General features: G+C 44.8%; 1 protein-coding gene, 1 long non-coding RNA gene and 1 pseudogene across 2 annotated transcripts; 2 read left to right on the top strand and 1 right to left on the bottom strand.

The window, feature by feature from the left end:
• Positions 1 to 28,094: 28,094 nt before the first annotated feature.
• On the top strand, positions 28,095 to 34,164 carry Erv3 (endogenous retroviral sequence 3). The gene is made up of 2 exons (NM_001166206.1): positions 28,095 to 28,423; positions 31,116 to 34,164. The coding sequence occupies exon 2, from the start codon at positions 31,405 to 31,407 to the stop codon at positions 32,005 to 32,007; it is 603 nt and encodes a 200-aa protein (NP_001159678.1). The 5' UTR covers positions 28,095 to 28,423; positions 31,116 to 31,404; the 3' UTR covers positions 32,008 to 34,164.
• Gm14281 (predicted gene 14281) lies at positions 40,168 to 41,437 on the bottom strand (annotated as a pseudogene).
• On the top strand, positions 40,186 to 67,836 carry 5330413P13Rik (RIKEN cDNA 5330413P13 gene). Its single transcript, NR_029381.1, has 3 exons — positions 40,186 to 40,270; positions 51,360 to 51,406; positions 64,338 to 67,836. It is a non-coding gene; the product is annotated as an RIKEN cDNA 5330413P13 gene (long non-coding RNA).
• The last annotated feature ends 4,253 nt before the right edge of the window (positions 67,837 to 72,089 follow it).

The raw sequence follows: 72,089 nt of genomic DNA, 5'->3' as shown, positions 1-72,089 counted from the left end.
GATCACAGATGTGTGCCGCGGCATCCAGATGTATGTGGGTCCCAGTGATCAGAGCCAGGTTATTAGCTTTGTGCAGCCAGTACTTCTCCCTGCTGCTTAGGTCTCCAGCACTCGGTTTTCCTTGGAACAAAGTAGAATTCTTATAGAACATCCAGGCACGGATGTTTCAAGAGTGGGACATAGAGACTTTTGAGACAGGATTTTTTTTTTTGTTTCCCGGAAGACTTTGGTCTCTTGAGTGCCAGGGTTACAGGTGTGCCCTACCATGCCCAGCTGTAATTATTTTTTTTTAAATACAACATTGAAACGTCCCATTATTGTCCTATTTTGGCATATATTTGCTCTGGTATGCCTTGGACCAAAGGTCCTTGTTCATCTTTCTTTCTTGGGAGAGCCTTGCTCTCTGGCTTTGCTCTCAGGTCTCTGTAATTTTTATCTCTTGCATCTCTTCTCTCATTTTGAAATCTCTCTGTCTTTTCTCTGCATTTGAGGCAAGGTGTGAATGCAGCCCAGTGTCAGGCTGTGAAATAAGCAGCAGCCTTAATGACATTCCAGATCCTGATAGGTGTCTGGGTCAACAGCCTGAGCTGGAACGACAAGTCTGACCTATCAGGGTGGCATGTGGGACAGGTCTAAACAGGTGCCCTAGGGTTTCCTGGAGGAGTCCACCTATCCCCTTTGACTCCACTGGAAGGAGGCCTCAGAGGTCAGGTTTGCTGGACCAGTGAGGACACACACTGTGTTTCATCCCAACCTCCACTTCCCACACCACTCTTGTTGCTCCATTTTCCTGGCTGCTGGAAATCTTCCTATCCTTATGTTGTGTCTCCTTCAGAATAGAGTCCCATCAGAGCCAAGATGCCACTCGTTGGATTTGCTCAGCCAGCTTTTTTTGGAGCGTGTGAGCCCAGCCTTGGGAGCGGTAGCTGTGAGACTCTTCCCCAGGGTGTGCGCTGCCCCATGGGGCTGGAGGTGCTTTGAGGATCACACTAACAACAGATACAGCTACCTAACACCTTTCTGCTCAGTCTCTTCCTACCCTGACCAGCATCCAGCATCCTTGGTGAGGTGTCTCTAAGACCCCCATGGCTCCTCCTCATTTCTTACTTCCTCCCCCCCAGTGCTGATAGACCTCCAGGCTTAGGTCTTAGAAGGGAGTTCTCCACTTCCTCCAGGTGGTTTACCACACTGCAGAAAGTCCGCTCTGCGGGTGGTTTTGCTCTTCAAAAGGGATTGTTCAACTGAAGGATATTATACACTATAAGGTTTGATTAATTTGCTTTATTACTCCTCCAAAGGTTCTGACAATCCATACTCCCACCAAGAATGTATGGATGCTGCCTTTGGCATTATATCTTAAGAAAACAATAACAACAACAACAACAACAACAAACCATACTCAGACCCAAGGTGTCATAGATTTTGTTATTGTTGTTTCTGTTTTCCTCAAAAAGATTAATTTTTATTAGATTTTACTTATGTACATATGTGCATGTGTACATATCTTTTTTCATGTTGGTTCCCTTGGAGGCCAGAAGAAGGTGTTGCATAACCCAGGGCTGGAGTCACACAGGCTGTCGTGAGCCACTAGATGTGGATGCTGGGAGTTGACCTCAGGTCCCCTGGAAAAGCAGCAAGTGCCCTTAACCACTTTCATCTTTCTCACCCTTCTCTAAAAGGGTAAATATGGGGTTTTATGTTTAGGTCTAGAATCCATTTTGAGTTAACGGCTATGTACTGCGGGACATCTGTGCCACATTCTTTTCTTATGAGGAAACTGCCTTTCTTCTGTGTGCCTTTCCCCTCTTGTCAAACGTCAGTAGACTGTTTCTGTGGTCTGTCTTCTCTGCCCTGTTTCTCGGAATGCCTACTCTTCCTCTAACACTCACTGTATGTGCCAGGCTCACTGCTCGCCTACATGACCCTCTATCTGACTGTAAGATGGGGCCCTAGGGTTCTATATTCACGAGCTACCTTATCCAGCTTCCTATGGGCTCTGGGGATTCAAACTCAGGTCCTCATGGTTGCCTGGCAAGTACTTTACTTCCAGTTTCTGAATTTTCATGATAAGGAGTTGAAAATGTTGAATGCTCTCTGCTTTTATAGGAATTATCACATGGGTTTCCCTATCCAGTCAGTAGAATAATGAATAACATTGATTTGCAAATAATAAGCCAATCATGTATTATTAAAAAGAACCTCCTTTGACTACATCACACTTCTAGTCCCAACTTACACCTGTGTATATACCTATACTTGTATGCATTTTTTTAAATGGAAACAGGCCATACTGTGTAGTGAGACTGCCCAGAACAGCAGTTCTCAACCTGTGGGTTGTGACCCCTTTGCAGGTCACACGTCAGATATCCTGTGTATCAGATATTTACATTATGATCCATAACAGTAGCAAAATTGAAGTTATGAAGTACCAATGAAAATAATGTTATGGCTGGGGGTCACTACAACAGGAGGAGCTGTATCAAAGGAGCGCAGCATTAGGAAGGCTGGGAACCACTGGCCTAGAACGTACTACGGGGCTCAGGCTGACTTTGGTCCTCTCGTCTCCTCCTCTCATACTTGATCACACCCAGTTCATTTTTAATTCTATAAATATTCAGTATTTGGTGTGAGAGTGGAGGCAGCAACCAGTTTGTAGGAGTTGATGGTGTCTGTGGTGTGAAGGCACATAAGCTTGCCTCATTCCTTCACAGCCGTGGCCTTGCCAGGCAAGGTGAGGGTTGCTTGCTCCCACCCCAATTTGCTCTCAGCCTCCTGCAATTCACCAAGACAATGATGCAGGCGTTCTTGTCCATGGATTGATGCTTTGTGTTCTGTGTAAGTAAATCCCCGAAAGCTGCATCTTTAAGAAGGTGTCTTCAAGAGAGACCAGGAACCTGCTTACTCTACGACCGCAGGTCTCTGAGAAGTCAATTGCCTTCCAAGGCACAGCTCCTCCCTGTGAGTGCAATCCTGTAAGGGGCTCCTGGCCTGTGAGGTTCTTGTGAGACTGCAGGAATGGATGAGAAGCTGTTCGCCATCAGGCTAGAGAACCTTGTGTACATTTTTTGATTGAATCCCAGCCATGGTGGGCTAGCACCTGAGCTCTAACGTGTTTCCTTAGCTACGCAGAATGGGCTCCATGTTCGACCACCTTTCCTGAGAGCACTGACATACTAATCAATAGGTGAATGTTGGATTAAGCAAACTTTAGGGTTTGCTTACAAACAAAACAAAACAAAACACCCAAGCTCAGTAAATTAGGGAGTGAGGGAGTGTGAACAGATAAAAGGAAAGCCAGATGTGGTGTGGCCAGATGTGCCATGGCCTGGAATCCCACTGTGATTGCTGCCGTGAGCTGTGAATTTGAGGCTAGCCTAGGCTAAACAGTGTCAAGCCAGGGTTCCACAGCAAGACCCTGTCCTGATCTCTTTCCCCAAATAGCAAAAAGGCAAATAGCTACCAAGGAGGCTGAGGTAGATGGGTCCTGAGTTCAAGACTTGCCTGGTTTACATGCTAGGTTTGAGGATAGCCAGGGAATCCATGTCTTAAAATTAAAAAAAATAAATAAATAAAGTGAAGGGGGTTTGGGAATATAAATCTGCTGTCGAGTGCTTGCCCGGCATGTATAAGCTCTCTGGTTCCACAATAAAGCTGTTCTGATGACCATAGTACCACAGGACTGTGCACACTCTCTCCTCTCATACACACACCCACACACACACATTCACTTGTACTGTACCAAACGTTCAGAACTTTTCCCTTGTCATTATTTCCTATAACAACTATTTTCATTGTATTAGGTATTATAAATAATCTAGAGGTGATGAACTGTACAGGGAGTTGTACACTGCTATATATAAACACTATGGCATTTATATAAGGGACTTGTGCACACATCGTCATGATATCCACGCAGGACACTAGGAATGAGTGTACTGTCCTGGAAATGCCCGGACTTTTGCCATAACCCCTTACTCTTCAGCTGACATCCCAAAGTCTCCATGATGAGACTGAATTTCTGTTTTGTTTGTTGTTTTTTTGAGAGAGGGTTTCTCTGTGTAGTCCTGGGGTCCCGGAACTCACTCTGAAATGTCCCTGTTTTTGTCTTTACCTCTCCTCCTCCCCTGGCCAAACCCAGTGTGAATCCATCACCATCCTGTAGACTAACTGCTCCCTTTCCCTTCTTGGCACCTTTTGTGTCTGGTGACCTTGGGATGCTTAGCTTACCTGTGTGGCCTCCTCTAACTGAACCAGCCAACCACCCTGAGTGCTGAGCTCACAGGAGGAACACTCCCTTGAGCATTAAAAGTAAGGAATCTAAGTCCATTTCTGGTATCTTAAACAGGAAGTTATCCCTCTCTTCTCAACAATACACAGAGCATCTACCACCAAGAAATCACGGCGTCACCCCTTCCTGCTGACAGCTTTTCCTGTCTGCCCATCTGCTGCAGTATGTCTGCCTCTTATACACAGCAATCAGCAAAATCCATGAGCAACAAGACTGGAAGTGGTTAGACTCAGCCACTGCCTTGGGTCTTCTGGTTGTCATGGACACCAAATTTTCTATTGTTAGTAACTCTGGTCTCTATGGTAAGCTCACACTTGGAGAACCTTAGAAAGGCAAGAAAGACAATTGGATGTTGAATGAAGTGGGGTGGAGCAGATTTGGGAAGGACAGACAGATGGGAAAAGGCTAAAGCAACACATTCCAATCTCCCCCTCCACAATAAGCATTATATTTCAAATTAGGTTGAAACTTACTTTATATCCATCCCATCTGCTCCTGCGGAGGTGCTAAACTCATTTCCACCCTCATCTGATTCCCTGTTCACTACGCCACAGTCCATCTATCTTTACAAATGACCAGGCGAGGGTTCAAGGTGAGAAGAGAAGTCTCAGTAAGAGGTGTATAGAATCCTGTGCTGGGAATGGCAAGGGATGTGCTAGCTGCGGCAGACACTCTGCAGCTGTGAAGGGATCCAGGATAGACTCTGGGTGCGTGAGACCCAGATGGGACCCTCTAATTCAAGTAATGAAGGCTGAGGGGCGGTGTTGGTGGCATGTGGGGAACTTGGTCTGCCCTTTGTCTGGCATGCCCAGGGCTGTCCTTTGCCAGCACAAGGCAGTGGTCTTAGAAAAGGAGTGGCATAGCTGAACTTGGACTAGCCAACCACCTGGGCACAGCTGACTGTGACATTTGAGGGCACAGATGTGGTATAAAAACCACATCTAATGACAGTTTTAAGTTTTAATGACAGATCATGCAAAGAACCCTAAGTTTGGGTAAGGCATTAAAGGTCTCAGAGGATACACTGAAAGCTATTTGGATTCCTCAAATGGGATATATAGGGCATGCATGGCAGAATTCTAATGTGAAGCTCTGCTGTTCTCACCCAGGGAGCCCAGGGGTTGGGGTATGTCACACTTCCAGACCTAACATATGCCTGAAATAAATCTATCTATCTATCTATCTATCTATCTATCTATCTATCTATCTATCATCTATCTATATTATTTCTAACCAGAGACATTAGCCAAAGTCTCTATTAGGATTTTATTATGTCAGCTTGACTGATTGTTTTCTTAGAAGCTTGAAGTCAGTCTCCAAATCAGCTGACATTGCCACCATCCTTGTCACTCTCTCCCAATACCATGTAGCTGGTCCGTCTACTATGGCCACACCAGAAGACTTAACCTAGTGTGGGCAGGCAGAGTTTAGATAAAAACAAATTGCCACTGAATTTGGCATAGATTGCCTCTTAGAGGCCAATGTAAAAAGCCAGACCTTTTGTGTAGGGCCAAACTCACTACACATTTGCATAGCTAGCTAGAAACAGAAAGTGAATTCAGCCAGGGAAGAACAAAGGTCGCTTGTCAGGAGAACACGGGACTCTGATTTCTTTCTCTCTTTTGCCTGGCGGATCAGTCAAGTTTATACCAACTGGCCCTCAAGCCTAGGAATTAAGACACAAATACTCCAAGCCTGGAGTCTCACTAAGGAGAAGTGGTCCTGACCCACAATCCACACAGCAGGACTCGCTGGACTTTTCTTTGTAAAAATTAACAAAACAAAGAAGAAACAGAAGCCAGGTAGAGTGGCTAATAACTAATAACAATCCCAGAAGGTGGATGCAGGGAGATCGCTGTGCTTTTGAGTTTGGGTAACACTGAGTTCTAGACCATCCTAAGGTACAGCCTGAGACTCTGTCTTGAAAAATTTTTATGATACTTACTTGAGTCTGGCAGCTAAGAAAGTATTTAATATCAAAGAGATGAGAAATTGAGATATATAAAAGGGAAGTTATTGTTTTTGTTGTTGTTGTTGTTGTTGGCAAAAAAAAAATAGGTAAAGAAGAAGAAACAAGTTTTTAAAAGTACCTACGAAGTGTCTTCAGTATAATTAGGGCGCAAACTTGAAGAGATTGTGGGTGCTATCCTAGGTAGCTTCTCTATTGCTCTGATAAAGGCTGGCCAAAGGCAACTTGAGGAGGAAAGGGTTTACTTTGCCTTACAGGTTATAGTCCATCATGGAGGGAAGCCAGGGCAGGAACACAAGCAGGGACCTGGAGCAGAAAGCATGGTGGAACACTACTTACTGGCTTTGCTCTCCATAGCTTCTCAGGCTGCTGTCTTATAGAATCCACGACCACCTGCCCAGAGGTGGTGCTGCCCATAATGGGCTAGGCCCTCCCCCATCAATCATTTGTCAAGAAAATGTCCCACAGACTAACCTATAGGCCAGTATGATGGACCCAATACCTTACTTGTGGTTATCTCTTCCCAAGTGATGCGAGCTTGAATTTAGTTGACAAGAACTAACCAGCAAGGGCTAATAAAGTAAGAACCACAAGATAGATGGGGAACAAGTGATCAGAAATAGAGGTAAAAGGTAAACAAAGGTGTATTAGGGTTTTCTAGAGGAGCAGAACTCACAGAATGAAGTAAAGGGATGTATTAGAACAGTGTATAGACTGTGGTCCAACAGCGGCTGCCTTCTAACAAAGGTTCAAGAGTCCACTGGTTCATCCAGCTGGACAGTGGGTGTCTCAGCTGGCCTTCAGTATATGCCAGAATCCTGAAGAAGTAGGCTCTAATGCCAGAGAGTGGACTTTTCCTGTGAGAGCAAGAGCAAGCAGGCAAAGAGAGAGCTTCCATCTTCCACGTGCTTTATATAGGGTTCCATCAGAAGATCTGGCCAGATTAAAGGTGGATCTTCTCATTTCAAAAGATCTGGATTAAAAGTAGGTCTTTCCACTTTAAATAATTTAATTTAAAAAAAAAAGTCCTTCTCAGATGTGCCCATCCACTTGAGTTTTAGCTCCAGGTATAGCTGATAACCAAGAACAGCCATTACAAAAGAGGTGACTTCTGAATTCTCAGTCTTCAAAGACATCTCTGGCTCTCCACACTGCAGAACTCAGGCGGCTGAGGCCAGAGAGTGTTGACTTTGAGCTCAGGTTCTATAGCTAAATAAAATACATCTTCAAAAGGCAGTTAAAAAAGAAGTAAGGGAATAAAACCTGCTTAAATTAAGATTAATCATGTGGAGAGAAAACACGAGGACCTTTTGTTTCTTCAGTGTGTGGAGGTCAGAGGTCAACTTTCAGGAGCTGCTCTCTCCTTCCATCTTGTGAATCCCAGACACTGAACTCAGCCCGTAGGCTCAGGAGCAGGTGCCTTTACCAGCTGAACCATCTCAAGAACCCCTTGTTGATCCACCTTCAAGGTTGTTCCCAAGGGCCTGATGGAATTCTCATTGCACTGGGGGCTTGTCTCTATGGCCAAGAGAATTTGGCAGAATCAATCAATAATCTATCACCCTTGAGATTAGGGTATGAAGACACAGTGGCTTATTTTGCCCTCTCTCTCTCTCTCTCTCTCTCTCTCTCTCTCTCTCTCTCTCTCTCTCTCTCTCTTTCTCTCTCTCTCTCTCTCATCCAAGCTTCCATGTTGCACATGACTGTGGAGGAGCCCATATTGGGAGGAACAGGTGTCCTCTGACCAACAACTGGGTGAGAACCCTTCTGAATAAGATTCTGATAATGCCACCCTAGTCAATATCATGAGATGCCCTGAATCAGATCTATGCAACTAAGCCACTCCTAGATTCCTAGAGAGATAAGAAGTGTTTGTACTGCTTTAATCTGCTAAATTAGGAGATGATTTGTTCTGGAGCCATAGCTAACAAACACAGTGAAGGAGTGGAGGGGGAGACAGAAGGAAGAAGCGGAGAAAACTGGAGACTTTCAGGAGACCACGTGTCGGCACCCATGGGAGAATTCAACAGACAAAAAAAGTCTGCAGGCTCAGTGTGGGGAAAGCGTAGGAGTGTGGAGGTCCTGGGAATGAAGGTGAGGGGAGGTCTGGAGCCTAGGTGTGGGGCCTGGCTAGCAGGAGTAAGGGGACTTTGCAAAGGCCTCAATTCCCCATTTGTCTGCTAGTGCATTCATTGGTGCTTCAGACCCTACTGAAGAAGCTATCCTGGACAGCTTATTAAGAGAACTGATTGACACAAACACCAAGAGGAACACTACACAGACCACAGATGAGACCAGAAGCAGTATAAGAATTAACATGGCTAATAAAAAAGCCATTGTAGGAATATGATACAAAATTACAAGCTAAAACACTGGAAAATGCAGTAGTATATGTGGCAGCCAACACCTGAGAGGCCAGGCTCATCATCTCTATGTGACATATTTCAGGCTAGCCTGGGCTACATGAGACTTCTACTTAAGACAAACAAGCTAAATTGAGACTCCAAATAGGTTTCTTTCTAAGATCAGTTTTTTTTTTTCCTCAGAGAACTGAGAACTATAGAGGAAATGGGCCAGAGGTGGGGTTAGAATGTCTCTACCACTACAGAATCTCCCCATGGGCCAGAGACCTGAGAAAAGACATTCTTATCCCAGACCAGGCATTTCTCAGAACACAACAAAAGCAGGTAGTGTGTCAGTTCATTCTACTAGACCATGATCACTCTGGCGCCCGAACACAGGGTTATAGTTGGTTTTAACACCAACTTGCCACAAACCGCACGTGTAGGGAGCTTCATCTGAAGAAGCCTCTTGATTTCTTGAGCGGTGGGAAGGCCCACCCTGATTTGGGGGGCACAGTTGAGGCATTCAGCCTCAAGGGCCAAGGGACCTCTGGTTTCCAGTCCCTCAGGTGCGAATTAGCTGTTTCTAGTTTAAAGCTGTCTATTAAATCCTTAATCTCTCATTGACTCCGGTCCCCCAGCGAATGATGACTAATACACACACCCACAACGACAACCCAATAGTTCTAGGTCAGATTCATTTGTGAGTAGATGCAGACATTCTGAAGCAACTTCCAGCACTGCAAATTCAGATTCTCACCCAGGAACAGCCCAACCCTGGTAGCCTAGAAGTGCCAGGACACTTTAACGATAGGATGCCAACTAATAAAATGAGTACCAGTAGAGATAAGGAGAAAAACATAACTGTCTTCAGCTATTCCAAATAAGTATTGGATAGAATTAGAGGCAACATTAAGACATTTGGTATGCCAAAGAATAGGCTGATCAGTCATGTGTGGTGGTTCGAGTCTTTAATCCCAGTACTTGGGAGGCAGAGGCAGGCAGATTTCTGTGAGTTCAGGGTCAGCCTGGTCTACAAAGCAAGTACCAGGACATGCAGCATTACACAGAAAGACCCTGTCTTGAAAAACAAAGCAAAACAAAACAAAGTAAAAAAAAAAAAAAAAGGCCTAGCAGCGTGATACTTCAGCATAGTTGACTCAGTCTTGAGTACTACACACCGCCCAACTCAAATGAAGACAGACAATCCCCAAGGCCTGTAATCTCCGTATATTTTAATTTTATATTATTTTATTTTATATTTCTAGACCCTCCAGCATCAGCGATCATTAAGAAGTAGAAAGGGCTGGGCAGTGGTGGCGCATGCTTTTGATCCCAGCACTTGGGAGGCAGAGGCAGGAGGATTTCTGAGTTCGAGGACAGCCTGGTCTACAGAGTGAGTTCCAGGACAGCCAGGGCTACACAGGGAAACCCTGTCTCGAAAAAAACAATCAATCAATCAATCAATCAATCAAACAAACAAACAAATAAGTAAATAAGTAAATAAATAAATAAATAAATAAATAAATAAGAAGTAGAAAGGAACAGAGCCAGTATATTAAGACTTTGTACATAGGGGTGGGACAATGGTGGCACAGGCTTGGAACCCAAGCTCTCAGGAATCAGAAGCAGGTGCATCACTTCAAGTTTGAGGCTAGCCTTGGCAACAAGCTCCTCTTCCCAATGTGAATACATTTGTACGTCCCACTTTTCTGGATTTTCTTTTTTTGGGGGGGGTGTATTATTTGTCTCTTTGATTGGCATATTGAGGACCCACTGCTGATGTCCTTAGATTAGGGTACCAGGGTCCAGACTTCGGTGGTAACAGTTCTGGGAATAGTAAGCAGCAATGTTGAAAGAACCTACTTTCTTCCAGATTTATCTTGCTCCCAGTTCACAGCTGCCTTCAAACTGTATGAACTGAGACCCAGAAAAGGACCCTCTAGGAGACCTACATGGGAAACCCACCTATTCTTTGTCAATTCACATCATTTCTGTTTCCAGAACAGCAAGGCGTTATACAGTGTGCTAGCTTCTCAAAGCCCGTCTTTGACTGTAGCCAAGTTCCCAGAAGGGAACCACCCCTTCAAATGGAACCTTCTGCAAGACTAATTGGCTAAATAGATCTTCAGTGATCATGGAGAACTTGGAATGTTCCTAGTCCAGAGCCAAATGCTCTCCCATCTTTAGCCCCATTCATAGCCTTTGTTTGCCCTTCAGATCCAAGATCCTTATGTAGATGACTTGGAATTGGAATCATTATGTAGATGACTTGGAATGTACAAACAGGGCACTGGTTTTTCTTTGGAATGTATCAGTTTGGTCCATCACTAGCTTCCACCAATCTAAAGCTGAGTGCCAGCCGAAAGCATCTGGGGCCTATGACAGGGGTTTCTCCACTTTTCTGTAGCCCAGTGTTTTGATGTGTCCACCAATGTATTTGAAGAATGTCTTTATTTGTGACTTTCCTTGTTCTGTAACCATAGCAACATCTTAAAACTGTTTCCGTATTGGAACATGGAATTTGGAATGACATAAATCTGTGTTCCCAGGCCACGATGATTCATATTTGGCTCCATACTAAAGTACTTATCGACTTTGAGATGAGAATGTTATTGAACTTGGGAGACACGGAGATCCAGTGAACTTCTCCCCACCCCCCAACAAGTCCATCTTCCCAATGTGACCATATTGCATAAATCTCCATTTTCTGATTTTCCCTTTTGGTTTGACTCTTTGAATTGGTTTATTGAGGACATGCAGCCACATCTGGCTTGGGGCACAGGTAGTGATCCCAAATGCACTAACAGGAGTTGTGTTTTTGTGTTGTATATATTTTATGTCGGCTCTTATGGTACCACAATGGGATGCTGTGAAAGCACTCTTCTTTCTTTTTATTTTCTAGACAGAGTTTCTCTGTGTAACCTTGGCTGTCCTGGAACCCATTCTGTTGACCAGGCTGGCCTCGAACTCAGAGATCCACTTGCCTCTGCCTCCTGAGTGCTGGGATTAAAGGTGTGTGTCACTACCAACTGGCTAACATCCACTTTAGAGAAGTCCCTTGGATGGAAGACAGATCCATATGGACCCATTGTTCCCAAGCCACGTGGTGTTATTGCCTCAAGTGGATTTTGGTGATTTTTTTTTCCCCTGGGACTCTCTTTAACCTCCCTGGGTGTGGTCAATGGTTCATTGGTTTATTCTGAACTGACATTTTTCGGATCATACATGTTGTAAGAGTATAATGTTAGAATCCATATTCACAAAGGCTTTTGGAGTTTGACGTCTCCCTGGGTCTAAGACACTCAAACGCTTGGTCTCCAGCAGGTGGTTCTGTTTAGGAGGCTTAGGAGGTATGGCCTTGTTGGAAGAAGTATGTCATTGGAGATGGGCTTTCAGAGCTTAAAGACACGGGTCATTTTGAGTTTGCTCTCCATGCTTGTGGTTCAGACTGTGAGTTCTCAGCCTCTTGCCTCTGTTCCCATGCCTTCCGCGTGCTGCCATATTTCTGATTAGCATCACTGGACTCTTTTCTCTCTGGAACCATGAACTCAAACTTCTGTAAGTTGCCTTGGTCATGGTGTTTCATCACAGCAATAGAAAAGTAACAGATACACCTCCTTTCAGGGCACTGACAGGCACCCTAATGAGACACTGCCTGTGAACCCCGTGGAACAGGCTTGTTGGTACCTTGGGAGTGCCACATTCTGCTCCCCACCCTCGGCCTTGCCTCCTCTGGGGTTCAGTGAGTCTGCCTGTGAGCTCTTGCTATGGAACTCCCTCCATCCTCAAGAGGTATGAAGAGAGACGACTCCCTGTGCCATGTGGCTTCTGACTCGCAGACTCCATTCCCCATGATATGTCTCTGGTGCTGGGGCTGGAATCCTTGGGGTCTGGGTCATGCTGTTGCCTCTTTGTGTATTCATGATACAAATAGCTCTTCTAATAAATGTATTCCCAAGTATTTCATCGCAGTGTCCTCTCTACACCCCACCCAAAAGACAAAGAACCCTAACATTTGTCTGGACCCTCTGTGTCTTTGCAGGCTTGCTTCCCCAGGGTTTGCTTTAAGTGTCTACTTTGTTTGCTTTAGAAACATTTTGGTTTCTGATTAATTTGTTTTCAGTTTTGTTTGATCTTGATTTTTGTTTCAGCCTTGTAAGGAGATCTATCTTGAAGCATGGTGAATTTCCCTGTCCAAAGGCAGATCTAGCCTGCTGGTTTGCACGCTATCCTGTGTTCCTTTACTTCTCCTTTTTGGTTTCTCTCTCTCTCTCTCTCTCTCTCTCTTCCCCACCTCTTTCTTTTCCTTTCCTTTCCTTTCCTTTCCTTTCTTTCTTTCTTTCTTTTCTTCTTTCTTTCTTCCCCATACCCTCTTTCTTTCTTTTCTTTTCCTTCCTTCTTTCCTTCCTTCCTTCCTTCCTTCCTTCCTTCCTTCTTTCCTTCCCTCCCTCCCTCCCTCCCTCCCTTCTTTCTTTCTTTCTTTCTTTCTTTCTTTCTTTCTTTCTTTCTTTCTTTCTTTCTTTTTTTCTTTCTTTCTGTTTCTTAAGTGCCACTGGCACCAAAACCAAATCCCCTTTAGATTTCTCCATTGTCTATTTCTGGGTCAGATGGCTGTGTGTGGCTTTTCGAGGTCTGTCATAAGGGATGGTCACACTAGTGATGCCTCACACTCGTCTTTTGTCTCCAAGAGAACCTGAGAACCTGAGAACCTTTTGTCTCCTGAAAGGAGAATGACTTTCTTGGAGCAGACACAGGGACTGCTGGTTTGTATACTGGATGCTATCCTTGGAGATCTTCAGGCTGGACAGCAGTGTTTAGGGGAGGAGAGTGCTCAGCTAGCAGGTGAAGTGCAGGGCCAGGAACTAAGGTCAGGGCCACTGGGTGGGAAGTGACCAGTAATAGAGGTGGGTCCAGGGAGCTTCCAGTGGCAAAGGTCTCAGGAGAGAGCCCTCTTCCCCAGGAAGTGTTACAGCTCTTATGTGACAGAAGCTCTCAGAGGATCTGTGATGGAGTAATTCTCACACCTTTATTTCTTCTGGATAAGATGTTATATATATTTTGGGGTCGGTTGGTTCTGACAGCAGATGCTTCCTATTGGCTTGGTCTGAGATGTTAGGGATGCTTCATCTGCATGTGGAGGGACTTTGGGCACTGCCCCATGTGACTGATTGCTACAATCCTAACCATGGGGTGCTGTGGTCAGGTGACAGGGGTCTGGTCAGAAGCAGATGAAGCTCCTACAGTCCTCTGGTATGAGGCTCTGGGGCTTCCAGTCCACTTAGCCTTACTAAGTTTCCTGGCATGGTCCACAACTGCTTCTGTACTTTTTTCTCCTCTGAAATCTTAACAGCTCCTTGCTTCATTCTTCCCTCTCTCCAGTGCCTTTGGGAAGCTGAGGCTCAGGCAGCAGAACCCTGCTGCTTTCCTTCCCCTGTGGCAGAGCTTTTTAGGTCGAAATAGATACATATAGACTATATACTCTTGCTTTAGGAAAGGTTAAAAAACAGCTAATGTATCTTTGTTTTTACATTTTGCATTGGACATAGCATTTCTGATCTAAAGGCCTCTGGGGATGCCCTGAGAAAAGTAGCCAGCTGAGTGTTGGTAATGACCAAATTCTAGGTAAACAGCTGTCTGAGACAGACCAGCATTGCCAAATCTAGGGAGAAAATTGCATCCCAGGCTGGCACTGGGCCAGCACAGGATACCTGATTTAACAATCTCTGTTTCTTTTCTTTCTTTCCTCTCCTTGTAGACACACAGCAAGTATATGAAACATAAATTAGCTTCAATAAAAGACTAGAAGCGTTGGTAACATTAAAAAACATTTTTATAGGTAAAGACACCTTCTTCCTGCTAATTATTTTCTGTTTCTTTCCTCCTCCTCCTCCTCCTCCTCCTCCTCCTCCTCCTCCTCCTTTTTTTCTTTTCTGAAACAGGGTTCCTCTGTGTAGTCTTGGCTGTCCTGGGACTTGCTCTGAAAACCAGGTTGGTCTTAAACTTAAATCTACACTGCCTCAGGGATTAAGGTTATGTAGCACCACACCTGCTGCTAATTATGTCTTTTTTTTTTTTAAGATTTATTTATTTATTATATGTAAGTACACTGTAGCTGTCTTCAGACACTCCAGAAGAGGGCGTCAGATCTTGTTACAGATGGTTGTGAGCCACCATGTGGTTGCTGGGATTTGAACTCCAGACCTTCGGAAGAACAGTCGGGTGCTCTTACCCACTGAGCCATCTCACCAGCCCCTATTTATGTCTTAATAATAGAAAGAAATACTTCCTTAGTCTGCATGACACACTCCGTTTTTCAGTTGTGCTAAGCCTTTCACTTAGCACATTCATCTCAAAGAGGTAGGATTATAGCCCAGAATTCACTCGATTGTGTCAAGTCCCTACGATAATTGTTTTTATAGGTTGTTTGTACCAACAACCTATGCAGCTACTTTGAGATTTTTAAAATCATTTTTATTGTGTGCTAAAATTATTCTTTCTAATTATTTCTTTACATACTCAGTTTAAAAAACACATGGGCATCTGTATTTATAAGTGTAAGTATTTTGGTGCTGTACTAAAGGTCTGATAAATGCATACTGCCCTAAGAACCGAAGTACTCAAAACTTTTTAAACCCTAGAAAAGTGTTATCTTGGTTCTTTTAAGTGTTTCTTAGAACCTTAAAATGTTAATATCATACAACAGTCATTAGAGTCATAAGATAAAGATTTCATTTAAATGATAACTTAGTGTTACATTCATAGATTTTCATAAGAATTTCCTTCTAGAACAGGTTCTAAATAAAAGTAATAATAACTTAAATAGTATTTCATTTGTATAATCATAGGTAATGTAAAATCCTAAGATTTCTTTTTCAAAATATTCTTAATGGAAAAGTGTTACACATAAGGTTTTTAATTAAGGCTGGTGAAGTGGAAACTTAGGGTTCTTTGGAAAGTCAGTTGTGTTGGATGGTGTTTTGCTTGGGCAAACACATGAAGGAGCGTTTTCCTGAAGCAGACACAAGTGAAAGGATGTTCTGCTAGAGCAAGCGCACGAAAGGGTAAGAGATGAAGGATTCTTTGCTAAGGACACGCAGGTATTGGTTTACCTTGCATGCATGGCTGAGTTCATTTGTTGGGACTCCCTGGAGAGAAACACACCAAAAAAACTTCTGGTGGTGTGCTGGTGGCTTCTTGCCGCTTCTGCAGACTTGGACTGATTGGCAGAGTGGTGTCAGCTGACACAGACTCACGTGGAGTTTTGCTAAGACAGCACGTGGTGAGGCCAGACCTGTAGAAAATATGTGATGTTTGGAGGGACTATAAAAAGAACTCAACAGACTGTGAGAGCAGCTTGCTTGTAGAGTTAGCTTTGTGACACTTCTTGGTCTTACATCTTTGCTGATCTTTGCTTCATTGAGAGAAGCACAGCCGAGAACTTCTCTTGGTGTCCTTGTTGGCCCTGGTTCTTCCTGCTGACTCGTGCCAATGTGACTGAGGCCTGGCTGTTACTGCTAGGTCATGCCACTGCTGCTTGTCCCAACACTACTGAACTGCACTTCTGGTATATCTGTGAAGTGTTTGTGAGTGGATCAAGCTTTGCTGCTGATCTGTGAACTGAACTACCAATTTCCTGACAACACAGACGGAATTTGCTCATTTCTAAACAAGCCCACTTCCCCCATATCCTAATAACTTTTCTTTTCCACTACCTTTGGTGGGTGGTGAGCTAGAGGGGAGGATAAAGCATTTAAGGATCCATCATTAAAAGTAGGGTTGACAGGGCCAATAAGTGGGAGTGGGTAGGTAGGGGAGCAGGGTGGGGGTAGGGTATAGGGGACTTTCAGGATAGCATTTGAAATGTAAATGAAGAAAATACCTAATAAAAAATTGGAAAAAAAAGTAGGGTTGAGAAAAAAATTAAATAATGGCTATATATGTTTGCTAAAGATCTTCATGTTTCTTTTCAATGTGAGAATTACAGGAAATATATTCCTAATAAACAGCAACATTCAAAAATCTTGAATTTAAAAAAAATCTATTTTTATGTATGACTCTGTGCATATACCATCTACAAGGCCTTTGTTTGAAGTGTCATCTACTTGGTACAAAATTGACTTGTAAGTAAGTGCTCATGTAACCTTTCTTTTGCTCATGACACCTTTCTTTTGGCTCAGAGTAAAACTAAACTTTTAAGGGAAAAAGTCTCAGGTCCAGGGGTGCCACCATGCTGACCTTGGCCTCAAACCCCAGTCCAGTTAAAGGGACAGAAAAATGGCAAAGGGGAACTGCTGAGGGTTTTAATTTAAGGAATATATATTTTTAAAAAGGTAATGAACACATAATTGCACGGTTCCGATGGAGATGCTATCTCCTTGATCCTTGTCTCTGTTCTGGGTCTACAGCACGGTCCGGATGGCTGGAAGGCACAGACTAATTTAAGAGGTGATTGCTCCTGCTCCAGGTGTAGTTTTTCCTATTGGATAATTGCTCTCCTCTGGGATGCTCAGCTCCTCATCCCACGGATTAAGAGGATCATGTGTCTCTGTGCTTTTAGATGTGTTTTATATGTATGTGTATATAATTATAAGCAATTTAAGGATTTTTTTTCTCTCCACTGCTGCCTGTACTGTCAGTCCCCTCTCCCTCATCCTGAGGTCCTTGAACTCAAGTCACCAGGCTGGCTGGCAGTGTCTTTCTTTGCACATTGACCCATCTCAATGGCCCCAAGTATTGATGTTTATTGATTAAGTTAATATTTAGGCTGTTCCATAGTACAAGTAGCAATGATTAAAGAACTATTTAAATAATATTTGTATTTTGTTCATAGGAAGGAAATGAACAATGCAGTGACTCCTAGAATCCATATTTATTTATAACCAATAAATTAAGAAGTAAGATTGGTTGTGCCTTTAGCCTTATAAAATTCTGATTTCTAACAAATCTAACCTTGTTTTTAACTCTATTATTAATAGTTGGTATATAAGAAGACAATCTTACTAAAAGAAAATTTAAAGGAATACTATATTGTTATCTATTTTTTTCTTACTCTGGCTTTATTTACCTTTATTTACCAGGAGGAAGCCCTGAGTGAGTGAAATCCTGTATGCATAAGTTCTCTGATGTGAGCATTACCTGTTGGGATTCCAGTACTGATTGGTCCATGGTAAACTGGAAAAGCCAGGGTCTAGAGGAATGGCAAAGCTTTCCTTGAGACTCTTAGTGAATATGAAGGAGTGATCAGGGTGTGCAAAGACTACCAACTGTGGCTTCCTCCTCCCATGTGTTTACAGCATGAGACTGTTCATCTGCAGAGGCCACCTACCAAGACTAGCCAAGCCCTTCCCCTTTGCTGTGAATAATAAACAGGAGAGTCAGGGTTGTGGCTGTGGGAGGTCCCCATCTCATCCCAGCTTCACTGTGCCTGCCCTTTCTTCATCATTTTGCCACCATGGCAAGGGTTCTAGGACCCATGTCTTGGGGATCATGGCTCCTTTCCAAATTAAAATCTGGTATAATATCAACATAATGCAATTGATCAAGTCAGTATTCACAGGCATGACAATTTAGATATTGAAGGTCAATTGTTCCTAGAATTAGAGTCAACTATTCCACATGAGGTTATGACAATGAAATCAAACTAAAAAGAAAAAAACCCACTAAAATAAAAAATAATAGATTTATTTAGATATACCACATATAAAAGAACATCCATCCAGAACAAATTACTACACATACAGGGGTAACTGTATAGTCAATCTAAGTATTTTTAAATGGGTAAATTCTATTTACTTAAAATGTCTGTTTCCTTTGTATATTACCACCTCTATATAAGGTCAGACATTGTTGTTGATCATTTTAATTTTGATATGTTACTCTTAATACACGTTACATGTTATATTCAAGAGAGAGATTAAACACATCAGCTCTGGATTACAGTGACTAATAGAGTTTAGTGCTCTGACGAAGGATTGTTTGCCATTACGCCTTTATTGACTATTTCTCTTTCCTGAAGACTGTGTGTCCACCAATCTGTCTTATCTACTTCACATTCTAGGAATGAGGCTTCCTAGTACAATCGACATTATACTGATATGTGGCTCCTACATGCACAGGTTGTGACCCTTGGCCAACAGGAGGAATTGTAAGCACAGCTGGTAGAAAGAACTGAGAGTTCTGGAAGCCCGGTTGACTGATTAGGGTTTCAATGATATGGAGACATTGGACTGTTGTAGGTCCAGACCCAATTAGATTTTATCTCGGGCTATCTTGACCCCTAAATAGACATTCTTTGCCACCTCTACGTTGGACCTAACATCATGTGATGACAGATAAATACCTTTTGGAACATCTTAATAAGACCATAGTTTCCACCAACCAAAAGGCTGAGAGTGTCATCGGGGGCCATAGCTGGGAATCTCCTTTGCTCTAACCACCAACCTAACGTATTCACAGTGTATTTGAAGGTGCCCTGCTGTATGACTCTTTGTTATGTTGCTATAAAAACTTCATGAGAGCTCTTCCACACTGGGACATGGAATTTGGGGTTACCTCAATCTGTGTTCCTGATCCTTGGTCACTCATATTTGACTCCAGAGTAAAGTCTCTCATGCCCTTTGAGATGAGAGCTGTGGTTTTGCATCAACAACATAAAGCTGGAACTACCTCCTGGAAGACAGTATGGGAAGTCCCCTCTACCTTTCTGTGTTCTGGAAAACAAGGGGTGCCAACTACAAAGCCCTTCTCTTATTCTGTGTGACTCAGTCAAGACCATGGACACCCCTTTGCTCTCCTAACCTAGACCAGAAAGTTCCTTCAGATTCTCATCCTTTGCCTCTCACCAGTGTTCTCTGGGCTGCATATACCACTGCGCCGCCGTCAGAATACAACCCTAGTCAATCCGACTTTCTCCTGAATTCTGACCTCTACCCAACCTGAGCCAGCGCATGAGCCCTCACTGCCCTTCCCAAGATCAGGCTGTGACCTTCTAACAGGCTGTGCTCAGTGATCATCCTAGTTTTCAGCCTTGCTTTCTTCCCCCTATTCAAAAACAAAAATGAAAGCAAAGTCCTCCCCTAAACTCATGAGACGCTTGCAAATACTTTCCCCCTAAGTGACCCAGAGGCCTTGAACTCTGGTACTCTGCCCTCCACAGTTGTTGCACAGAGCCACACCACCCTCCAGGCTTGATTTTCAGAACTTAGAGCCAGAGTTCACAGAATAGGGGAGCTCTAACTTTGCAACAATCTGTTGACCCCAGTGTCTTCTAACTGACCCAATTTAATGAATTAATCAGTCTATTTGTTTGCATTTGATGGATTGTGGATAATGAAACACAGGTAGCAAAAGATGAATCCCCCATTCCACTCTACTCCCAGGCTACCGCTTAACTGAAAGTAAGGCACCTCAGTGGAGGGACCCAGTAGCAGGGAGAAGAAGGAGGAGGAGGAGGGGGAGGGGGCGGGAGGGGAGGGGAAGGGGAGGGGGAGGGGGAGGAGGAGGGAGAGGGGGAGGGGGGGAGGAGGGAGAGGAGGGAGAGGAGGGAGAGGAGGGAGAGGAGACACTGGAAGTGTGAAATAAAAGGCACATTGGGCTAAGAACAGGCTGCCCTGAGAGGAAACTCACCACCATCAAGAAAGCCCATAAGGAACAGAGGGTAAAGAAGGTCCATTCCAAAGCCACTCAGACAAGAACAATGTTTTTATTGCTTTTAAGCTAGAAAGGTAGAGAAAAGGGTGTACTAGGACATTGGCTTCCTTTTTTCAAAACCCATGTAGGGTTTCCTTGCTTTGTCAGTTTTTGTGAGAACACATCTTCTGCTGTGCACGCACTTTCCTTTCAAACTATTTCAAATTGTTCTGGAGAACAGGAGAGGTTCTGGTCTTGTCTGGCACCCCTCACCTCACAGAGCTGGGTTCTGGTCTTGTCTGGCACCCCTCACAGAGCTGGGTTCTGGTCTTGTCTGGCACCCCTCACAGAGCTGGATTCTGGTCTTGTCTGGCACCCCTCACAGAGCTGGATTCTGGTCTTGTCTGGCACCCCTCACAGAGCTGGATTCTGGTCTTGTCTGGCACCCCTCACAGAGCTGGATTCTGGTCTTGTCTGGCACCCCTCACAGAGCTGGATTCTGGCTGGCTGAAAAGCCCGATGGTCCTCTTGAAGGCATGCTTTTAAAAGGCATAAAACTTCCTACCCATCAAGTGAAATGCAGGCTGCTAGTTATACTTATTAAGGATAATTACATCATTTTCACTTAAGAGCAAGTAGGTAATTTAACTTGGCAGACATCAAAATTACATTTAAATAGCAGCAAAAGGAGACAAAATACAGAAGTGATGGTTGAATGGGCTCAAAGACCTTTTGACCACCTTTGTTTGTAAGGCTTGGAAATGGTTCCTGTCACTTTGCATACCCCCCCCCCCTTCATCTGAAAACATCAGCCTTTGAGGGAATAAGGACTTTGTTTCCATTCAAGTTTAGTTAGAGACACTTCTTGGGTGTTTTTGTTGGTGGTGGTGGTGGTGGGTTTTTTTGAGGCAGGGTCTTGTCTGGTACCCATTATGTTGTCTGTTGTTTCTTCTGAGACGGTTTCCTAGCAACGTGGGCTGAAGCAAAGTTAAGAATTACAGTTCTTTTGGCTGAAAGACTTCAGAATTGAAAGCAGAGGCTTGGATACTTCACTAGCTTCAACATTTCTTGGGCATCCATCTTGAAGAATCAGGCTTCACTGAACTTGGAAGGGGAGAGGATGGGATAGGAGGGAAGGAGTGGGTACAGCACCACACTGCGTGGGCTTTGAGGCAGAAGTGCCTGCTCAGAGAGCCTTGTGAACCAGTTGTTAACATTGCAAGAATTGTACAAGACACTTAATATCATATTGGCATCTTAAAACTGGCTGTGGTGGGATTATCTGGAGTGCAGAGAGATGTGCGTGTGCTAAACTCCTCCCTGGAAAGCCGGTTGTTAAAAACAGGGTTGAACAATTGCTGGCTTGCTACTTCTTGCCTGGAATACAATGTTTGGCCACATTGACTGTGGTGAGTTGGGAAGATGAGCTCTTTGCAGCCCCTGTCCTTAGTCCTAACCGGCTTAAGGCATCATCGTGTACTTTTAGCTGCATTTTTCATGAGGTTGGGCTAGAAAATGTGGCAGGTGGATAGGTTTTAAAAGTAGCCTGACTTTCCTGACAGAGAAGATGGAGAAGAAAAACACCCTACACCCTACATGAATGGGGAGTCTAGGGACACAGGAGTAGCCGTTCTTGATGTTCATAGGACTCAGAGATAAGGGAGAAGTGTACCATTAGAACCACATTTTCAAGTGTGCCTCTCCTGTCTGAATGGTCCCCACCAAACTCAGACTACTTCTGTCACCAGCCAGAATTTCTTTACTTCCCTATGAAAATAGGCCGGAGGTGTTAACCTCTTATGCTAAACTCAATTTAGTTTTAGGATATGGACACTAGTTGTGTCCTATTTCACACAACCATGAGGTTAGACTTTAGCTTTTGATCTATGTTAGTGTCCTGGCTAGCTTTGTTAACTCAACACAGCCTAGAGTCACCTCAGAAGGGAGTCTTGTTTGAGGGACCTCCCAAATTAGATTGGCCTATGGAAATGACTATAGGGTATTGTCTTGATGGTTAATTGATATGGGAGGGCCCAGCCCACTGTGGGTGGCACCATTCCCTAGGCAGGTGGTCCTAGGCTGCAAAAGAAAATTAAGAATGAAGCTGTGAGTTTCTGTTTCAAGTTCCTGCTCTGACTTCCTTCATCAGGAAGAGTAACCAATAAACTGAAATAACCTCTTTTTATCCTTAAGTTGTTTTTGATCTGTATTTTATCATGGCAACAGAATGAAGCTAGACTAGTTACTGAGGCACAGGTGATGAAGATGAACCACTCTTGAATTATGTTATCAGACATCCTGAGGTTAAGAAGGCAGACTGAAGTCACTTCACCTACAACTACACCAACAATGATAAAGATAATGACAATTAACATTTATGAATTGTTTGCTATGAGGCATGCACTGTGCATTTATTTCCTAAGCCATAAAATATCTCCTAACATGAATACCAAACAGATGAACAAACAAGACACATTGGGAGGTTACACAACTCACCCAAAGACATGACTGGTAAGTGGGATGTAATTCTTAAGCTAGATGTTTCTTAACTCCCTTATGGTTACCACAGAGAAATCCATTAAGGGCAGCATCAATAGTCAGAAAACCCTTTGTTCATGGTTTGGATTTCAACTATTTATAGTGTGAATTGTGAACTAAATTCTTAGGTAGAGAAGCTATGTATTTGCAGAGAACCTACCATGAACATTTTGTCACTTCTTCTGTTATCTTAAATTCACACAAACGGAGGTCGGCACCATCACCCTCAGATGAGAGCATGAAACAAAATTTGGGAACCTTTTAGCTACTCGCCCAAGGTCATTCAGCCATTTGTCTGAGGACGGCAGAGCAGGCCTCTATATCACTCCGAGTGAACTGCCAACCTTCTCTGCAGGCTTGCTTGAGGGAAGCTGGGTGTTGGTGTTTCCTTTCAACCCACTTTGGCATATGTTGGCATAAGTCACTCCAGAAGACATGCCATCTTCCTCTAGGGAACAGCTGTTCTATTATCTAGAGAGAAGAGCATATCTGGCCCTTGCAGTTGCTGTTTTTACCAAGCCCAGTGTGTATAGCCTTATCAGAGACCCCATCTTATCAGCTCTACCTTGAAAGTTGAAGGAAATGTCAAAGTTTGTTGTTTTTGTAAAAAAAAAAAAAAGAGTGTTATCTTCATATTTGACAAGCAGTCACAATACATCTTATTTTTTTTTCCCAACAGTATGGGCAGATGGATTACTTCCAAACATGCAGTAGAAGGAAGAGCTAGTAACTTAATGTCAGATCTGTTATAAGTGAATTCAGTAAGGAAGCCAGTGGTGTGTGAGCTCCAAGGGCTCAGAAGCCTGTCTGACTTAGAGTTATTATTGCTATGGTGAAACACCATGACCAAAAACAAGCTGGAGAGGAAAGGGTTTATTTGGCTTATGCCTTCACAGCACTGTTCATCATCAAAGAAGTCAGGACAGTAACTCAAGCAGGGCAGGAACCTGGAGGCAGGAGCTGATGCAGAGGACATGGAGGAGTGTTGTTTACTGGCTTGCTCAGCCTACTTTCTTTTAAAACCCAGGATTACCAGCCCAGGGGTGCCATTCATACTGGGCTGGGCCCTCCCCCATCAAACACCAAACAAATGTTCTAGGGGCTTTCCTACAACAGGCTCTTCAGGAGGCATTTTCTCAATTGAGTTTCCTTCCTCTCAGATGACTATAGCTTGTGTCAGGTTGATATGAAACTTGCCAGGCACAGATGGTGTGTCAGACCGTGGAGCTGTGAGAGGGGTCAAGGAAGCTGAGAGAAGAGGCAAGGTCCCAGAACTAGTAGGGACAGGCTTATCTCAAAACTTACATAACTTTCCAATGTTGTTTATTTTAAAATGGGGACCACATTCTGTCTTGGCATTCCCTAATAGGTTCTCAGTGTCAGCTTTGTGCCAGAGTCTTTGCTTCTCTTTCCTTGGGAAAAGCCTCACGATTGGCAGAATGAGCGTTAGCTAAGAACAGCTTGATGGTGGTAGTGGGGGTGGTTGTGGGAACTAGCACATGAACTAAGCAGACACACAGGCTGCACAATACCCTGCAAAGTCCTGGATAGAAGGGTGCCCAAGGACCTGCAGAGATGGCTCTTCAGTTAAGAGGACCTGGGTTCAGTTCCCAGCTCACAACCATCTGTAGCTCCTGTTCCAAGGAATCTAAAGCCTACACACACACACACACACACACACACACACACACACACACACACACACACCATTTTCTAGAAGCATGTCTGATTCCAGAAGCCCCAGGAATTTTGACTTATGATGGATGTAGTGGCTGCTGCACTTTGTCTTCCTTCATCTTCATCCACTAGGTTCAGTGACTTCTACTGTGTGCTGGCTGGAGTAGGGAATAATCACCCCCGCCCCCATTCCTGTCCTAGGGTTCCATGTTGTTAAAGCAGCTTTGTTCCCGGAGGATCTGGTAATTACTCTGTCACTGTGTCACCATGGTAACATATTTATGTATCTCAAATGCCATGAGCCCAGGGGGGAGGGGGGCAGGATTTTAAAGCATCTTTATCTAGTGCCCTAGCTAGAGATTAGCAGCAGATTATGTTGTAGAACAGAGAACAGGCTGCTTGGGCCAAGAAGCCTTAGGAAGCTAATGTCTACTTCTCCTTTAGAAGGGGCTGAGATTCTACTAAGGGCTTGAGGACCAGCAGACCCTTTGGGGCTCATGAGACATGTTATGATATCTGAGAAACAGTAGGAGAATCCTCCCCCTCCTCCATTCCCTTGGGGGATCATGAAGAGAAGGCAGGAGTGAAGATCCACCCCCATGTGGCTATAGGTGGCATACCCACGCTTGTGATGCTTTTGTGCTAGAGCTGGGCTAGGAATTCAGTATTGCCAGAATGGCATGAGAAAGGAGAGAGAGAGGGGAGAGAGAGAGAGAGAGAGAGAGAGAGAGAGAGAGAGAGAGAGAGAGAGAGAGAGAGAGAGAACATGATAGGACCACAGGAGGCCAGGTCAGGAGAGGGGGAGTCAGAGAAGTGCCAGGAAGAGAGGAAGAGGATTACAAACTGGAGGCAGCAAACACCACAGAGGAAGCTTGTGGGGGGGCAGGGGGGGAAGATGCTCAACCACATGGATGTGTGGGACACAGTGGGTCAGGTTGGCTGGGAGGAGAGCAGGTGCAGGACACTCTGAAGGAATAGACAGCGCCTGAGACTTGAGGTCAAGGATAGCATTGTTTTAAGATGGGGGACATCTGCATGCTGAGACAGAGCTCCTTTATAGAAAGAGGTTGTGGGAGCAGGAGGGAGGGGGTTAGTTGCTACAGGAAAGAGTCTGTAGAGGTACAAAGCAAACTGCCGTCCTCGGCATTCTGTCAACCCTGGGCTGGTACACAACCTAGGGACTGAGGAGCAGAGGCTGGGAGCACTGAAAACGATGCCCAGCAAGGACCACTGGCTCTCACCTGGCTCAGTTCCCTCGAGCATCAGACCTATCCTTTCTTGTTGGCTCTGGCTCTGGGCAGATCCTGTCTTGGAGACACTCCTCACCTCTCTATGAGGCTCCTACCTCAGATGCAGCCTCTAGTGAGGCCTCAAAGGACCTGTTCACTTGGTCGCTCCCATGGTAGATCCTTTCATCCTGTCCAAGGGAGTACAAACCCTGATGTGGTAAAGATGCTTTACTTGAAAGCATCACTAAAGAGATGTCAAGACTGAGGTCAGAAGAACAATGCTCTCAAAGATTAGGCAAAAGGGTTTTGTTTTGTTTTTGTTTTTCACGGGGAAGATTGAACTAGTACAGCCAGGAAGAACCTGGACAGGGAAGAGGGTGAAGGCAGGCCAGTGTGGGTGGTTGTGGGGAGTATTCCTCTTGGGTTCTTAATTTCATTAATAGAATTTAGAAACAAACTTAGGAGAGAGCCTAACAATTTCGTCAGTGGACAATTTCACTAGCTGCTATTAAGAGACAAACAGAGCAGGCAAGCCATAGATCTCAGCAGCTGTTAGAAGGATCATGATAGAAAGCAGGAGGCAGAAGAGGAGGGAGCCTTTGAGAAACAGAGTGAGGAAGCCCCCAGTATTTAGGAAAGCATGCTTAGGCTTCTGCGAGTATCTGGAAGAAAAGGAAGAAGAATAAAAGGAGTAAGTTGACTTTTAGGCTGAGGACTTAGCTGTGGAAACTCTGTGGAGCCCACTTCAGGGTTCCAGGAAGGACAAGGGCATTTTCTCATTAGGGGGATAATTATTCCTCCCTCTCCTTACCATGGCTTTCAATTTATCATTTCCTGAGGGTTGGTCTCTTAGCTAGGCAATTGACTGCCCCAGATGGATTGACTCTTAAAGGAGGAGACAGTATATGCAATGTTCTACTCTTTGGAGCTATCAGAATGTCATCTCCACCCAGGTCCTGTGATAGATTCCATTCTTCTTACAGGGAAGAAATAGCTTTCTTTAATGGGCCTCTACAGAGCCTTAATGGCCTCTAAGACTATTGTAACATTTTACCTCAAGTGTTAAGACTCTAAAATCACTTAGGAGACAGGCTGAAACTGAACAATAGCTATAACTCATTTCCATCATGGAAGTTTAGAGGACCAGTTCCAAAACTGTCCAGAGGGTTTAGCTTCTGGACTGGAGTTCGGGTCACACTCTTTGTATACAGCCTCCAGACAGGGTAGCTCACTTATGAGAAGCTGGATATAGAATTTGAGCCCTCGTCTGACTTGCCAGGCCTCCAGCCAAGACACAACCAAGGGCATTATAGAATGAGAATGATTTGTGTTCCGAGTCTCTGTCCCGAAATCTTCCCAATCAGTTCCTGTATCCTGTTCTCATCAGCATGGCCTGTCAGAGTCTGAGGATGCTGTACTTAGGGCACCTTCTCATCGGGAGGGTGATATGCTTCTCCTGTTGAAGGCAGACCAAATTTCAGAGACCTGCAGGGGAGTTGAGGACCTTAAATGGCGTCTGGCTGTCACCAATTGTGTTCTGACTGATCGGTAGAGGCAAACAGGCCAAGAAATCACTTATTTTGACTCTTTTCCTTTCTCTTTCAGATAGTTTTTGCTATATAGCTTAGGTTAACCTTGAGTTCATCATCCTTCATCAGATTCTGGAGTGCAGGGATTCCAGGTGGAAGGTACCATGTCTAGGTTAGGAAATCATTTAGGAGGCTAAGAATGAAAATTAGGAGGTCCTTTTGGCTTTGTCTGGATGACAAGAGGTCAACTGGAATCTTATCCAAGTCACAGGGACAGCAGAGTCCTTTGTAGTAAGCCATTTCTCACTCACAAAGAAGCAGAGTGTGGGATGTGAGTTCTTGACCATCACTGTTCTCGAGGTCGCAAGGTACAGGTGCGATTCAGCATGCTACCCACCAGTTTCTCAGTCCCCTCTCTCAGACCTGCAGATTCCACTATTTCCAGCAGTAACCTTGAGGGATGGGGCCTGGGGCTGCTGTCTTTAGCAGACCATTCCTATACTATGTGAGATTCTGGCAGTGTGATGGCCAACATTATGTACAATTGCTCTCTACCTTGTAAGTTTTTGTAAAGTTTTTGTTACCCTGTCAGCTAACACTCCCAAGATGGATAACTTCCTGGAGTATTTGGGCTGTTCCTAAAACTGTCTGATGTTGTAAAAAGTTTGACTGCCTCTGCTGTTCTTACACGATAATGGGTCACAAGGCTAACTGCTGATTCTACTTCTGTACCAAACGCTTGATTGCTCAAGATAACCAAGGCATCTGCAAGGCATCGGTAATAAAAGTTTAGCTCTGCCTGCATGTAGGCAGCGTGTGTGCCAACTCAACCCCCACATTGTAACCTGTGGTTTTTTGCCTTTATAAACCCCAGACTAACAGTAGCTGGGAACACACTTTGAGAATCCCAAGTCTCCGGTGTGTAGCTGGCCAGTATCTAATAAAGGTCCAGAACATCAGGAGACTCCACGGAGATCCAGGCGTTCAGCCCGATTCACGTTCTTTGCTGATCAGCCTTGATCCCAGGGCTTTCGGTGTACTGAGAGCCAAGACTTTTCTCAAGCCGAAGGAGCCACCAGCCCTCAGCACCTAGATTCCACTGAGGAGTCTGGTCTTCTGGAAGCTGAGAACATTTGGATAAACCTAACATTTAGAGGTGGCCGTCGACAGGTTCTCCATGCCTGGATTGTAGAAGAGTGGCATCGGGAGCCCTCTCAGAGGTAAAGTTACTGCTGGTAGCAGGCATCTGTCTGTGAGATTCATAGGAAAGCTGGACGCAGAGTTAATTCCTGAGTCAGAGGAACCACTGGGCCCTAGTTGCTTCCTTCTGGAGGCAAGGGAAGGCTGACGAGAAGCATTAGTGCCAAGTGGGAGAACACTGTGGCTTTGTGTTGTGTGCCTTACTTTTTGTGTCATTTCTTGTCCTTGAAGAAATTGAAAAGATGGGGGAAAAAACCTTCCACCCAGAAACCCCCCCTGAGATCTGAGGAAGTTGCATTTTAAGGACTTCCAGAGAAAAGCCCCAGGAGTGCAGAGAACAGAGCTATTCAGGAAAACTAACTGTCTTCTGCTCCCTCCTTTAGCCTTCATTTCAGGTGGGCTGGCCTGCTGAAGGCTTCTTCAAACTTTCTCTTGTTTACAGAGTGCAACAGGAGGTCTTTAGAAAACCAGGAAACCGGGACCAACTAGGCAACATTCTGGCCTGGGGGTTCCTGGTGAGGAATTTCTATCCCAGATGAGAGAGTAGCAGCCAACTCAGTCCCCTAATGACGCCAGTTTTGTTTCAGAAGAATTAAAGACCAAGGGGTGGGACAAATTTCAGCCTCCAGCCCCTACCATCCCCATCAGAAGAAGATGGACCACCACCCTGTGTGGCTGGGGCACCAGCCAGGGACTGTGACACCAGAGGCATCCTGAGTCCCCTCACACCCGGGGTGGGACCTCTTCCTGACCCATCTCCTGGCCATTCACTATCCTCCTCCTTTCTCTTACAGACTGCATCCCTGCCTGCTCTCACTGAGGTAGGATAGAGTCACCATGGCTCCCCTCTCAAGACACATCCTACCATGCCCCTGCCATGCTTCCCCCAGGTCTTTGCCTACAGCTATCCTCCCTTTGAAAGAGATCTCCACACACTCAGGGGCCACTCAGGATGAGGAAGCTGGGAAGGGCCATCAATCAATTATAGCAATGGTCCCTTCTCCACTAGTGATCTGTATAACTGGAAACTCAAAATCTCTCTCTCTTTCTCAGAAAAAAACCCAAGGCTTGATCTTTCTGCTAGAAATGGTGTTTTATATCCATCACCTACATGGGCAGATTGTCAGCAGCTACTTCAAACTCTCTTCACCACAGAGGAGAGGAAGGGAGTCTGGTGAAAGGCCCAAAGTCTTGGGAAATGATGGGAGGGGTCAGCTATTGATCTGGTGGCAACTGGAGACATTTTTCCTTCCTGGCAACCAGACTGGAATTCTAATTGTCACAAAGGTAGGGAGTCTGTCTGTTAACCTTTTTCACCAGACTCTGTAGGGAAGTCTTGAGGCTGTAGCTAAGTGCCCCATGAGTTGTCTAAAGTAGGTCAGATAACTCAGGGTTTAGATGAGTCACTGTCTGCTTTCTGGAGTGCCTCCTAAAAGCTTACCCAATTTACACACCCCATGGACCAGGAGGTTCCAGAAAACCAGAGCACTGTCAATATAACTTTTGTGTCTGGATCAGCATCAAACATTAGGAGAAAGATTTAGAAAACAGAAGGCTTTGAAGCATAGGCACTATCAGAGCTAGTCAAGATCATCTCCTGGGTATACAGTGACAGTGGCAGACTAGGAAGCCAGCTAAGATTATGGTGGCATCTTGCCAGGGAGAAGAACCTCAGCATCCACGATTTATGAAAGAAGGACCAAAGCCGAGGGAAATGGATTCTGGGAGAGATACTCCCTTAAAGAAAGGCCAATGCACCTATTGCAAAGAAACCGGCCATAGGAGAAGCAAATGTCTCAAACAGAAGCAAAGGTCTGCATTGGTGCTCCAGCTAGATACAGACTGACGGGTTGGCTCAGTCACCACCTTCCCACCACCTCCAGCCCAGGATAACTCTGAAGGGGACAATGTTTCCTGTCAATTTCCTCGTGGAGATCAGAGCCACTTACTTGGTTTTAAAGCAGGCAGCTGGGCCAATAAGTAAGAAACAGATTTGTAATACAAGGAGCCACTGGCTCACAAATTTGTTCTTGGGCCACCAAAAGAACTGTGGACCTGGGAAAGGGGACTGTGACCCACTCTTTCTTAGTCATAGCTGAGTGCCCATACCCCTCTATTGGAACACTCCATGCTCCACAAATTAAAGGTAGAAATACAGTATGTAAAGGATGAGATAATACTAAGCTTTGGACTGCCATTGCTCATAAGATCAGACAATGGACTCTTTCTATCTAAGGTTACTGAGAACAATTCTGCTCTTCTGGGGATCAATTGCAAATTACATTGCACGTACCATCTACAAAGTTCAGCACAGGCAGAGAGGATACATCAGTCCTGTAAAAAGACCTTGACTAAGCTGGCCATGGTGGTGCACACTTTTAATCCAAGAACTCAGAGGCAGAGGCAGGCAGCTTTATGTGAGCTGGAGGCCAGCCTTGTCTACAAAGTGAGTTCCAGGACACTCAGAGCTGTTATACAGAGAAAGCCTACCTCAAAAAACCTAACCAACCAGCCAGCCAGCCAACCAACCAACCAACCAACCAACCAAAACAACCAGCCAAACAAAAAGACCTTGACTAAATTAACCTTGGAAACTGGCAAAAGATGTGTGCGGCTCCTCCCCGTTACCCTTCTTAGAGCTCAACCTACTCCTCACGTAAAAGGTTTAACTCCATTTGAAATTCTAACCACCATCTTCTTCAATCTGTACAGGCTCATCAGCTGACTCAGGACACTGTGACCTCTTCAGTTAAGGCTGCTTTCAGAGGTCCACTGCTTTAATGCATCCTTCCCAGGATCAAGAGACACTGAGCTGAGACGCTGGGACCCTGCTAGACGAGACCACCACATCATCCTGACCACCCCTGTGCTGTCAAAGTAGACGGAGTCTGCACCTGGATACATCACTCTCAGATCAAGTGTGCCACTGGGAACAAGATCTAGTTAAAGAAAAGTGGACTGTCACCAAAACTTGCAAAGATCCACTAAAAATAAGGGTACCATGGGTTTTAACCTAAGGATGCTGTTTTGTCTGGCTATATTTCCTTATGTTCTTTCCTCGAATCTAATTTCAAAACCCCAAGGTTCTCAGGGTCCTAAACAGACCAGACCATCCCCTAAGGCATGGAAGTTCCAGGTAATTGCCATAGAAAATCAGAACAAGACCATAGCCTCTACCTTCTGTCTGGTGACAGGATGTGCTAGTACTATAAGCCTCACCTTTGATATAAGGGACACCTGCCAAGGGAAATGTATACATGAACCCTACAATGCTATGACCTCTCCTATATATATTTGTTTCGTATATGAGCAAACTCGCTCAGACTGTAAGGACCCAAATTATGGAGGATGTCCACACTGGGGCTGCAAATATCATAGTACTTGGCCCAGATGGGGAGGAGAAAGGCCATCCAGACTCAACTCGGTTGATTGGCATACTAAGGTCATGTATTCGATCCCTGACCCCTGGAATGACAGATGGAGAATAGGGGTTGAGGGTCATATCTACAGACATAATGAGAGGGATACAGGCTATGACAAGAAGACTAAGATACTCATCTTTAGAGGTTTAGACAGATTTCCATCTCCAAATTCCTCGGGTTGAATGCTATAACCAAACCAGGTGCTATACCCGCTCCTGGCCCTGATGGTGAGGTCACTGGCTGACATCACTTTGTATTACCACCACCTTTCTCTCTCGCTTCCTACTAACCCTACTTCTCTGACCGCCTTTGAGTTGCTAATGGCATGTTGATATCCGTATACTTGCTCATGAATGTTTCTAACCCAAGTGCTATGCCTGATCGTTGGTCCTGAACCCTACAAAACTCTCGCACTGTGTAGGACTCACTGTATACTAGAAGCTCATTCGGCCACTCCCTTTGCCAGTTGTTCATGGGTGTATCTTTCCACTCAAGCATCAAATCTCTTCACATAGGCCAAATCCAAGTTGGGGGGACCTGTTTCTCCTCAAAGAGCTATGATGTATCTAAATCCCCCTTTAAGAATAAATGAAGGCTCTCCATAAACATTTCTCAGTTCCTCGCAACACTTTGTCAAGTGCTCCTCCCTCCCTCTCTTCTTTCCTCCCTCCCTTTCTCCTTTCCTCCCTCCCTCTCTTCTTTCCTCCCTCCCTCCTTTGCTTCCTTCCTTCCTTCCTTCTTTCCTTCCTCCCTCCATCATTTCCTCCCCCTTTCCTCCCTCCTTTGCCTCCTTCCTTCCTTCCTTCCTTCCTTCCTTCCTTCCTTCCTTCCTTCCTTCCTTCCTTCCTTCTTTCCTTCCTCCCTCCATCATTTCCTCCCCCCTTTCTCCTTCCTTTGCCTCCTTCCTTCCTTCCTTCCTTCCTTCCTTCCTTCCTTCCTTCCTTCTTTCCTTCCTCCCTCCATCATTTCCTCCTCCCTTTCTCCCTCCTTTGCCTCCTTGCTTCCTTCCTTCCTTCCTTTTTTCCTTCCTCCCTCCATCATTTCCTCCCCCCTTTCCTCCCTCCTTTGCCTCCTTCCTTCCTTCCTTCCTTCCTTCCTTCCTTCCTTCCTTCCTTCCTTCCTTCCCCACCCAGCAGAAACTGGCTCCCCAGTACTGATGACATGTACCCATGCTTGCCTATCTGGCATATGCACAAGCCCCCGAATTCTGTACCTTGGTATTCCTGTTCCCCTGAAGATGTATTTATGATGACGGTCCAGCAGGAAAGAGTACTTGTATTCACAGACCCTGCCAATCCCCTCAGTCCAGGATAAAAAAGCCAACTGTGCAATTCACCTCCTCATAGCTCGCTTAATCCCCTCAGGGTTAGTAAGGCAGGAGCTGCTAGTGGTACCACAGGAACAGCAATGGCTGACATTAACTTCAAAACCATAGAACATCAAACAACCCCAAGATCTGCCCGCATTAGAAAAATCTATTGCCAAGCTAGAAAAGCAGGTGGAGTCATTAGCTGAGGTGGTTCCATGCAGAGCAAGGAGGGCTTTAGGGGAGAATTGTTGCTCATAGGCAAACCACTCAGGAACCATTAAAGATAGCTTGGCTATGCTCTGGAAAAACTTTGCAGAAAGGGGGAAACAAATGGTTCCTGTTCTCATGCTGAGGCTCCTCCTGGCTCAGTCCCTCCAGGTAACTCTGCCATCAGCTACACTTCCCTCTCCTGTTTCTGCTGATTGCTGTTGGACCCTGCATCAGTAATGCCTTAACCAGATACATAAATTCACACTTCAGTGCTACTAAAGTAATGGTTATTTTGTCCCAACATGAACAGGCACCCACCACCAAGTCAAGGGTTTGACTCAGAACTCAACCCCAGGGGAGAATGTGACAATGATTAACACTGTGTTTAAAATCCATAAATGGCTGTGCTGTTCTAGCTTGTGAGTTTTTGTAAAGTGTACCTTGTCAGCTAACTTACCCAAGATGGATGAGTTCTTGGAATAGTTGGGCTATTTTCAAAACTGCCCGATCGAGTAAAAATGTTGAACGATTATGCTGTTCTGACAAGATAATGGTCACAAGGTTAACCATGGGTTCTGCTTCTGTCTGAAAAATGCTTGCTTGATCAAGATAATTAAGGTGTCTGCAAGCTATCTGTTATAAACATTAAGCTCTGCTTGCATGTAGGCAGGGATGTGATAACTCATCCCTCAAACTGTAACCTGGTTGGTTTTGTCTTTACAAATCCCAGACTAACAATAGCTGGTGACACACTTTGAGAATCCCGAGTCTCAGCTGTGGCCCTGACCAGTATCTAATAAAGCCTCTTTGTTAAAATCCATTCACTGTTGGACTGGTGGATCTCTGCACAATCCCAGACCCATAACAGCAGCAGCAGCAGCTCTCCTGGGAGCTTGTTAAAAAGGCTCAGCTCCTGTGATCACAGGGAACTGTCGAGGGGTTTGGAGAGTGACTATGAATGTATGTCTCAGTTATCACCAGCTTCTCTCAGGTGGACAAGCTGGCGTCTTCGTAGTCAGGACCTATTCCTCCAACATCTCTGAGGATGTTGGGGAGTTAGTGAGTTGGGCATTGCAAGGCTGATCTGTCAGTGTGTGCCTCAGCCTCATTACAGTCTCCTGCACCATCAACAGAGACCATCAACAGTTCTGGGTCTCCCTTCATTCGTGCTGGTTCTGGGTCTCCATTCACGCTGGTTCTGGGTCCAAAGCATTGCTTCAGACCAGACCTCAGATACCAATACTTTTTAAAGCTCCCAGGTGAGAAAAAAGGGATGGCTCCATGTTCTCAGTATCCTTAGAACTGTGCTTCTTAGCAGGTCCTGGTCTCACAAGCCTGTCATATCAGCAACTGGGAAACCGAGAGAAGAGAATCAGAAATTAGCTACAGTGTCCTTAGTACAGTGTGGATTTGGTCCAGCTGCTAGGTACAGGCCCAAGGACAGGACTTCTGGCCCTAGAAGAGCGGGAAGATAGTTACATTATGATTCACAACAGTAGCAAACTTACAGCTATGAAGTAGACAGGTAGACAGGCCTGCTCTGAGTTGGTGGAGGAAGGGAAACATAAGCCTCAGGGTGAACCACAGCCCACAGCAGAGAAGATAGGCAGTCATTAGGGCCAGGGCTACATGAGACCCCGTCTAAAGACAAACAATCACACAAATGAAAACAAAACAACTAACGGACCAAACAAACAAACAAACAACTGAAACCTTTAGTTCTCAAACTTACTCCACCAAAGGAATGTTGTGCAAACTTGGATTCTCTTCTGTAGGGTGGATGCAGGCCAGGAAATGTTACTGCATTTCTAGTGACTGTCAGGACCTATGCTGCCAACTGGTTTCTATTTTATGTTTGACGAGTTAAAGCAGCCATGGTTCTGCTCAAAGAGAGACGCCGGAGTCACCAGGGAGCTTTGAAAATCAGCCACGTGTGGGCCCATCCCTAGAGATTCTGATGTAATTGTATTCAGGAAGGCCAGGAACTGGAAGTTGTAACCTGCTCTCGATCAGTGTGGTTCTCAACCTGTGGGTCGAGACCCCTTTGGGAGTCGAACGACTCTTTGAGAGGGGTCACATATTAGATATCCTGCATGCCAGACATTTACATTGTGATTCACAACAGTAGCAAAATTACAGTTATGAAGTAGCAACCAAGTAAGCTGATGGTTGGTGGGGGCGGGCACCACATACGAGGAACTGTGCTTCAGAGTCGCAGTATTTGCAATGTGCAGATGTACAAGACTGGCATTGAGTAAGATGCAGTGCTCTGAAGGTATGGATGCTACTCCATGCCCTACCTCCCTGCCGGTGGCCACTTCCTCCAAACAGCTCTCTAGTGCCTATTCTAAGCTTTAAAACAATCCATAAAAGTGTGGTGTTCTTAAAGCAACATTTCTTAGGCCTCCGCTTTCTAGAAATTTTCATTAGATCTGGACTGAAAGGGGCCAAACGATTCTCTAAGCTAAAGCTTCCTGAGTAGAGTACCCCCACTTGCTAGGACTTTGGGTGGAGACAACCTGGGCCTTATTTATCCTCCCCATTGTAGGCTGTGGTTCATCCTGAGGCTTACCTCGCACATCTTCCACCAACTTAGAGCAGGTCTGACTGGCTCTTCCCGCTCTTCTGAGGCCAGAAGTCTTATCATTCAATTCTGTACCTAGCAGCTGGACCAAGTCCACAAGGCTGATTGGCACTGCCCAGACTTTCCCCGTGGCCGAGGTGTACACTCCCTAACACGGAGTCTGCTTTCCTGCTAGGCATAGTTTTCAGTTATGCAGCCCCTGGTCAGCAGCTCTAGAGTGGCAGGGTAACCCACCCTCTTCTCTGCCGCCAACAGTGAAACCTCACAGGTTCCTCAGAGTAACTGCAGGCTCTGTTTTACCACCATCTTGCTATCTGCCAGCCTTGTGTTGCCACCCCGTCCACAGACTCTGGTTATTTTTAAAAGCTGTCTTGACAAGTCAAAGATTTGATTTAATTCATGCAAGTATTCTAAGCACTTCTAGGGATAGAGGAAGATGAAACAGTAGCACATATGCCTCTTGAACGTGGGTTTCTTCCCTGATGGTGCTTGTTGGACTTAGTGCCGCTAAGCTTATAGAGACAATCACGGGGATAGAGGCTCAAATACCACTTCAGATGAGTTGGAACCTCTGACTGCTGGGAATGCAGGAACTGAGGCTGGAGACTTGTCGGAACACACTCATTCCCAGATCTGGGTTGGGAGATGCCTTTGAAGCTGTGTCTATCGGGTTTGATCCTCCCAGCCTCAGAGATAAAGAGAATGAGATGTTATTAGCATTATTATTTACACTTAGTGGAGTTCACATCTGGAACCCGCTTTGTGAAGCGCTTCGGGCACTACTGAGTTAAATGGATCTTACTTCCCCGGCTTCACTTCTGGGCAGAGGATGAAGGCTTTAGGTAGCTCTAGAAATAATCACCTTTCCTTTAATTTAGAGTGCTCATTAGGCTAGGCCTAATGGGAACGCGCATTCCTTTAGAGTTTGGTCTTTATGGGAAATTATGTCTTTCACAGAAACTCGTGTGACTCAGTGACCTAGGACAGCGGGCTTTGGAGGACTTCCATGTTCTTCCCTGTTGAAAGATTGTTTGTGGCAGAATATGCGAATGTGATTCACAACCAGCTTGGAGAAGAGGGACCAGAAGAGGGGCCAGGACTATACTTGACTGGAGTCTCTTCTAGAGGGGTGGAATAAAGTAGAAGATGAAGTCTCAGTATACCAGTGCTGGTAGATAACCCACAGGAACAGCAGCTTCAAGTGTGCATCAGGATCCCCTGGAGGACCCAGGGAGACCAAGATTGCTTCACCCAGTGTTGGGTCTCTTACTTAGTGTCTAGGCATGAGAATCTGCATTTCTATCAAGTTTTCTGGGTGATGCTAGGGTACAGAAAATGGTCACCTTTGGGGCGTAGAAGTAGTGTGCTGGATCTCGAACATCTAGGATTCCAAAAAAAACTGCAGACAGTAGTATCTTTCTTGATCAGCAAGTTTCTCTTACCCGTGTGCAGATTCTTTTCAGTGGGCCTGAGCTGGGCAGGCAGGCTGCATTTCTATCAAGTGCGCAGAGGGTGTGTGCCATCGCCAGTCTGGGAACGCTGACCAGGTACAGAGCCTTTAAAGGTATGAATATCACCAGTTATACATGGGTTCATTTAAGTGTACTGATATCTACACAAATACCTATATGCTCTGTGTTCAGATTCAAGACACTTGGCTCTATCACCACCCCAAGACTTCTCACGGAACTTACTTCCTGTACTTAGCTCTTCCCTACTTTCCATTCCTACCTTACTGTTGGTAACTTTCAATCTGCTCTGTATCTCTATCATGATATTTTAAATATATAAAGTGCTATAGGGGTGGAATTATATAGCACAGATACTTTTGTTATTGGCTTCCTTCATTTTCAGACAAATTTCTTGAGATTATCCTAAACTTTTTTCTTGAAGAACTTAAATAATTTGACTAAAATATAATTACATCATTTCCTTCCTCTCTGCTTTCCTACCCCTCCCATGCTTGCCCTACCCTCCTCTTCTTTAACCACTGTTGTTACAGATATGTGTGACTAGTACTGCCCATTGAGCCCATTTAGCATTGCCTGTGCACTCACACACACACACACACACACACACACACACACACACACACACACACACACACATGTTTCTAGGGATGCCCACTTGGTGATGGAGACCAATCAGTGCGTTCATCCCTGGGGCAGGCTAACTTTCCCTCTCTCAGTAGTTATAACTGCCGTGCTTTTCATCTGGATGTGGGTGGGTCTCATGAGATTTCCCTCCTTTATGTTAAGATGTCCATTGTTGTTGGAATTGTTCCAGTCCTGTTTGGGAAGCCATGTTGAGATTTCTTGGGTTTAACTTCCCTGTCATAGCTAGAAGGCACAATCTCACAGCAGACTTCCTGGTCCTCTGTTTCTTCTCAGCTTTCTGTCTCCTCTTCTAAGATGTTCTCTGAGCCTTGGGTGTAGGAGTTGTGTTATAGATGTATCAACTGGGGAATGGACACCCCATGGTCAGTTGTTCTCTTGGGTTTTGATTAGGGGTGTGTGTATGTGTGTATGTGTGTGTGTGTGGTTGGTTGGTTGGTTGGTTGGTTGGTTGGTATGTATGGGGTGTGTGTGTAGTTGGTTGGTTGGTTGGTTGGTTGGTTGGTTGGTGTGTATGGGGTGTGTGTGTGGTCTGCATCTGCTACAAAACCAAGTTTCTTTGGTGAGGGGTGAGAGCTACACTTACTCAGCTAAGCTGGAGAACAGGATGTAGTTATGGGTATCCCTAGTTTAGCTTTTCTTGTTGTCTAATGCACCAAACTGTGCTTGCCATTTTTATTTCTCTGTTGTTTTGGTTTGTGGTGGAATTGGCAATTAAACCTAAGGCGTTGCACGGGTTAGGCAAATGCTCTTCCACCGAGCTGTCTACCGAGCCCTCATTTAAGTTTTGAGGGGGTCTCACTAAATGAGACCCTCATTGTCGGGCAGGATTGGTGCCACTTTGGAGGCCAGGTGGGCCTTAAATCTGAAGTCTTCCTGTTTCAGCCTTTCAGGTGTCACTAAGCCCAATGACCATTACTCTTTGAAGAACATTGTGTGTCGTTTTTTTAGTTTTGAAATATCACAACCGAGGGGAGTGGGCGGGTAGGGGAGTGGGGGTGGGTGGGTATGGGGGACTTTTGGTATAGCATTGGAAATGTAAATGAGCTAAATACCTAATAAAAAATGGAAAAAAAAAGAAATATCACAATCGAAAGTGCTACAAACATTTGCGTAAATGAATGCTCACTTGTTTGGGATATGACGGACCATAGATTGCTTGTGTTTTAAGTTTGCTTTTGTTCCTATTTATTGTTTCTTTCCTAGATACATATTTTAAGGTTTTCTTTTCCTGCAGATTGCAGTGAAGAATTACATTAACAAGTGATTTTTCTTTTACCTTTTTAATAAATGCTAATGGAAACAAACAAACACTCCAACCCCTGAGAAATACAAATGGCAACAGCTTCAAAACAAAAGGATTTGGGAGCAGAAGTCTCCACAGTCAGTGTATCAGTTACTCTTCTACTGCTGTGACTAAAACACTACCACAATTAAGGCCACTTAGAGAAGTAAGTACTTAATTGGGTTCATAGTTCCAGAGAGCTAGAGTCCATGATGGTGGAGCAGAGACACGGTGTCAGGAACAGCTGGGAGCTCACACCTCCTTCCACAAACGCAAAGGAGAACACACACTGGGAATGTGAACAGTCTCAAAGCTCACCCGCCAGTGCCACACCTCCTCCAGCAAGGCCACACCTCCTCCAGCAAGGCCACACCTCCTCCAACAAGGCACCACACTTCTTAATGCTTCCTACAGTTGCACCAACTGGGGGCCAAGCATTCAAACATGAGTCTATGGGGGCCATTCTCATTCAAACCACTGCTCAGTAACAGTCAAAACTGTAAAATCATCCAAGCTGTGTCAATGCTCGACACAAACCAATGTCGTACTGATGTGTGTGTGTGTGTGTGTGTGTGTGTGTGTGTCTCGTGCTGTTTGTTAATGCCCCTCCAAGGTGTAAACTAAAAAAGCTAACTGCTTGGATCTATGATCACACAAACCATCTAATTTGCTCAAGGTTTGGCTCAAAGCAACATCCTTCCCTTTACTAGCTGAAATTCGTGACAGCCTCAAAAGGGAAATCGGCTTTGTTTCAGCACAGCTGTGCTCTGGAGTCTACACAGTTCCTAAGCAACCACGCAGGACTCAGCCAGTCAGAAGGCAGTACACAGCAGGGTCCCTGGCCACCTGGAGGTAGCCTTGGTGATGGTGTGCTTTGTCAGGCTTGTGCTCACAGGGAGCCCATCCTGTTTCAGGCAGCAGACAACAATTGAAGTGACCCCAGGTAGGTTTGGAGGCTGTTTCCCGTTTGACCTACAGGGCCACTCCACCCACCCCCACCCCCCACCCCCACCCTGTGATTATCCACTATGAGACAGCAGCCTGGTATCCTGGCAGATCTTCTGTAGCAACAAAACGCTGTTTGTCAAGAATGGTGTCATCTTCGTGTAACTGAAAAAGGTCTATCAGAGACCAGAGCCTGCCGTGGTCGGTGTCTGTGGCTGGGGGACAGTATACGTGTGATTATGCTGCCCAGATCTTTTTATGTATAGTCTCAGATACCTTCTGAATTTCTGGGAAGTGACCTCCACACACAACCATTCTGAATATTTTTGTTGTATACAAGCAGATATTTCTTGTAAGCCTATGCCCTATTCTTTATGGAATACAAATTAATAAGTGCTTGCTCAACTTTGTGGTGTTGAAACTGTAAAGTCTCTAGAACAATAGAATGAAGACTTGTTTTCTGCATTGGCCAGCTGATTCAGGACGTGTGTGCTCTGCTAGACTATTGAGGAGAAACTTAGCAGCTTCTGGAAGATTCCCAGTAACCGGGGAACTCTGTCAACAGTAGCACTTGCCTTAGTGTTTGAACTGTGCTCTGAAAATACTTAGAGCCTCTCCTGTCTAGCAGGGATCTCTCTTTTTCTTCCCAGAGTACTTGAGGGAAGGATGTGGGAAGATAAGGCCACATATAAAGACCAGAGTCAGGTTTGTGCTTCCAGAAACAAAGACATCACATGAAAGGTATATGAGATAAATTCCTTCATATCATTGTGGTAGATCCATGAAAAGATAGCAACAAAACCTCTTCAGAATTTACAAGAGCAGAGTTAAGACTCCCAGCTTATTCTTGTGGACGGCGTGTTGCTTCCAACAAGTAGTGATGAAAGGAAGTTTGCTTGGGTTCTTACAGCTACCATGTAAGCTGAGAGATGATGGTGTGGGGGAGGGGTGAGAGGGGCAAGGACTTCTTATAGGAGGCAGGAGCTTCTCCTGCTAGCTTCCATGACACTCATTTTCCTGAAGATCTAGGAGGCATGAGGGCGTTGCAAAATGTTGTTAAAGGAATCTTGACAAGCGTGCGTCACTCAGCCCTCTCACACTGAAGCCTTTTGAAAGCACGTGCCCTGTAAGCTTGGACAACCACAGTGTAAGCTGGAAGCTGGCTTACCCAGTAAGTCCCTGTCCTGCAAGCCTGAGCGAGGACCTGAGATCACATCCCTCGCAATCTCACACTGATGCTGGAATGGTGCCCATGACCCCAGTCGTGAGAAGGCAGGGTTGGAGGCAGGCTCTCTGGACCTCTTTCGCCAGCCAACTTAGTAGAATCGATGACCTTCAGGTTCAGGGAGGGACGGAGAATGATCTACAGCAGCCGCACTTTGAGTATTAAAGAATGAGTGTATTAAAGGTAAGCAAAAATCAAAGCCTGAGCAGCAAGTGGCAGATTTAAAACATCATCGCGTCAGGTGTTTATAACGACTGTGTTTAGAATGTGTAGTAGAAGTGGTTAGGGAAGTTCTGCTAAACAGCCATGCTGGTCTGACGGGGACGGGGAAGTCCTGAGCAGACCCAGACTCTCTCCCCGGTGAGTTTCAAGCCTCCAGTCCCTGACGTGTGCCTTTTTATACTGTGAGATAAACAGTAACCTTTATAGAAATGGTTTACCTTCTGGCTGTTTTCAAGGGCACTTGCTATTCTCCTATCTCCCTGATACAGAGGCAGGAGCCAGGCTGCCCCAGGACAATGAGTCCCGGAGTCTACGTGAAATAAACATAGCTGCTTGTTCTCAGAGCCAGCTCTCAACACGCACAGATGGCACATGCCAATTTATGGATATAATTTATATTACAGACCTTCGTCAAGAAATAAGCTGGAGAACAATGGAGGAAAATGCTCAGCTTAAGTCTCCTGTCCACACCAAAGTCCACATACACACACACACACACACACACACACACACAAACACACACACCCAACTATATTGAAAGGAAGTAGAAAATTGGTGAAAATTAACCAAGCAAAATTTGCAAAGCTGACCAGGGGCCCATTAAAGCTCACACAGTGCGTTTACTGCTGAGCGGCCCAGAGTGTATTCAGAAGGAGCTAAGTGGTGCTTTTAGCATTTCTGGCAGAGAAAAGTTACCTCAGAAATGGCCTGACATGCTAACAGAAATGGTGACTCACTTTCAGAGTGCAGATTTCCATAATATCAACAGATCTTTCATAAATCACATCCATTATTGCTTTGGACGAATCTGTTTTGTCAAACAGCCAAGAAATATATGAACCTATGTTTAGCATTGCAACCAGGGCTCATGGGGTTGAATAATTAATATTGTGGAAATGGCAATACTACTCAGAACAAACAATCTTTAAATTCATACCCGAATCACTGGAGACCGGAGATGGACAAAGCAACCTTGGGGAAAGAGACAACGCTGGAGGGATCGCCATACCTGATATCAGGTTAGACTACAGAGCCACATTCTTGTGCACCATGGAGGATCTCAGAGCAGGCTACAGCCTGGGCAAACAGCTGCACATGGCCCAGCTCCACCATTCCTGAGTACCCTAAGGCTTCCACATCAATATATCCCAGCGATATTTATTCACTGAAGCACTGTTTACAATTCTTAGGTTATGAACCTAACCTAGGAACTCATCGACAGAAGGGTAGATATAAAAAATTTGGTATATATATACACACAAAATGAAACTTCAGGCATGATGCAAGAAAATATGTGAAAAAATTACATTTATGTTTTCTCTCTGTAGTTCCAGAGGTTTATATAAATAAAATCATGTGTGTATAACTGACATGAAAAATGCAAGTGAACCTGTCTAAAGGAAGGGGGGCTAACAGGAAGGTAGATGGGAGGAGGGAGGTGCATGGGTGTGTGGCAAACTCAACATATGGTATACATGTGTAACATAACACAACATATAGTATATGTGTGTAACATATACTCAACATACAGTATACATGTGTAGTATACACTCAACATACAGTATACATGTGTAACATATACTCAACATAGATGTACATCTGTAACATACACACAACACACAATTCAAAGATTCTCATGAACAAAGAATAGTAGGCTTAGTTCTTTCTGCTTTTGTTCAGTCTGATCTTTTAGTTCATTTTCTTTTTGTATTAAGAGTCTAGCTTTTTAAACTGTGGGTTGCAATTCCACATGAAGAGTCTAGCTTTTTAAACTGTGGATTGCAATTCCACATGAAATCATACATGTCTAGAATCCAGACGAGATTGTAGTCCAAAGTGCAGGACTGAAAGTGTTTACAGATGAAATTGCTATGAAAATTTTAATAAAGAATATACACTGTAAACAGAACATGGGCAGAAAACACAACAGGGAGGTGGGAGTGGAGATACAGAGAGACACAGAGACAGAGAGACACACGCAGAGAGACATATACACACAGAAAGACAGATGAAAACACACAGAGAAAATGAATCCTGAGGAGAAATGGAGTCTTTCCATAGAAATTAAGAGATGTTACCTGTCCTTGTCTCATAGGCTGTTTGTATATAATTTTATAATATCATTTCTTAACAAAGATTTCTCTGCTTGGTTATACCTGCCTATCTAATGTTTCCGCCAACGTATTTGAAAAGTTATATATAACTTTCCTTGCTCTGTTACTATAAAAACCATCATAAAGTTGTTACCACGTTGGAATGTGGTATTTGGGGTAACTTAAATTGGTATAGCTGTGTCATGATCTCTCAGATTTGACTCCAGAATAAGTCATTACTTGCTCCTTCTGAGGTGAAAGCTGTGGGTTTGTTTGGTTGATGTTGTTGTTGCTGGTTTTGGTTGTTTTTGTTTTTGTTTTGTTTTGTTTGTTTGTCAATAATTGTTTCCTGCAGATTTAATTCTTTAAGAACAAATAAACACACGCATCTTGATACGTGTTAGATTATGAGGCCTGTCTCACAGGTTGGACCACACCTGTTCCTGAAACCATCTTATCCTTCACCCCCCACACACAAGAGCTGGGTACCTCATGGCTTTCTTCTCTTCTATCTCTCACAAAGGGCAGAGTCCTCTCTCCTCGCCTGTCATCGGGGAATCAAACAGCCTGCCTCCAGGTAGATGGTATAAGCGACTTGCTATCTAATCCTGCTGACATTCAGGCCCCTCCTCACTCCTTCACAAACCTTTAAGAACAGACACCTGTGCTTTCTTAGTTGTTCTTAGTACTCAGTTTACTGTTCTATTGCTGTGGAGAGACACTGTGACCAAGGCAACTCACAAAAGAAAGTACATAATTGGGGGCTTGCTTACAGTTCCAGAGCGTGAGTCCATGTCATTACGGCAGAAGTGTAGCAGCAGCAGGCAGGTAGGCTTGGGGCTGGATCAGTAGCTGAGAACTCACACATGTGATCCACAAGTTGGAGGCAGAGGAAGAGAGATTGGGTCTGACATGGGTTTTTTTAAACCTTGAAGCCCATCCCCAGTGACACATTCCTCCAACAAGGTCACACCTTCTAATTCTTTCTAAAACAATTCCACCAACTGGAAACGGAGCATTAAAATATTTGAGCCTATCTGGGCCATGCTCATTCAAACCACCACACTGGTGGAACCAAAACAAAACCTCTCATTCTTTAGAACCGCACCATAAGAAACTGCCAGTGGTGTCAATAACGACCCCAATAAAGCTCCCACTTGAAGACAGGTCTTATGGTGGCTTGAATAGGTTTGGCCCCTGTAGACTTATGTGTGTAAATGCTTGGCCCATAGGGAGTGGACTATTTGGAGTAGGCGTGGCCTTGCTGGAGTAGGTGTGGCCTCGTTGGAGTGCCTGTGGCCTTGTTGGAGTGGGTGTGGCCTTGTTGAGGAGTGTGTCACTGTGGGGGTGGGCTTTGAGGCCTCCTTTGCTCAAGCTTTCCAGTGTGGGCTCTAGACCCTTTCTTCTGCCTTCAGTTAAGATGTAGAATTCTCGATTCCTCCAGCACCATGTCTGCCTGAGTGCTTGCCATGCTTCCTGCCATGATGAAAGTGAACTAAACCTCTGAAACTGTAAGCCAGCCCCAATTAATACTTTCCTTTATAAGAGTACCTTGGTCACGGTGACTCTTCACAGCAATAAAACCCTAACTAAAGCAGTTCCTCTTGGTGCTTCTCTCTGGAAGCTACCGTCTCACATCTCCCTCCACCCCTCAAAAAAACAAAAACAAAAACAAAAAACCAAAAACCCAAATCCAGCAGTATGAGAATTTACTTTTGTCTTTCCGAAATGCTAACACGTGGGCCTGGGGAGATAGCTCAGCCAGGAAAGGGCCTGCCATGTAAGCACCAGGACCTGAGTTTGTGTCCCCTGAAACCATGGAAACGCCCAGGCATGCTGGTGTGCACCTGCAACCTCACTGCTGCAGGACAGGTGGGTCCCTCAAGTCCACTGGCAGGCTGGCCTAGTAGATCCAGTTAGCTTCAGATTCCGTGAGAGAGACACTGTGTCAAAAAATGAACATGGAGAGAAACTGAGCACAGATACCTAAAGCCAACAACCTGGCTCCCACAAGTATGCCCGCACGAGTGCACACACCTGCATGCATACATGTATGTTAACAAGTGCATGTGTGAGTGTGTGTGCACATACACATTCTACATACACATACAAGACATGCCAAAATTTTATGTATCTCGAAATTTTTTTTAAATGTTCGTTTTTTAATCAATAAATATTTGATTTGTAGACCTATTTTATATACTTATATATACAGGGTCTTGGGAAATCTTCTAGAGTGGTAAGGGGCCCCCAGAAGAAAATTTAAGAGGCCCTGGTTCAAGTCAAGTATGTCCATTGATTTGTGAAGTTCATCACTTTTAGTTATCTCCCTTCTCCTGTGGCGCTATCTAGTAAGTTTTAAACATTGCTTGTTTTACTTCTAAGTTCTCTCTTTTCCATTTTCTCCTTTGCTAAGATTTTCCATGTTCACTTGTTACAAAGTTGTTCTCATGAAACACATGAGCACACACGTTTTCAGTTTCTCCCACCTGGGACTTCCCTAAGGAACTCAGCTGTAAGAGAACTGTGGATTCCACTCCTCAGACAGACAGGGCTGGGAAGTCCCAGGGTGGTAAAGATAAAGGTACATCTTTTGTTATTAACAGAAAAGCCTTTCCCACAGTACATGAGTTTATATTGGTGAGATAAGTTCTGGAAAGTTCCTAAATAACCACTGAAGGAAATCTGGTTGCTAGGGAAACCAACCAGGAGATTAGAGGGTTGAAACTGAAAGCCTTCTCCCCTGCTCCTGGGAGGGACAAAGGCTGCAAGTCCAGCTGCCCCTCAAAGGCCCTACCTCATCAACCTTGCCTGCCTAATGAAGCTCATAAAAAGGGCCAGGATAGGAGATGCTTTCACAGAGCTACTATGTGGATATTCCTGGAGAGTGTGTTAAAAATAACAACCCCGGTGTCTCACAAAGGAACCCACAAAGCCAGAGCATCTCAGCCAGTGCATCCGCTAGCTGCACACTGCAGGCTTTTATCCCTGATGTAGGTGGTGACTGCGTCTCATCCCACCGCTCAGCTTCACACTCTGTGATTAGCTAATTGGCACAAGGGAAAAGGAGGAGGCTCAGGAAATAAGAGTTCTTCCTGGGCTAACTACTTTGATTAAACAACAACAGCAACACCCATTTCTCACAAACGGGGCGTTGAGAATACATCAATGTTCCGTGCTTCATCTTTCCACATGGGTGGGCACATCTCTTCCACTGGCTCATCGTCTGCATCCTTTGCACAGCTTTTTATAAATAAGTGATGAACATTGGTAAAGTATTGTCTTGAGTTCTGAGTAATGAGTCTGATATGTGGTCATGGCGATCCCTGGTTTCTGACCAGCCAGAAGTGGAGGTGGCAGCCTACAACTTGTGACTGGAATCTGAAGTGGGAGCATTTTCTCAGGACTGAACCTAGATTACTGAGGGGGAAACCCAGGGCTGGCAGCCTCAATAGGCTATGATTGGCCACCCACCCTCGTGTACCAGATAAGGAAACAGAGAACAGAGATTTGTTCTGTGGCCAGAGAGACAATAGACAGATGGATCCAGTGACTCCATGTCCCTTTTTGGGAATTCTTCCACCAGCGTTAGGTGTAAGCTGAGGAAGAATTGGGGGAGAGAACGGAGGTAGAAGGCTTGAGCAAGTCCTGGAAGGTGTGGTCCCACCCATCCCAGTTTCAGCTCTGTTATTGCAAAGTGGTCAAAGACGTCCTTATTGCTGGGGGGATGAGAGTTCTCAGGGTGATTACATCTGCCTCAGGGTGCAGCCTTGCCATCCTGGGTGATTGTTATCTGGGCAGAGGATTCTGGGAATCTCTGCAGTTCCGGGAACTCAAGGTGGTTTGAGAAAAAAGGAGACGTACAATGACTTCTGCTGTACTGGAGTCAGAGAAAGGGTGATGATGTCGCTGTAACTGCTCTGTAGAGCCTGGTCCTTGGCTGACCTAGCAAGGCAAGTTCAGCCACTCATCCTCAGCAAGACGAAGACAGAAGTAAGAGCAGTGTTGTTCTCAAACTGTGCCCTGCTAGAGCTTACTCTGTATTATATAAAACAGTGTTCTCTCTCCCTCTCTCTCTTTTTTCAGATTATGGCTTGCTCCAGGAAACTCCATTTTACTAGCATATTTTTACTTTCTTTTGAGGGAGAACAATGTTTGTGGGCCCTTTGGTTGACCCACAAATCATATACCTGTCTGGCACCACCCAAGTAGCACAGACTGATAAATTACCTATTCCCAGGAGCAGAAAAAGACCCACCCCACTGCAGTGGTGTATGAATGTGTTAAAACCATCCAGGGAAACCAGGTCCAAGAACATATTAGACACTCCAGATGGAGGAAGGAATAATTCTCTCACTGTGACCCCATAAAGTGATGGGGACCTAACACTCTGATGGCCCCACATCAGTCTACTGAGTCTATTACCAGAAATTTTGGAGATCCCTTCATGACCACCAGATGATACTTGGAAAATCAGGCTCCTGTATTGGGGTTCTTAGTCTCATTAATAAATTAATTTCAAAATGGACTCAAGGGAACCAGAGAGATGGCTCAGCAGCTAAGGGTATATATTGCTCTTCCAGAAGACTCTAGTTTGATTTCTAGCATCCACATTGAGTGGCCCAGAATTGCCTGTAATTCCACCTCCAGGGGATCCAATTCTTCTAATTTATATGGTTATCTGCACGTGTATATGTGCACTTGTGTGTGTGCGTGCACACACACACACACACACACACACACACACACACACAGCATGACAAACTGTAAATCTCAGCAGCTGCTTAGAGGAGAGCACAAGCAAGAAGGAGGGAGAAGCCATGATCCTGAGTTCAGCAGACAGGAATCAGACTCATGGTGGACAAGCAGTCACGTGGTAGGGACAGACCTTTAAAGAAAGAGTAAGGAAGCCCAGCACATCAGAAAAGTATTCTTAGGTGCTGTCAGCATCGGCAAGGGAGACAGGAAGAAGAAAGGGGTGTGCTGTACTTCTGAGTCAGGGCTCGGGTGAGTAGACCCAAAGACCCTCACATCAGCTTCTAGGGAGTGCTGGAGGGCAGGATTATGGGGAGGAAAAATACAGCATTTTATTAAAATAGTTATTCCATCTACCTCTTCAGCAAGGCTAAAGATGAACTTGCATTCTCTTCCTAGGGGCAGTCCCTTGGCCAGGTTATTGACATGGCCAACGGGAAGGTTGACTCTCTACCCAGGCCAGAGATCTTACAAATTCTAACAAAGGTTACAGAGATAGACATAACAGGAAGGCAGAGCCATAAGGCTTTTATGCTGCTCTTGGATTCCTCGTAGAGCCAAGTGAGAAGTTAGTGCCTTTCAGCAAAAGCAGCTTCTAAGTTTCAAACCCTCAATCTGTGCGGTCTGATGCAGTCTTCAGGCAGAGAGCATCAGAACTGAACAGGAGTGGGCTCACTGCTGTCCCTTGAACTGTTTACTTAGTGTATGTGGGAAAGCCCCTCTCATACCTGGTGTTGGAAGCATTGTACTGATACTAACGATGTTCTAACTGCCCTGGTAAGGATGGAGATATCCCATTACACAAAACAGATGATTTCCCGGAGGCCCAGTTCTGTGGTCACCACGAGTCTATCATAACTGTGAAGGGATAACTTTCGTTGCTTTAGCTACTGATTAGTTGTGGCTCCTGTGTTGACTCTAGGGAATTAGCAAAGGTGGGAACTAGTGGCCTAGACATGAGGGATTTAAGGAGAAAGAAACATGAAGTCTGTGCATCACGAGATCAAACCAGCCCCCACTGTTTAGGTATATGTTCTTATCGGGGCAAAAGAGAAAAAGAAAGAAAAACCTGGGGACCTGGGCAGCAAAGGAATCCCTGGCTCCAGGATCTGGATGCAGATTCTCATCAGCTGCGAATTCCAACACAATCAAGGGGGCGGGGAAGCTTAGAGCCCTTCTCCCTACCCTGATATAAACCTATAATTTTCTAGGAATCTGGCCAGAAAATCCATTTATATTAAAAGACCTTAACCTCCTCATACAGTCTCAGTGGCTCCTGGTTTTGAAATGTCCAATTGTAATTCCATCCAAAGCACTTCTGGAGCCATCCCATAACCTCCCTTATCAAAGAGAGGGTGCAGCAAGGAAGGAGGGGCTTCTTATAAACACTTCATGATGCATCTGGAGAGCCAGTGAAATGGGATACGGCTGATGCTAAGACACTTAACGGTGACCTCCTTGAGAAGCCCATACCTACACTAGGTGTGCCTCATTCTCTCCTTTCTTTTAACCCCTCAGTTACAATCTACGTTAAAATGCCTTTTAATAAACCTTGATAGGTCTTTGAGAAGCGTACACCCATATTCTCAAGTGTCTCAGTAGCTCTTCCATTGCTGTAAAAGGACACCATGACCAAGACTATTTATAGAAGAAAGCATTTAATTTGGGGTTTGCTTAGAGTTTCAGAGGGATCGTCCATCCATGATCATTATGCTGGAGAGTATGGCAGCAGGGATGGACCCAGGCCCGAGCAGTAACTGTGAGCTTACATTTAATCTGCATGCTGTAGGGAAGGAAGAGAGACAGACTGGGCCTGGTGTGGGGCTTTTGAAACCTCGAAGTCCGCCCTCAATGACACTCCTCCTCCAACAAGGCCATATTTCCTAACCCTTTCCAAAACAGTTCTATAAACAGGGGGCCAAGCATTCAAACCTCTGAATCTATGAGGGACATTCTCACTCACACCACAATTAGGTGTGTTTCTGTAGCTCCTCAGAGTGTCTTCCTATTTTTAATAACCCTAACTCCTCTTCATACTGCTAGTCTTGAAATTCCTTTGTGCATTTAAGACAAGGGTCTGGTTTTACCTGAGATGAAATTTATAAAATATTAAGGGGACTCTTCAGGCCCATGAGGATGATGGTGTGGCTCTGTGCCTTGCCCCTGCTACCCTGATAGGGTCCTCTTTGGGGGCTCTCTTTGAAGCAATGTTGGTGGGTTTTATGAACTGTTGCTTAGCTCATCTACTGTGTCTTTTTAAACTTGTGTGTGTGTGTATGTGTGTGTGTAATTACCTTTGTTTCTGTTTTCTGGGCAGAAACTCATTTAGTGTTTAATGAGTGCCAAAGATATTAATCACTTAGAGTCAGCCATTTTGCAATCCTGGGTCATACAAAGTAATCCATGGTTTACCCAGAAGGACATTACCATAAGACTGACCCACTGATAGTCTAAACAACCCTGGCTTCCAAGAGAGACACCCTTAGACCCCATCAAGGTGAGCGAACTTTGTCATGACATCTGGATAAGCTAGCCTCATTAAGCAGCACATCTGGATTCAGAACACACTGGGATTAGCTGCTTCCATAGCTTTTTTAGGTCCTAAACTTTTAAATACACTTCCTGTTCTTTGCTACCCACATCCTAAGGCACAGGTAGTCCCTGCCTTAGCCACTCCATGTAAAGCTGACAGCTTTGGCAAAGAGCAATGTTCACTCAGGCTGGTTTACCAGTTTGTTTTGATACTTCCTTTGGAGAGTCTAATCTCTGTTTTAAATTCTGGTTTCTCCTAGGTGGTGTTTTACTGAAGGAGCATACATTATAGTCACAACCAAAATAGGTGAGTATAGATTCCATATGCTTTCGTTTCGTGAAAGGTTAAAAACACAGATGCTCTGGGTATCTAACTTATGTATTTACTTTAAAGAGACACGGTAAGCACAGCTCAGTCTCTAGGGAGCCACTGGAACTGTGGAGACAGTCACTGACGAGCCAATGGCCATAAGAGACAGCCTGGCCATGTCTGGTATAGGAGATCAGGAAGAAGTCCTTAAGTGAGAACGGAAATGTGTCATAAGAATCCCAAACCTATACTATATTTGTCTTATCCCTTTACCTTTCCTTTAAAAATTAAAGAAAAAAGGTTTTATTTATTTTATTTCATATATGTGGGTATTTTGCTCAGCATGTATGTCTGTGTACCATGTGCATGCCTGGTGCTTTTGGGGGTCAGAGGAGGAATCAGATCCCATAGAGCTGGGGTTACGGACAGTTGTGAGCCACAAATCCATTTGTTAAGGATTTCAGTCTAGTTGTAACAAACACTATGACACTATTGTTAAAAAGAACTCAAGTCTCGTTTGGACTCATGGGGCAGCTGATGCAGGATAAGTTACCTCATCTCCGTCTTCATTTCGTGTCTTGTTTCTGTCCTTTGAGTTGCGTCTTTACCTTTGTAGGTAAGCGTATTAATTCTCAAGGAAAGCTGAGAAGTGATGTAGAAAACTTACATGAGTTACACAGTGATAACTCATCTTCCTAGTCCTTGGGTTTCAGCAACAGCAGAGCTAGCTAAGCAGGACCAGCCCTCAGATGGAGGCAATTGTCTGAGAGGGAAAGACTATGCCCTGTAGCAGGAGCCATCATCCCCTAAGAACAAATCCACATCAGCAGGCAACAGGCACTTTTTTGAGCCATCCTCTAGAACCAGAATTGAGACAGCAATCAACCAGTTAACACATCGACTCATACTGTCCGACTGCACATACTTCTTGTCTTCTATTGTAACTTTCTCTATTTAAATTTGAAGCTCATGTTAGTACCTTTGGGGGCATCTGCACTTCTATTTGTTATCCTATCATGGTCACATTGACCAAATCTCCCCTCAGTCCACTTCCATTACTTTGACTCTTTAACCATTATATTGAGACAGATGCCAACTTGAACCTGTTGGGGGTTATTGGAGCTAGAAGTTTCCCCCTAAAACATCAGTCATGCTATGAACTAAAAGGAATTTGAGCTAATCTAATAACATGATTATTCATTTATAAGCCAACTTGATACCATATAAACAACATAAAACATAAACACATATAAATTATACATACATATGCATGGCATTCTGCTTGTTTTTTGTCAACTTAACACAAACATAGATATATCTGGCAAGAGGGAATCTCAACTGAGGAATTGTCTCCAACAGATTGTATGTAGGCAGTTCTGTGAGGTATTATTATTATTATTATTATTATTATTATTATTATTATTATTGATATGGGAGGGCTCAGTTCTCTGTGGACAGTGACACCACTGAGCAGATTCAGTGTCCTGGCTTGTAGAAGAAAATAAGTTAAACATGTTATGGGAAGGAAGCCAGTAAGTAGCATTCCTCTGTGACTCTCCTTGCCCTTGTGGATTATTGGCCGATATTAGCCCACACAGGCAAAGGGAGCAGAGATGACAGGGATGGGGGTGGGGGTGGGAATCAGAAGCCTTGTGAGTAGGTATGATGAAGATGACAAACTGGGACCAGCTGTAGGGAGGCAGATCATCTTTACTTGGGGTGATTCAGGGCTTATATAATTTGGGGTGGGGGTGGGGGTAGAAACATCCAGGATGGGCAAAGGTCATTGGCTGAAGGCTTAGGGTACTGAAATGCCTCATTAACATGAGGAAGCAATCCAGGAATCTCAGGTGCTAGCTGACTGGGTTCTGTAATCTTTAACCAAGGCTAAGTGACATTATGCAGGTAGGGAGTGTGGTTTGAACTCTCCAGTCAAGGCCAGAGAAGGAGAAATACTGCCAATTAAGGGAGTCCTCCACATTGTGCCAAGGAGGCTATCTGGAGAATAGAAGACTTCAACCTTAATTAGCAGTTTTTCCACACTCCTCCATGGCCTGTTTCAGTTCCTGCCGCTAGATTTCTGCCTTGAGCACCTGTCCTGACTTTCTTCAGTGATGGATAAACTATTTCCTGAAAGCATAAAAGAAAACAATCTTTTCTCCCAAGTTGCTTTTGGTCATGGTGTTTATCCATACATAAAGATAAGTTTAAAACAAACCAAATAGTTTTTAGATTTCAACACATTTCTCACTTGATAGTTTCATGTTAGACTGTTGATCTGATTATTTTTTTTTTCATAAAACAAAGCAATCATTACTCCTAAATCTATTCTTCTAAAGTTATGACTCTTTTTCTTTAAAATGATGTAGAAAACTTACATCTTAAAGGCTCAGAGGATGATCTAAAAAGCAAAAAGATTGTAATATAGTTAGTCATACAGACTTAGGTAATATCCTTTTCTCTTTTAGGAGCTAAACAGCAAGGTGAGAGATGTTCTTAGAGTTAAAAAATTTCTTTCTCACCATTGTTGGCCAACGAATTTTTTAATTTTTAAATTTATTGCAAGTATAAAATATATTCCCTGTTCTTTACTTGTGGATATAAAAGAGAAGGACTTTCGTTTCAACTTCCTGTGTTATCATTACAATATAGGTTTTGTTGTTGTTTTGTTTTTGTTTTCTTTTAAATAAAATGCCTTCTAAATTTTGGAAGAAAAAAATAAAGTAGAAAGAAATGGTACAGGCTAGTTTTATATCAACTTGACATGAATTAAAATCATTTTGGAAGAGGGAACATCAGTTGAGAACCACGCCCACCATCACCACCAGATTGGCCTGTAGGCAAGTTTGTAGTATGTTTTCTTGGTTGATGATTAGTAAGGGCCGGGATTACTGTGGGAACCCCTGTGCAGATGACCAGAGGCTGTTTAAGCAAGCAGGCTAAAGCTTGCACAGAGCCTGTACCAGTCTGCTTAGGTCCTCTGCTTATATTACAGCTTCCACTTTACTAAGTTATCTTTTGAGATTTATTTATTTAGATACATGGGTACTCTATTTGCATGTATGCCTGCATGACAGAAGAAAGCATCAGACAGAAGAGGGCATTAGATCCTATTAGAGATGGCTGTGAGCCATGAGGTGGGTGCTGGGAATTGAACCCAGGACCTTTGGATGAGCAGCAGGTGCTCTTAACCACTGAGCCATCTCTCCAGCCCCTCAGTTCAGGATTTTTATGGTATTCCTGGGTGTCTGAATAGAAGGTCTCTGATTCTTGTGCCTTCTCTCCGGTTCTTTTCCTTCTGTTGATTTGTCTTGTCTAACTTTGATGTACTAGTTTTTAGTTTTTAATCTTATTATATTTAATTTTGTGACATTAAAAAAAATGAATGGACAGGTGGGTGGATGAATGAATGAGAACCTAGCTGTTGTTTTTGTTTGGGGTGGTTTGTTGTTGCTGTTATTGCTGGGTTTTGTTTTGTTTTGTCTTATTTTTTTTTTTTTAAGAGAAATCAATCCAAGTAAGCCATGGGAGGAAGCCAGTCAGCAGGCATCCCTCTGTGGTCTTTGCGTATGTTCCTGCCTCCAGGTTCGTGTCCTGAGTTTCCTGAACATGTCAGCTGAAAATGTCATATGAAATAGCTCCTTCCCTCCACAAGTTGCTTTTGGTCAAGGTGTCTTATCATAGCAGTAGAAACTCTGAGACAGAAACCATTAACTAAGAAAATATATAAAAAATTATAGATAGAAAAATATTTTTTGGTAGAAGATTAAAGAGGAAAATAAATGTTTTCAGGTAAGACATTATTTTAGTTCTGTCTTACACTAAAATGATGCTTCAAAATTAAAGAAGAAAAGAGACGAGGACAAAACCCAAAGCATAGGCATGCCACAGGACAACTGTGTGAGCCACAAAATGATTCATGAAAGGCAAGACTTTGTAAAAGATGGTCTTCTTGTGACTATCTTTGCTGTAATTTTCTTATGGGCAGATTATTGATAATTCTTATTTTATTGCTCAATAAACATATGAGGAGAAAACTGCAAAAGTAGGTAGTGAGTCACCAAACTCCCCAAATAATTTTTAAGTGTAGCTCTTGGACTTCCTAACAACAAATAAAATAGAGACAGTCTGAACTGCCCAGGGGAGGATTATAGCCAAGGGAACAAGCTCAGTTAATGTAATAGCTTTATTCCTGGGGAATGGTGTTTTCCCCAGGCAGACAACCTGCTGCTCAGGAGGAGCACCCCACCCCCTAGCAGAAGAGAGGCTTTTAAAGGGACAGCAACTTACTCCAACTGTGACAAAACCAGGACACTGGAAAAGGACAGCACCGCGTGGGGTTCTAAAAACAAAACAAACAGTGGTGTCTCTCTTTGTAGAGGGGCAGAGCTCAGAATATAGGCTCAGCTCCCTCCATGGCTGTCCTTAAGGAAGCCATCCAAGGCTGGCTCCCAGATGAAAACCCCAGTGGGGGGCTAGAGAGATGGCTCAGCAGTTAAGAACTTTGTTGCTCTTGCAGAGGACCTAGGCAGGCATGTAGTACACATACATGCACACAGGCAACACATTTATGCACACAAAGTAAAATAAATTAAGGGGAAAAAAACCAGTGGAATGAATGACTCAACCATCAGGTATATTGGGTAACTTTCGATGTGGCAGGTTAAAACTGCTAATTTTTCAGTATGGGGACTTTGTTCTCTGCCTTAATTGATAACCCAAGGCCTGTTTTAAACAAATGTATGTAGTCACCAGTGTTTATGGGAATAGCCCGAAGTCTAAGGAATGATTGTTGTCAGGTTCAGCCTTGGAAACTGCTCTTTATGTGACAGAGAGGCAACGCATCTGGCAGTGCTCATTCGAGGTCCAGCTAGACGCTGTAGCCAGGATAGCCAGGTGCTTACAACCTGGAACAGCCTATGATAAAGTCTGGAGGCTGCAGACATGGCTGGGACACCTCTTTCCCAAATCAAGTTTAAACCCTACCTTATGCAGAAACAACAACAATTTTAAAAAATGGATTCAACAAAGGCCAATACCATCCTTGTTGTCTTAAATATTAAAAAAAAAAAAAGAAGGTGGTTCATTAGCATGTTAGTGAAAGTATAACAAAGTAAAAACAGAATTCTAGGCCTTTAGGCCCAGGCTTGGGAATGTGGCCTTTGTAAAGGTATGCTAATCATAAAACAGATAGCGACATTCCTCTACCCACCTGCTTCCTGGGTTCAAAGAGTGCTCATTCAAAGAAAGTCACCCTGACCACTACCAGAACCTGAAATGCAAATGTGCTGTTGTTAGGGGCTCTTAGAAGCTGTCTTGAGAGTTAACAATTACCAAGTATTCCTTGTGACTCTTGTAACTTTACACTTCCTTGTGACTCTTAACTGGTATCTTTGGTATCTTCCAACAACGCCCTCCCCACTTCCTTGAGTTGTGGTTTCTTCCTTTAAATACCCCCCTTACCCAGCTACTCGGGGCGCCACTCTACCCCTGCATGGTGTATGACCGTGGGCCCAAGAGCGCTCTTGAATAAAAATCCTCTTGCAGTTTGCAACAAGACCGTTTCTTGTGGGTGATTTTGGGGTGTCGCCTCTCCTGAGTCAGAACGTGGGGGAGTCCTCACGTTGTGAGTCTTTCATTAGCTGCAAAGGAAGATTTTTACTACTCTAGTCACTTGGCCTTTGGGGGGAAAAAGATTAAGTCCGTAGTCCCCAAAGTCTTAGGGGGTCTGTTTGCTTTAGTGACGGGAGGGGGGGGGGACTGAGCCACCACCTTTCCTAGCCTACACCAAAGGACAGCCACACTCCAAGAAAAACTAATTGTTTATTAGCTTTTGCTTCCCTGACAAGGATGTGGGTGTCCTCTGATGTTTATTGATGGCTCCTCAGGAGGCACGAAGACCTGCCTCACCCCCACCCCCCCACCCCCACCCCCGACTAAAATAACAAAATAACTGGAGAAGTTATTCTGCAGCAAATCTATCCCACCTCAGTCTCTACAGCCTCAAGACCATTTTAGAGACAAGGCTGTTCATGCCATAAATCAAGACTTAAAAGTTCTCTTCAAACAAAGTAGCAAGCACACTAACTAGGTCTCCCACACAGTATCCATCAAACCGGTTTAGGAGCCTGTTGGCAGCTGGAACCTTTGTGCTGTGGTTTGCTTATTGTGTTTCTTTTAGTCCTCTTCAGTAACATACCTTGACTACAACCTAACACTATATACCACCCCCACCCCCCCATTGGATTCCTTCTTAAAACTGATGTGTAACTACATCCTATACATTTTTATAGTGTGGAATCTTCATTCCTAAACTCAAAAAGTTAATGTGACTAGGAAGAGCTAATTTAATGGCCTAAGGGTAGTGCAGAGACAAGTGAGACTCGGGTCTCTAATATGTACAAACTCATATTAAGTCTATGACTGATTCTACCCTAAGTGTTAAGTATTTACTATTATAATGATTATCAGGCATCTCGTGATAAATAGGCCTTGCTATTCTTAGTGCTGGTCTTAGACCTGACAATCTCCTATGTGCTTTATTTTCGGTGTGGTCTTGCTATACTGAGAGGTGATGCCCTTTCGCCAAGATTCCTGCTAAACGATGATCTTCTCTCTACAAGCTTAGGCCTTCTTATTCTCCCTTAGGGAAGACTTTTGATCCTAGAAGAGAAGTCTGTCACCTGTGTACTCCTGAAATATAGGTGACAGAAGATAGATTGCCAGTCTTCATCAACTCTTAAGATGAAGAGATCTAAGTCTCAGAGGGAGAAGCTGAGGCAGAGTAGGAAAGGACAATTAGGAGAATATGGGAAGGAAATGAGCCCCTACCCAAACTCTGTCTGACCGCAGATTCTCACCAGCTGAGAATTCCCACACAACTAAGGACAGTTGCTCAGTCTGTCTCTGCTACCCTCCCTGTTAGAGGTGTGTGGTAGAGTGCCTGATATAAGAATATTCTCCTCTTTTGTTCGGTCTCCAGCATGACAGCATGACATATCCCCCCCCCCCCCCCAGCTAACAATGAAATAACGAGGGGAATATGCTTCTATACCCAACCCTATCCCCCTACCCCCCTTTCTTTCACATTTTCACTTTGAATTCTTTCTCATTTTAGGAAACTGATTCTCTTGGAGGCTGGGCGACCATCCAGGGCCAATCTGGGGACAGATTGGGGAATCACACAGTTATATTAGTATCTGTAATTTAAAGACTCACTTGACTTAATCATTAAAATTCCCGTCGTTGCTACAGAATCAGGGCTTGTTGTTGTTGCATTTGGAGAGAAATATTCAAGGACCCAGTCCCAACTTTGATGTAGACATTACCTGTGACTTAGAGCCAGGTCAGGGCCACCTGAGGTTAAGAAGTAGAAGAAAGCGTTTTTTTACGAAAGGGTAAGTGCCTTCTGGGTCTCAGGCACCATGCTTGGGGATGCTGGGGAGTCATTTCATATGTAAACTACCTGGATGGGCCGTGAGGATCCCACCAAAGCACCAAGAAAGAACAGCCCATTCCTTTTCTGACTGGAAAATAGAGCCCACTTCCCCTAGCGCCGCCGGTGAAAGAAGCCTTTCTTTGAGTGTGCAGCGGCACCAGAGGGCGCCTGGAAGGAAGAAAACCCTGGGTCTGCTTAGACCTTTCCTCCTATTGCAATGGTTTCCTTGAGCCCAGGCGGTCCAGAGCGCAAGCCAAGGTTCCACAGAAGCCCGCACAGAGGACAGAGGGCTGCTGTATTCAGCACTGTGATCTCCTGCCAAAAAACCCGAACCCCACAGGCTGCATTTGGAAGGACGTCCCCTGTCCAACCGCACCTAAGACAGCTTGAAGGAACTTGAAAGGTGGAGGGGTAGAGTGACCTTCTAAGCTGCCTGGCTACCCGACAGCTACTGGACACTACTCTTCCAGAGATAACTGGAAGTCTAGCTTTGATTTTCCATCATGGCTAAGCAATACTGGAGCTGTCCCTTGATCCTCCCACTGCTTTGTGAAATTAGAGTGGGTGGCCCAACCACAAGGCTGGGATACTTTGAATGAACCGATTTTTTTCCTTTTTTTCTTTTTCTTTTTCTTTTCCTCTTTTCTTTTCTTTTTTCTTTTTTTCTTTTTTGGCTTTCACTGTCATGGTGCAATAGTTTGAAAATCAGGGCAAGACTTCCGGAGGGAAAATGAGATCATCTCAGAGAAAATGCTCAGCAAGTGCCCCCTGGTGGTTGGTTTTTAAATTTTGCTCTTGATTGACAATGGTTTGTATTTATGGGGTACAATGTGTCTGACACTCTTATGCTAACGAAATAAGCTTTCTGTATTCGGTTGTTCTCAGATGACAGAGACTGTTTATATGTCTTCATAGAGACTCCTGCACACACACACCTTCCAGCTGCTTGTCTCCAGGATGACGGGGCTCCATCCTTCTCAGTTTGTCAAGGGCCCCCCAAAGTGTGTTAGTGTAAGATTTGGGGTGTTGGGTGATGTGATTTGGTTTAATACTATTTGAGGGGCATAGCATAACCTGAATTGGGGAATCTTTGGAGAAGTAATGTTATTGAAACCTCAACATGGGAATTGTAGACCCTTGTCATTCAATTTTACTAACACTTACCAGGGCAGGTATGGCACCCCACCAGAGATGCAAACCCACCACTCCTTCCACCCCTACATCCACCCTTTAAAACTGTACCAGCATGCCACTCCTCCGTATACCTCCCAAGCTGCCCTGTTCCCTAAGTATAGAATCTGGACTGTAGCTGTTTCATTCTCTCTCACTGCTCATGAGGAGAGACCCAAGCCTTACCATTATCTTTCCACTGAGCCTTTATGTGAAAATCCACATTGCTTTCTTTGAAGTCAGAGAAGACATGTTGATTGGCATATGTCTAAGTTCTGTCCACCTTCTTGCTCCCTAGAGGGCTCTGAGCTGTCCAGCCATTGGTACCCACCCATCAGCACTGTTACCCACCCATCCCCCATCAGCATTGGTACCCACCCATCCCTATCAGCACTGGTACCCACCCATCCCCCATCAGCACTGTTACCCACCTCATCAGCACTGGTACCCACCCATCCCCCATCAGCACTGGTAACTGCCCTACCACCACTAGCACCACCACCACCACCACCCAGGCTGCCGTATGCTTCCCTCAAGGTCTCCCTGCTTAGCCTCCTGCTCTACCGTTCTCTCCCAGGTTTCAGCAGCAGCTGCTCTTGATCCGCCTCTCTGGCTCCTGCTTACTTGCCTTGGGGTTTGTGATGATCATAAGATCTCCAGCTACCACCCCTCTAGGCTTTGTTGCTGGGGCCAGGCATGGCAATCAGGACTTACAAACAGAACCTTATTTAATTCTCATAATTGCCTTATGTGGGAGGTTCTATTACAACACTCACTTTACAGACTAGAGAACGAAGGCTCAGAGAGACTCAGTAACCTACCCAATAGCCCACAGCTAAGTTGGTAGCAAAGCAGACCTTGAACTTGGGTCTAATATACAGCTGTTAGTTGATTGCCACCCTGGGGACTGTTACTGTACCCTTCCATCCCCTCCTTGTCTTCCCTCTGCTTGCTACTTCCTCTCTCTTTTGGATGTATAACTGTTTTTCCTCCCCTGTCTGAGCATGCCTCCTCAAAGTTCAGCCTCCAGTTTGACATTCTTGTACTCTGAAAGAACCTTCAAAGTGTAGCTTTCCAGGGCAATCTCCTCATTTATGAGCTCCTACTTTTTCCATCTCACTCTGCTCAAGTCCCTCAGTTACTCAGCTGTCACCTCTCTTCTTGTCAGATGCAGGCCCCTCTCTCCCCTGTCTTCTTTATCTGCCTAATCCACACACCCATCTGACCCCTCAGTGACTCTGTCACCCTCTCTCTCCAGAGTCCTTTGTTGGCCATACTTGGCATGGTCACCACTGTTACCATCTCTACAGGGGCCCCTGGTTTCAGCACCTACTTCCCCAACTGGATCTATCTCCCCACAGTGACGTGAGCAATTGCTCATGAGCCAGAGCTCAAATGAGATGAATGAAGTTAGCTCCACACAACACAGAATCTTCAGGGCTTTCTCCACTTAGATCTCATAGCTCCCCTAGGTGGGTAGCTATTCTCATTTCCCCCATTTTGCAGATGGGAAACCAAGTCTCAATGATAACAAATACGAACTGTATTTGAATTCAAGCTGGTATTTGGACTCAGGCTAATTCCTGAATGCCTGGGCATAACCACTGCCCTACACTGTCTCACGTGACACTCCTGCTCAACACCATTTGGTGGCTATTGCTGAGCACAAACTGCCTCAAAGCCCCTAGAATCCTTGCCAATACATACCCCTAGCATTAGCATCTGATACTGTCCTTTCTGCATCCAAGCTTCAAGCAAACTGCCTTCTTTGCTGCCTAGAACACATCTTCTTAAGGGTTTCCTGCTTTTAGCCTTTGGTGACACTGCTCCTGTGACAGAGATGCCAGTCTCCTCCTCCTCCCTGTGGGCAAGCTGGGTCCACACTTAGAAGCTTGCCTCAAGTGCCACAGCCTCAGTGAAAATGTCTAATTTCTTTCCCAGCCAGGCAGGGGTGTTCTGTCCTTCCTGAGTTCTACTGCCCTGCCTGTGGCCTCAGTCCATAGGCCCACTCAAAGTTACCTCCTTCCTGCTTGAGTTCTGCTGTAGCTGCAGATAGGTACCTTTCCCTGCATCTACCCCAGCTGTCTACACCCCAGGAGCCCAAACAGTGCCACCCAATGGGTGGGCAGATGTTAGTGCTGGTGTTAAGAACGTTATCTGACTAGCCAGGCATGGTGGCACATGGCTTTTATCTAAGCACTAGAGAAGCAGAGGCTGGCTTGGTCTGCAGAGAGAGTTTCAGGACAGCCAGAGGCTGTCAGGCTATACAGAGAAACCCCGTCTTAAAAAGAGAAAAGTTGTCTGGTACCACTTCACACTCATTGGGATGTTATCACCCAAAACCCTAAAATAATAACAAATGGGGGCAGGGTTGGGGGAGACGGGACTCCTTACTTCCTGTCTCTGGGAGTACACTGACTGTGAAAACAGTAAGGCAGTCCTCCTAAACACTGTACAGAGAATGAGCACAGACCCAGAAATGAGCCTATTTCTGGTTACATAGTCAAAAATACAGAGAGCAGTGACTTAGAGAGATATCTTCACACCCAGGTTTACAACAGCATTATTCATAACAATCAAAGACAAAAGTAGCCTAACTGTGTGTCTCTAGATGGATGTAATAAATATGGTGTGTCTAAACAATGGAAGATCAGTCAGCCTTAAGTGAAGAGGATTCTAACCAATGCTACAGCGTGGGTGAAGCTGGAGGACGTTATGCTAAGGCGAATCAGTCTGTCCCAGACAGGACACATGTTAGATTCCCCTATACAAGACACCTGGAGTGGTCAAACACAGAGGAGTGGAGCGTGCTAGGGCGTTGGATAGAGGGGACAATTTGGAGCTGTGGTTTACTAAGTATAAGTATTCATTCAGGAAGACAGGAAAGTTCTGGGGATGGTGGCGGCGGTGGCGGCGGTGGCGGCGGTGGCGGCGGAGGTGGCAGTGGTGGTGGCAGTGGCGGCGGAGGTGGCATAACCATGTGATTGAACATAATCTCACTGGATGGTACACTTGGAGGCAGTCAAAATGGTGACTTACTTTCTGAGAATGTACCACAATTAGGAGACGGAGGGAGGGAGGGAGGGAGAGAGAGAGAGAGAGAGAGAGAGAGAGAGAGAGAGAGAGAGAGATTGATTATGTGGTCACTGCAAATGTCTCGAGGTTCAGGGTGTCTATGGAGGGCCAAGCCACACCTGTGGATCAGGTGTTATCAATGACAGAGAAGTGGAACTGGGATGGAATCTGATTCTGTCACTTCCTTGCTTTGGAGCTGTGGGAGTATCGTTGTCCCTTTCTGTGCCTTTTTGTTGGAACCCTTGGGAATCAGGGCCTGTGTTATAGGAAGGCTTTAATAGGTGGTGGCTGTCACCTGTCCAGCGCATCCAGTCCAGGAGAGCTGGGATTGGGCAGTCTGGGCGCCCTGATGGAGAAACTGCAGCATCTGGAAGCTCAGCCTGTTTATAATAGGGTTGACATGGAAGTAGGTTGTTGCATACATATAAATAAGAAGGCAGAGATTGTGTATAGAACAGGGAGATGAGCTTTTCTGATCTCTGCAGGTCCAGTCTCTGCAGGTGAGCTGCTTTCAGGCAGTGGGTGGGGTGTGTAGGGAGAGAGCAATGGTAGACATCTTCTATGCACATTATTAACAACCACACATAAACTGGAGGAAGGCATTGCCGTCCCCCTGAGCCTCACCCAGGGCAGGCTTGGCCCCTCCCACTGGTCTAAGGCACTGGAGTCCTTAAAACAGCTGTGTCAATGTTAAACAATCCACACTCACTTGGGACTTCACATGCTCCCTTCCATGGGGCTCAGGGAGTGGACAGGAGTCTAGCTGCATCAAAGCCAGCTGGGGGTAGACCCTGCCGAGGCAGAGATGGAGATGACACCTAGGGGAGACTTTACGGCTGATCTCTGAGGAACCCTGAGGTTGTAGCCTGAGTTCAGGTGTACCAACATCTGGTTAAGTTAGAAGACTCCTCGGAGACCAGTTCTCGGCCTGGGGAGGCACAGAGCCCACTGTGAACTTTGGTCCTGGGGGGGGGGCGGGAATCATGATTTTGTTGTCACTGGAAGCAACAGAGGGGCAGCACCAGCTCACAGAGCAGGTTGTGTCCCAGGACTCTGCAGCTCTGCACTGATGGCAGGTCCTGTCCCAGGACTCTGCAGCTCTGCACTGATGGCAGGGCAGAGAGGTCCGTGCAATGTGACAAGCAACAAAATGACTCGATTATCCCTCTTGGGGGACCGTTCCCAGGAGGGGGGACAAGGGAGGTCATGAGAGAGACACAAGGTGTCCATGTCTGTTTATCTCAGGGAAGGAGAGTTGAGATGCCGTCTCCTTGCGTGCTGAAAAGAACAGAAAAAGCAACATGACAACAAAGGACACTGGCCTGGGAAGATGTCACAAGACCGCATGCTGCTCTCAGAGGGGCACCCTGTCCTTGGACCTCCCTCACTCAAGGGTGCTGACCTGGAGGAACACAAGGACCCCGTGACAAAGCCACCAGTTCTCCGCCTCCGGGCCTCGAGACCAAGCCTGTTCCTGCTGCTCCTGAGAGACTCAGCCGATGACCCGGAATAGGACACAAGGTTCCATTCTTTTGTTTAAAGCAAGTGGCACATGGTCTACTCATGAACTTCCAGGGACAGAAAGATTGTCTCTAAAGCAGGGGACAGTGTCCCTCGGGACTGGAGGTCTTCTGGGGAAGGTCCGGCTGTGTCTTACAAAACCCATCTCAGATATGGGTGTTTACTGTCAAAAGAACACACTGTCATGGATCAATCACAGACAGAATTTATTCATGGTCACTACTGCTGCTTGGTAGACTCGGGACAAGGACAAGGAATTCATTTTTATGTCCAATGGGGACCTTCAGCTTGGGGGCCACATAAAGAGTAGAATGAAAGAATAGTGTATGCAAGAGATATAGGGGACACTGTCAGCTGCATGTGTCTGTGAGAGGCAGGAAGGCTTTTGACATCTTAAATCCAGGTCTTCTGCAAGATGCCCCTGAGCTGTCTTTCCAGCCCCTAACCTAACATAGCAGGTGCTATTCCGTGGATCTTAGCACAACCACAATGCTGTTAGACATCCCTCTAACAATGGTTGTGAGTCTATATGAGGAGGCAGCGACAGCTGTCTGAGGAAGGAAGTGAGCCTGTTAGCAGGCTCTAGGGCTTTGAGGAGGGCCTCAAGGGATCTGGTGGGAAGAGTAGGTTCCAGGGCTTGGAGGTGCAGTGTCGGGGCAGAAAGACAGTGTGGGGCTCAAGGAGCACACTGATTCTGCATATGAGTGATCCCTGAGTGAAAGAAAAGTCAGGGGGAAGGAAGAAGACACTAGGTGAAATCTAAGAGCCCTTAACATCTACAGAGGTCTGGAGGAGGAAGAAGAGGAGGAGGAGGAAGAGGAGGAGGAGGCTGAAAAGTCCATGTAAGGCCAGAGGAAGGCCCCTTATGGCCAGGACTTCTCTCTCTGCTGGCCTGAGACACTGGAGGGCTGTGGCTATCAGTGTATGGACATGACTTTCTCGGACTTTAATGAGGCTTAGTTACTTTCCATTAATGGCTGGCTCTTTCTTTTCCATCTGCCTAGATGTATTGGGATGACATTGTAATTTAAACTTTCTCTGAGCAGAAGTGCACTCTGAGATCCCAGTGACACCAGTATCCAGAAGAACCCGGTACCTGGCCTAGGCCAGGGCTCCCCAGACTCTTTGATGAGCCCCTGCTAACCACACCCTCCCTGGAAGAGAGGCACATTGGTCAGGAGACATCTGGACTGTATCTTCCCTTTCCATGGTCTGAGTATCTGGGATGCAGGAATTCTTCCTCTGCTGCCTCTGAGCCTGATTCTCCCATGATTACCTCGTGGGCTTGCATTTCTAGCACAATACCCTTGTGCTTGGCTTTTGTGTTGAAGAGGCTGGGGGCTGCTTGCCTGGGACAGTGTAGATTGATCTCACACATGCCAATCTGGGTGACTATGGTTTGTTGAAAATCCTAAGGAGCCTGGGCAGGGATGGCAGGCAGGTTTCTCAGTGTCTGGTATGCGTTCCAGGAGTCTAGCCAACCCTGCAGTTCATGAATAGAGTGCATTCGTTAATAGAATTTTCTTTTACTGATTCATTTAGCTTTCAATTAGCATATAAAATGATGGAACGCAGGTCAAATTTCATAATGTTTCCCTCATGGTGATTCTCCTTCCCAACTCTGCCTGCCTCCAACACTTCCTCCCTCTGGTGGCCAGTCACCCTTGGAAAGTTCTGGTTCCCTTGTACCATCCCTTGGGGCTTGAGAGATGATGGTTCTGTGGCTAAGAACCATTGTGTCTCCTCCAAGAGGCCCTGCTCATAGCCACCTGCAACTCCCATCTCTAGGGGATGCAAGGCACTCTCCTGGCCTCCACAGGCAGCCCCCATTCCCCAGACACCTCGCATGCCCTGCATATAAAAATAAATCTTAAAAAATCGTATTTTTAAAGCAAAAACCCCTCCAAAGTATTTCATATATTTTACTCTTTGAAAATTTCATGTTTATATAATGTACTTTGATCATAGCCATCCACCGTTTTCTCCCTCTAGCTCCCCCTGCTGGCTCAGTTTTTCACTTTACAGCAAGCAGCTCCTCCCTGGGCCCTTGGTGTTAAACATAAGCAGGCACAGTTTTGCCTGTGGCTCCTCACCCAGTCATGTGCTGGGCTGATCTGTAGGTTTGATGTGTTTTCTTCTCTTTGGAGCCTCAATTGTGACCGGAATGCAGGAGTGTGGTGCCCCCACCCCACCCTACCCCATATATATATATATATATGCACATGTATATACATGCACATGAGGACCAATCCTCCCTATTTCCACTTAGGAATTGAATGCCAGAGCTCACACGCTGACAAAGCTCTTTCAGAGGTTGAGATCTCTAGAACCTTCTAGAAGTCATCTGGTCTTAGGTTTGGATTCCATCTTCCCAGATCACCCTTGCCAACCATAAGAAGGTAAGTATCATGGCAACGGCTACAGCATCAGCTGCTGATTCTTGTGCTGACCCACTGCCATCTCCACTATAACCACCTTCAAAGCCCTTGCCACCATCATTACAAACCCCCATCAGCACCAATCATTTACTCAGCAAACACTTGCTGTACATCTCTCTCGGGCTTGTGGTATACATATTAGGACGAAACCGTCTCCTGAGAACTTACACTTCAGGCGCTAAAGTTTGGGACCTGAAACCATAAGAAGGAAATTATCAAAAACGCTAGGATTCGATATGCACTATGGAAAGGAAGCAGAGAGCGGTAACGGCTGGAGGGCGGGGCCAGTGGCAGGCTACAGTTTCCTACAGCATGGTCAGCGGCAAAGACTGAGTCAAGATCAAAGTGAGGGATTTGACGGTACTCTCATCGTTCTTACTGAATTATTATTATTGTGTGATTTTTATACACGAAACACTTAATAAAAACAGTTTGGGAAGAGTCTGAAATGGCAAGGACAGACCTTCAACTTAAGGTTTAACTGTATGAACATTTCATGACGCTTTGGAGGATCCTTGCTGGGTTTCTTTCACAATGCTGCCCCCCAGTGTTCAGTGAGAGTAGTGCAGGATCAGGAATTCAAGCACTTACTGTGAGTCCCAAATTTCTCACCCAGATATTAGCAAACTATATTAAAGTTCTCAAATATACAAAAATATTATGAAATAAATATGTTTTAAATTTCAAATCCTCACAAGGGTGAAGCCACATTAAAAGGGACAGATTCACCTGAAATTCCCACAATTTGTAAAACTATAAGTAAAATAAAATTTATTAATTATATCAATAGTCATATGCACTTGTGATATTTATGGACACTATGTGTCACAAAATAGGCTGGTTATTCCCTTTAATTTTCTGTTAAACTTCACAATGTTTGATAAGGGAAGTATTAAAGCATTTTATATGAGACTCAAAAGATCATTAATACTCTATTCCTGGAACATATACATTAAGACTAATTAAAATGAGATTTACTTAGTTTCAACCCAAGGGACTAGATGTGATGGCGTCTTTCTTAAGCATCTAGAAAACATGCATGTTAAATTTCATAGTAAGTACTAAGTAAAAAGGGGTTGCTGGACATACCCTTAGTTAGAAACAACATTTGCATCCAACCCCCACACCAGCACCATGCTTTAAGAAAAAACAACAGACTCACCCTCGTGCAAGTTTGGAAAGAGACAGGTTGTCCATCCTGGAGGTGCAAAAGAGAAAGCCTTGGGCTTAAACTTAATGTAAAAGGGATAAAGTAACAGGACTCCAAAAGGCTTCTGAAGACCAGGGACTTAGACAAATGGAAATGCGAACTGTATGCTTAGACTGAAAGATTCCAAGTCGTAAACATAGCCAAGTAAAATGTAAGGTGAATGGGGCCATAATGCAATCGCCCATAAGGATTTGTGGAGGAGAGAACGAAGTTTATTACTTCTAAGGCTCACAAAAACATGAGTCTTTCATACTAAATTCATGATGAGCAGAGCTAATAATTATCTATCCTATACTTCAAAGTTACTGAGAATACATTTAAAATATTTTTTTCCTACAAAAACAAGAATGTGAAGTGATTTGTACATTAACTAAATTTGACCATCCTACATTATATTCATGGGAGGGTGTTTTGGTTAGGGTTTTACTGCTGTGAACAGATACCATGACCAAGGCAAGTCTTATAAAAAACAACATTTACTTGGGGCTGGCTTACAGGTTCAGAGGTTCAGTCCATTGTCATCAAGGTGGGAGCATGGCAGTATCCAGGCAGGCATGGTACAGGAGGAGCTGAGAGTTCTATGTCTTCATCCAAAGGCTGCTAGTGGAAGACTGACTTCCAGGCAACTAGGGTGAGGGTCTTATACCCACACCCACAGTGACACACCCATTCCAACCAGGTCACACCTATTCCAACAAGGCCACACCTCCAGATGGTGCCACTCCCTGGTCCAAGGATATTCAAACCATCACAGAGGGTCATGGTGGCGTATGCTTATAATGCCAGGCTTTGGAGGCTGAAGTAGAAAGACCATAGTTTATGGCCAACCTAGGCAACACAGGGGCGGTCTTAAAACAAAAACAAGACTCACCATGTACTCCCATAATACACTCAATTACTATTGGTCAATTCAAAAAAGAATAGCTAGAAAACCTTTTCTAGGAAGAATCATGAGATAGGATAATTCTACCAATTATTAAAACGTTGTGAAATTATAAGCATTTGAGCAAATTAGACAGATCAGTGGGAAGTATCTGAAAGGAGAGTCAAGAGGCAGGTTCATGCACATAGATTTTCCTGTATCATTATTATTAATTATGATTATTTTAAGAGATGTATCTTATTTTATTTTATACATGAGTGTTTGCCTGCATGTATGTCTATGTGACATGTGCTTGCTTGATGCCGTGACATTTCTTATACTTTAAAGATGGAGTTTTGAATTACTGGGGGCGGGGGAATGAGTAGTGGGACTTGGGAAACCTGCAGGCACCTGGCACTTTGCAAATGCGGCTGTGCCCTTTATCTTCCATAAACATAGACCCTAGATCCAGAGCTGGGAGTCTAAATGGTCACCCCGTAAATGTCCTTAATGACCTCAGAGGAATGATGATTTACAAACTATGACACGAAAACAGGAGGCCATTTTAAGAAATGCCTGACAAGCTGGCTCAGCAGTGCAGCATTTTAATCCTGGCACCTGGAAGGCTGAGGCTGGAAGGTCAGCGAATTCAAGATTAGCTTGGGCTACAGAGAAAGACTGATCTCAAGAACAGTGTGTCAAATTCTAATCACCATCAAGAAACGAGGAAGAAGGGCTGGAGAGATGGCTCAGCAGTTAAAAGCACTGGCTGCTCTTCCAGAGGTCCTGAGTTCATTTCCCAGTAACCACATGGTGGCTCACAGCCATCTATAACAGGATCCAATGCCCTCTTCTGGTGTGTGTCTGAAGATGGTGACAGTGTACTCATATAAATTAAAATAAATAAATCTAAAAAAAAAAAAAAAAGCAAGGAAGAAGATGGCAAGTTAAAGTTGGCAAATTCTAGAAGACAATGACGTTGCGGGTTAGTGTTACAATTTCATATTGTGCATGGCCAGAGCCACTGAGGGCCATCTGAGCCATGGGTGGAAACTGGCTAATTCCCTGCACAGGGTTTGTTATAGGATTTTGTGAGGAAAGATGTGTTTGGTACCAACACAAGCATCCCCCTCTCTGGCAAATATCAGCCAGGGTTTGGTAAGAAAAGCTTTGCCCTCTCTCTTATAATAAATGACCAAGAGAAAAGAACTAAACTTTAATGAGAACCCAAGATGACGAGAGTCACTGTCCAGAGCACATAAAAGCCACGCAAGTTGGAGTACTGACTGACAGAGAGGGCATGATAAAGGTCAAAGGTCAGCCTAGCGCTTACGAACACGCCTGCTTTAAGAACAGCAATAAGATGGGCTGTAATACTGGAGCACCCTGGGTAATTAGAAAAATAAACTGAAAGTGGATGGCCAGGAGAGCAACAGAAGATGCTGGGCTTTAGTTAGCACACTCTTCCACGCACTGGGAGGGAAGTGTCAAGGCCTTTTCTTGCTGGGCTGAACTGGGAACGTGAGGTAGTGCCACTGTGAAGGGTCTGTCTTATAGAGAGGGACAGCCTCAGGAGCAGAGGTAATGCCTGGCAGGTCTTGTCACATGGTCCAAGCTAGGCTTAAATCTCCTGCCTCAGCATCCCTCATCTGGGATTACAGGTGTGCATCATCACACCAAGGTCTCTTGCCTTTCTTGAAGTTTGTTACGTCAGTAAATGAGACTCCTTTCTTGTTTGTTGAATCATGTATCTGTCCCTGAGGGCCAAGGAATCTTTTTAGAACTTAAACATTTTTGAGATATAATTATTTCCCTCTTCACTCCCATTTGTACTCTTTCTAGTTCATGGCCTCTTTTTCCCATAATTGTTGTTATGTTTGCATGTACATTAGACACACACACACACACACACACACACAGAGCCTGCTCCATCTGTATAACATTGCTTGTATGTATGCTTTCAGAGCTGACCATTTCGTATTGGCTAACCATTGTGCTCTTCTCTGGGGAAGGCTGCTCCTCCTGCTCTCGGCTTTCCTTAGTTGCCTGTGGTTCTCTGTTCAAGGTCGAGGCTTTGTGAGCTTTCCCCTGTCCACCTGTCCGCGTGTCCGCATGTCTGTCTGTTGATGTTGTCTTTAGGCAGCCATGTTGTGAAGCATTAGTTTCTGGCGTCCCTAAGAGAAACGATCAATCTCACAGCAGACTCCCTGTTTCCTGGACTCCTACAATCTTTCTGCCCCTCTTCTGTCTCGAGGCTTCGGAGCAGCAGTGTATTGCAGATGTATCAAAGGGGACTGGGCTCTGCAACTCTGCACTTGTACTGCGAGTTTTCTGTAATGGTCTCTGTCTGCTGCAAGAGAAGTTTCCTTTATGGGGCAGCGGGACTCCACTTCTCTGTGAGTGAAAGGACAAATGGAGGGCAGCTAGGGATTGTGTGGGTTTTTGTAAAGTGGCAGCTGTAGATTATGCTCCAAGATTGCATTCTGTTACCTCTCTTATACAGCCCAGGCCAAGCTACCCAATCAAAAACATGCTCCAGAGACATGTCCATAGGCCAGTCTGATGGAGGCAAGTCCCAAATGAGACTCCTACAGATAACTCGGTTACGGAGAGGGAAGAGGAAGAGAAGGAGGGAGGGAGGGAGGGAGGGAGGGAGGGAGGGAGGGAGGGAGAGAGAGATAGATAGATATATAGAGAGAGACCTAGAGACTTGTATTGCACAGAGCACATTTCTCCCAGCATACAAAGAACACGCCCCCCTGAATGACAACATATTGAACTACAAAAAAGAAAAAAAAACTCAACATATTCCAAATAATTATTTTCCACAATTTTTCTTCACAATGAATAATAACTGGGAGCAATCTGTGAGTTAACAAGGAAAACATAATAAAAATCAGATGAGTTTGGAACCACTTTTACTTACTAAACTGTAAAGGCAGTCGTCATTGTCAAGTAAAACTTTA

The sequence above is a fragment of the Mus musculus genome, chromosome 2 (assembly GCF_000001635.26).
Source record: "Mus musculus strain C57BL/6J chromosome 2, GRCm38.p6 C57BL/6J".
Classification (NCBI taxonomy): domain Eukaryota; kingdom Metazoa; phylum Chordata; class Mammalia; order Rodentia; family Muridae; genus Mus; species Mus musculus.
Note: the sequence above shows the minus strand (reverse complement) of the source record. Positions and strands in the feature narration are given on the sequence as shown.

Bases quoted from the DNA above. Each gene is read 5' to 3' on its own strand.
- Erv3 (NM_001166206.1), top strand. From the start codon at position 31,405: ATGGGTTTTAACCTAAGGATGCTGTTTTGTCTGGCTATATTTCCTTAT.